The sequence below is a fragment of the Culex quinquefasciatus genome, chromosome 3, assembly GCF_015732765.1.
Source record: "Culex quinquefasciatus strain JHB chromosome 3, VPISU_Cqui_1.0_pri_paternal, whole genome shotgun sequence".
Lineage (NCBI taxonomy): Eukaryota > Metazoa > Arthropoda > Insecta > Diptera > Culicidae > Culex > Culex quinquefasciatus.
Genome location: NC_051863.1, coordinates 175,325,065 through 175,382,540, shown reverse-complemented (window position 1 = coordinate 175,382,540; position 57,476 = coordinate 175,325,065). Strand labels below are relative to the sequence as shown.

Sequence of the window (57,476 nt, the reverse complement as noted above, 5' to 3'; positions counted from 1 at the left end):
TTGAAAAGTTGAGAAAATTCTATACATTTTACTTTTTTGAACTTTGTTGATACGACCCTTAGTTGGCTTTGCCATGCAAAGGTTTAAAAACAGGAAAATTAATGTTTTCTAAGTCTCACCCAAAAAAACCTGTGATCTTTTGGATTTTTTTTTTCAATTTTTTAAATCAAGGCTAACATTTCAAAATGACCAAACTTTTAATATAATGCCATTTTAAAATGTTATTCTTAATTTGAAATTTTTGAAAATATTGTTTTCGAAAAGATCAGAAAATTTCACGAATGTTTCATATTTAAATATTGAAAATCGGACCATTAGTTATATCGACCTGAAAAAATGGTGGGTTGTTTGGGTGAGACTTAGAAAACATCAATTTTTCTGTTTTTAATCACTTGCATGGCAATATCTCAGCGACTAAGGATCGTATCAACAAAGTTCAAAAAAGCAAAATATAGAGAATTTTCTCAGCTTTTCGCAATTCGCAATTCGCAATTTTCAGTGCAAGAACGGGCCTTGACCGATCTTATGCACCAGGTTCCCGACGAACACGCACTGCCCTTACACCTACATCTCACCCTTGCTCTGAGTCAGTACGAGCAGCACGCTAGAACACGCTTTGAGTGTTCGTGCCAGGCATGCACACCTTCTTTTCCGGTTACGCATTTTAACTCGGCCGGGGGTGGTACATTACGTAGGGTTTGATGTAAGTATAAGCGCCTACCCGGGCAGACGGTAATAACAAAATTCATGCCATTTCAATAACAAATACTGTTAAAATAACAAAAAGTGTTATGGAATATTCTTGCAAAATCCATTTTTGCATAAGAGTTCAATAACAGTTTATGTTATCATAACAAAATTTGTTATTGGTCTGTTATTGGTTGAAAGCCAAAACAACTTTGGAATAACAATTATTGTTATGGAAAAATAACTCCAACTGTTATTGGGATGATCGGATTAGTTGTTAAAATAACAAAAAATAATAACAAAGATTTGTTCGAAGAATAGCTCAATATGTTATTAGTCTGTTATTACAATAACAATCCAATAACAAAAAAATCATAACGGCGAATAACAAAACTTGTTATAAATAACATAAAATGTTATTGGCCTAGTGTTTTCAAATATCAAAAAATGTTATTCCCACGTTATTTCCGTCTGCTCGGGTAACCATTTATAGTGTGCCTATCAACTTTCATTAAAGCAAAAACTGTTTTATTTTTAGTTTGAATTCAAAAACTTATTGTTATTTACTGTGTATTGTTTTCTCCTGAAATCTTCCCTATTGTTGAATCTGTTTATCTGTTGCTATTTCTTTTGTCGCGGTGTTTTGTTACAATTTTTGGTCCTAAGCATGTTATAAAAGTTTTTCAAAAATACAATAGTAATATTTGTGTTAATCCTTTAACCATTCCATAAATTGAGTAACGGCTCAAGTCTCACTTGTTTGAAAAAAAAGAGTGAAGATTGAAAACAATAGACAGTAAAAGAGAATTTATTTTATAAAAATCAAGAATCAATAGTAAGAGAATGATGAGCGTTTTTTGAAGAATAAAAATGAGAAGCTAGATGTATTAGATGTAAAATTAGACAATAGTTAATAAATAGAGATACAAAACAAGCTTAGATTATACTAATGATAATTTATAGGACAGATAAAGAATTATTCACATAAATAAATTCGCAACAAAATCAAAAAAGATTAGGCGAATGATAAATAGACTTGATATTACTAGTACATTAAGGAAAAGTATATTTTTAAGGAAAAAAAAACAAAACAAAGTTTGTTACGGCAGTATTAATTGATAGAAAAGAGTGGAAAAGCTTTGAGAGATGAGAGAATCAAAAGTTAGTAAAATTAAAATCAAATGTTGGATATTAAATAGAAGAATCAGTGAAGAATTGGAATTCAGAAGAGCAAAATAAAAATAGGAGATAGGTGGTAGCTGAGAATGAAGAGAAGAGAAACCCCGTTGTGCGATGTTTCAGGTACATCCACAGCAGTTGACTCAACATACTGCGAATCAAAACAATACCGTCTACAATCACAAATTACTTCCCTTTCCCACATTGTCGCGCCCCTTTCTTTTAGCCGTCTCGACTCTGACCCGCGGTTGGTCAAAGGTTTACGATCCGTTTCCACAGGCCACCAGCTAGGTCATCATGAAAACCAAGCCAACGTGGAGGTAAGAAAATAGGACACTTGCAAGGAACCAGAGCTATACTGTCCTGATCAAGATAATTCGGTTGATCTAACAGAACTACGGATGTAGTTAGTTACGCTCCTTCCAGGATGTTCCTTACGTGGACGTCAACCGAAGAGCACGCAACAAGGTCAGTGCCATTGCATGCTCTTAGGTATCAATCCTTGGCCTGCAATTTTCTCAGCTTTTCAGGAAAATATTTTTTTTATATTTTTTTATATATTTTTTTCTTAAGTAAGCAAACATGTGCACTAATTTAATAAAATGAAAACTTCGACAATTTTCAAAAAAGTTATCTAAAAATAGCTTTAACTTGAAAACGGTGCATTTTATCAAAATTTCAATAAAGTACTTTTTAATTCGAATTCGATTTTACATCGAAAATTTTTTTGAAAATTTTTTGTGCCCAATATTTCGATTTTTTATAAAATCAGTATTGATTGTAAAATTCATTACTCGATCAAAGATTTTTTGCATACTAGGTAAATTTCTGAAAAGTTGGCATTTACGAAGTTGACTTAATAGCTGTCGGCCACCATTGCTAGTACCAACCACTAGTGTCTTCCTTTTATCTACAAGGAATTCGCCACCCTGGGCTCCTAAGTGTATGAAAGTATGGCGCGGAGCGACGGCGCCGAATACCCATATTTACACAAAAAATTTTAGAGCGTCCGCCGCGGGATTCGAACCAGCGACCTCAGGATTGTGAGTCCAGTGCGCGGTCCGATTGATCCACACGGGCGGGCCTCGTTTGATGACTTTTAAAACATATCAAAAAATAAAAAAAATAAAAATCGTGTTTGTTTTGCAAATCAAGTTATAGTTACAATAAGTTAAATAAAAAATCACCATTTTTTTGTCGTGTATCATTTTTTTCTTTGTAGTCCTTATCCATACCTACAACTTTGCCGAAGACACCAAATCGTTCAAAAAAATCCTTCAAAAGATACCGATTTTTGAATTTTCACATATCATTTTTGTATGGACAGCTGCCAAATTTGTTTGGAATATTATATGGACAAACTAATGATACAAAATGGCTTCTTTGGGCATACCGAAGGCACCAAAAAAGTTTCAGTCGGATTAAAAAATACAAAAAAAACGAATGACCGAAATCTGAGAGAACTGCTCAATTACAATTCTACTTGGAAATAAGGATCAAATAAATCAAAGTTATTATTTTTCACCTATGCATGTGTTCAAGTGTTGAACGTTTACAGCTAAAATATAGTATTTCACACTCAATTACATCTCAATAATCACGATAATCCTGCTGGCACAGCGCGTACAGCTTGGTATCACACGGGGCATCGTTCACCGTCCACTGGAAGCCCTGCCTGGGCCAGTAGTACAGATTCATGCAGTGTTCCGGTCCTCCGGTGGGCTCTCCGGGCCGCCACTTGACCCAACCGACCCGCGATCCCGTCGGTTGCCACACGTACGTTCCGATCCGGCCCAGATCCGTCGCACCAAGCCACAGACCAAAGAATCCGGACGCTTGCTTGCCGGTCAGTTGGGCCTCTCGTACGGCTTCATCGTGTTTGGCCGGAGTATCCAGGATGGCCGGGCGCATCCCCAGACGGTTGCAGTACTCAACAGCCTCGAACCAGTTGAACTTGGGTGGGGTTTTTAATGGTTTTTGGTAGGATTTATTGGTGAATTTTGTTACTTACCGTGGTAGAAGATATGTGATAGCGTGAGTTACAGCTGAGACCCTGCTCAGCAGCAAGAAGAAGAAGTAAAACGAGCTTCGCTATGGTCCTAAAAGAACGAGCCATGATTGCAACCTCGCTGATTCTGACTAACTGATCAACTTGCAGAAAGATATTTATATTTTATCACGTTGTTTTTTATGTCTTAGTAAAGTGCAGGAACTTGTTATCAAATATTTGCAAATATCTACTTGTTATCTCTCATCCAACTAGCGACATTTTATATTTTGATTGTGATAAGACCTTCATTCATAAATACAATTTATGACTTAGTTTGCGAATTACAAGCTAGGAACTACTGAAGCTGATTCACTCTATAAATAACTTAACATTACCAGTTCTTGACATTCACTACACTTTATAATCGTGCTGGCAGAGCGCGTAAAATCGCAGTTCACAGTTGGCATCGTTCGTCATCCAGTAAAACTCTTCCTCGTGCCAATTGTACAGGTTCATGCAGCGTTCGTTTGCACCTCCGGACGGTTCCCCAAACTTCCACTTGGTCCAGGTAACCTTCGTCCCCGTTGGAAGCCACACGAACGATCCCTTCTTGCCGAGATCGCTACCACCAATCCAGAGGCCGTTGTGGAATCCCGAAAAGTCTCGCACGGTGGCCTGGGCCTCGCGGACGGCTTCGGTGTGCTTTTCGAGCGTGTTCAGAACGGACAGCCTCATGCCAAGCCGGCTACAGTACTCTATGGATTCGAACCAGTTCAGCTTGAAAAATTTCGAGCAAGTTAGCTTTGTTCTGTTCTTAATCGCGTCGAGACTTACCCTCATTAGAGATATATGATAACGACTGTTACAGCTGGAGCTTTGTTGAAGAACGAGAAGTAAAAGTGCCACCTTCAGGACAGGATGAGATGCTCTGGACATGACCACGTTTGTTTACGTTATGCTTCCTGAATAGTCATTGTGCAGCGTTTTATACGATGACGATGTAGAGAATAATTGCTTGCTCATCAGCTGTCAGCATAAGGTGACTTGATAGCGAAAGTTTACAACAAAGATTGATGGTTACACAGTCCTAAAGAAATACATTCGTTCAAAAATAACATACGATCTACTTTGTAACACAAAAAAAAACCATCATTTATGTGGAAATTATACAATGCCTTTTCCATAAAGCCTATATAGGTCATATGAGGGTTTTCAGAATCATGATAAAACCTGTAAGATTAAACATATTACTAGGGTAGGATACAACAAAAATGACTTTTTGGCGGGCATTCAGAAGTTTATTCCGGTGAGTGTACTAAGCCCAAATCCCAAAATTTGATCTTGATTGGACGTTACAGGAGCTGGTGCTTTGCATTTGAATTTCAAATGGGATTTTAGCCGCAAAAAAATAGTTTAGTAACAATTTTTTGGGCAATTGTTTACATTAACGGGTTACATAAATGTAGAAAAACACAAAATTTCATATTACATTAAATTGAGTAAATCCACCAAAAACATGATTTTCAATCACTCCTGAAAGTTTCATGGAGCTATTCCTTGATATAACGGAGTAAAAAACGATTTAAGCTCATCATTTTGCCATGCATAAAGCGAACTATCAAACTTTGTGGGCGTTTTCCTTTGAACTCCAAGCCGATTTACGATTTATGAAAAACAGAAAAATATTTTTATCTTTTTTTAAAAGAAACTTTTTGAAAATCGGCCTTCGTCATGCACACGGGACCGAGGTTTTAAAAATATTTAAATGTGTGCTCAAACCAACCTCTGACAATTATAAAATTAAATTTAATGTAATATGTACCAAAACTTGTGCAAAAATCTGGCTACACGCCAGTGATGTTTAAAATAAACATTTTAGTGGTCAATGTGTCTTAAAAATTTTAATTATAAAAATCACTTTTTGGTTTCAAATCTCATTCAGCAAAGCGATAGCTGCGTTTTCAACTCAGTGCGGATCAAACTTCAGAATGCCCGCTAAAATGAATTTTTGTTACATTCCTTTTGTACCACAACAAAATATATGAAGCATTTTTTTTTACTTAGCCAAACTTAGATTTTTTAAACCAAACTCGTTGCCAAATGCCAAAATGTTTATTTCCAGAGATTTTTAAAGGTCCTATAAACATATAAATACAATAGCTTATAGGACAAGCAAACTCTTGTGCTTTTAAAACTAGATTTTGTCGATTTTTTGATCGAAGCTCGTCTAGAATTGGGATTGGGTCATAGAAGGATAATTTGACTTTTAATGATTCCCAAGTTTTGAATATGAATTAATTCTTGTTTAAAAAAAACCAATTAATTGTCATAGTTTTGAATTAACGACCTCTTTTTGGTGCTCCAATATGCAGTTAGATTCTATTTTCAATTTATTTAAAAAAACCCGATTTAATCCCACCAGGGGTGAGATAGAGCCTTTCTTACTTAAGAATATAACTTCTTTCAATTCACAACATCGACTTGATACAAAAAATCTTATGATGAAAGCAAGGTATTATTAATGATATGTTTTCTAAAAGAAATTGAAAACGCAATTTTCACCAATAGAATATAGCTTCGAATGCGCAAGTGACGACACACACCGCGGTTTTGGTGTTCTAGTTTTGGTACGAGCCCAAAAAGCGAACAAAGCAGGCGCAAAGCAAAACCGAGTTAACCGCACAGTGGGAAGCTTGCCATTCAGCATCTACAAAAGTGAGAGAGTCAGAGATAGATATTTTTACAACCGCACCACTACACACTCAATCGCAATACCTTAGGTAGATAGCCATTGGCGTCGCGAGCATTGAAAACTTTGAAAACGATAAGCATAGAAGCTTCGAAAGCTCTTATTGGAATCCAATGAACTCTGTAAAATAAAACGACACGACAAATGAAGCCTACTTGAAGGCGATTTAAGAAGCACACGGGAAACAAATTGTTTGTACCCGGATGAATGTCCTATGTCAAAAAAGTGTTTGCATAAACATTAGACAGTAATGCAAAAACGGACAGAGCAAACGAAACCAAAAAGCTACGATATCTTACATGTTGAAGGGAACATCGGTAGACAAGCTACTACAAACGAGTATAAGTCGAACCAACACATATGTGCGCCAGCATTCTAGCGCCAGTATTTGAAGCTCAACTTGATAACTTGTCGACTTGGCGACGAAGCGGCGAAAATCGATGCAGTGTGATTTTTTTGACGATTTTTAGGATTAAAATTCATGCTGAATCGACATATTTACGAAGATGGAAATGACGTCCAGCCATAAAGTAAAACCTATACCTTTCTTTAGTAAGAAAGGCAAAAAGTAAATCGTTCTAAAAGTTGCTCGGGATTGCCGATCGATGTCAAATTTGTTTCAGTTGCTCACTCATGGTCTGTACTATGAATGTAGGAAGAAATTTCAGATAAAATTAGAAACGAAAAATGTTGGCGAAGGTCACCAGGTGGGCTTTTACCTTTTTTTAGGGATTTTTTTTCTTATGGTAGGTTAATCAAACGGCTCTAACTCCAGAACCATATTATGAATCTGGATGAAAATTTGGGAGGTTGTAGAGCTCGAAAAATGCAATTTTTGAGATAAATAAAAGATATGAAAATGAAAATTTTTGACCATATTTTCATTTGAAAACTGTGTATTTTGTTGAAAAGTCTGTCCACATCCGAAAACAGATGGATATTTCGAAATTTGAGCGGCAACTCGCCCAGGTTCAGCACACTAGCTTTCACCTGCATTCAGAAGAATCAAAATCGGATTCAGGGGAGCTGAGAACGGCGCGACACAAAATTTGGCAAAATTTTACCACATACGAACATCACTCGATCTCCACGTAATTTATTTTCTCAAAATTCGAGGGTTGAAGATAGACCAGTTCTGTCAAGATGAATCGATAGAGCGTCGAAAATCAATGCAGTGTGATTTTTTGGCGATTTTTCCGATTAATATTCATGCTGTATCGTCTTATTTACGACGATGAAAATGACGTCCAGCCATAAAGTAAAACCTAGGTATATCCTTCTTTAGTAAGAAAGGCAAAACATATTTTAAAAACAGCTGAACATTTGAAAATTCTGTCAACTCATATAACATGTTCTCACCACATTCACATCCATTTATTGCGTAGTATTGTAAACATTGTTGACAGCACCACTTTCGATTACTTCAAGAGTTCATTCGTGTCATATGCTTCTTGAAAACTCAATTAATTTTGCAAAATATTTTATTTTGCAAAGAAATACTAAAATAAACATTATATGTTTATGCCAGGGCGCATCCCAAAAAACGAAATTTGACGGGATGATTGCTATAATAACTTGAAACCCTATCTCAAAATTATAATATTTCAAAATCCAGACGATAACTATCAGATGAAATCTCGTCGGACTGTGTTTTAGATTAACTCACTTACTCAAGCATACACACTTAGATTTTTTTTCAAAAAAAAAAGTTTATCGAATTGTCAACTGCTAAACAGTTCGGTAAATTTTAAATTACCGAATTCGGTAATGATTTTTTTTTATTCATTGTCCTCTATGGGAGCGTTCTTTTAAACCCCCCTCCCCCTCTCTCGTAACAAAATTTCCATACAAATTTTAAAAATTTTGTATGGAGCGTAACGCGGCCTCCAACTCCCCTCCTCCCCCTACTGCGTTACGTAATATTTATAAATTAATATAATTTGGTTAAAAATCGAGCGAACGACTACCAATTGAATTACGAGTAAGGTATAAGAAACCATGCCAATTCATATTCATTTAAACTATGCCGTATTATTTCTTAGTCCTGCATTTGGTATGAATCGGGACAGCTTATAAGCCATTATATGACATTATTTTTAAATATTTGTTTCATTGGCAACATTAGTACATTGATTTCCAAATTTTAAGGTTTCAGGTTTTTAAGGGGAGAAATTAGGTCTACTGTAGGGTAGGGTAGTCATCAATGAGACACTTTTGGTTTTAAACTTTCAACGATTTTTGTATTTTTTTCATCAACATGTTTCAATGAGCTTTTTTGCATTTTCTTTCATTTAATGTGTTCTAACATTGCCCAAAATATGCGACCGATCTGACGTCTACAGCCACAGTTATTCAACTGTCTCATGGTAGACGCACTTGGCAGGAACAATGGGACAGCTGGGAAACAATGAGACACTCTACGAAAATCATCATTTTTCTAGTAAAACATCATGTTTTTATATTGCTCCACTGCAGGTGACTTGCCTTGAACATTTTAAAGCAATTTTGCTAACATGAAACTTTAATTAACAAAAGTTATACTAAAAAGCATTAAAATTTTGTAAAATCCATATATTTATACCAAATAACTTTGTTTTTCTGGTTAAATGAAGTAAAAAATCTATAAATATGCCAAAAATCACTTTTAATTCATGTTTTGAAAGATTTACATAGATTTTGAAAAGTTTATTGAAGAAAAATTAAAGTGTCTCATTGTTACACATGGGCTGAAATGAGTGGGGAACAATGAGACAGCCCTGGATTCTGGGTATATTCTAAATTTTGGCCAAACCTAATGAAAGGACATTGTAGCCCAACTCAATCCCTAAGGAATGTCGATAGAAATTTGAAGAAATATTAGTTTTGGTGTAAATGGCAGCCTACGAGCGAAAAAGTATTTTTTGTCTTTAATTTACTTTTACACCTCAGAATCAAACATTTATGAATAACTTTCCAAGGGAGCGTCCATAACCAAAGCCACTATTATGGCAGACGTGTGTCCAGTAGACACACCTTTCCCCCAAATATGAGCCTGATTGGTTGAAACTACGACTTGTGAGAGATTGGTTGAAACTACGAATATTAAGACTGTTGTTCTGATTCGACCCAGTTGACCGGTTTTTTTTTCTAAGGTGGCATGGCGATGGGTGTTAAATCTGAACTTGGCTCTAAAATGCTGCGTCATGTGTGGATGGCACCACAGTAGCAGCACCGCTAGCATGATTCACGGATGAACGCACGTTCATTACTACACGCAAGAGTACAAACAAAAAAAACAAGATTCTAGTTACACGAGCTTATCACATGCTGGTCATCCGAATAAGGTGCATATTTGTCTTCGGGGCAAATACGCGTTCGAAAACAAAACTTGATATGAACTTGTATTGAGACCTCTGGTGGTCAACGACCTTTTCTCTCATTATATCAAAAGCGTTGCATAAACGAGCTGAAATTTGATCAATGAATATAGTTCAAGCTGAACCGTTATGAAAAGACAACGTCTTCTGCCAAAAGTTGGACAAATCAGACGTAACAATATCAAAAAAAAAATCCTGCAGATATTTGTCAAAAAGCAGTGTGTCCCACTCATTCCTATTGATAACATTAACTAACTTTAGCAGCGGATACTATTATATCGATAGGTCACACCAAGCCTGTCATTCTCTATGGTTCAATCGGACCGCGTACTGAACTAAGAATCCAGACGTCGCTGGTTCGAATCCCACCCTCTCCCCGCGCCATATCTTCACACTTAGGACACCCGGGAGGCGAAGTTCTGAAACTCATGAGTCATGACTACAAGACCTCCAATCTTCGAGTTCATTTCAACTGATTCACCAATAAGATCATCTCAACTGAGTGGCGTTATCGAAGTTCAACCTTTACCTAAATGAATCAGAGAGTAAAATGCTCACAACCGTTACATGATTTTTTCTGAAAATCTAAAAGATACAATTTTACTACTAGTTTGAAAGCTCTTTTTTTAGCCTTCCTCACTGAGGTAAGGCTATAATCCTGCTCTAAAAATGAACTTCGTATACAAACGTCGTAGACCACCTTCATGTATATATATCGACTCAGAATCGAAAACTGAACAAATGTCTGTGTGTATGTGTGTGTGTATGTATGTATGTGACCAACAAACTAGCTCATGTTTCTCGGCACTGGCTGAGCCGATTTGACCCGAACTTGTTGCATTCGACTTGGTTTAGGGTCCCATGGATCGAGTTTTATACAGATTGAAGTTTCGATAAGTAGTTCAAAAGTTATGTATAAAAATGTGTTTTCACATATATTTAGATTTCACTTAACTGTATGTAAACTATGTCCGGGTCCACTATCCGACCCATCGTTGGTTAGGTTATCAAAAGACCTTGAAAACGAGTCCAAAACATTGAAGATCTGGCAACCCTGTCTCGAGATATGGCCACATAAGTGATATTGATATACTTTTTTGAAGCCGGATCTCACTTAAATGTACCGTAAACCGGGGTGACTTTGATAGGATTTCAATTTGTTTTTAGAATATTTCCCAACAAGTAAGGTTTTTCTCAAGATTATTATTTTTAAAACATGTACTGGGGTAGGCCACACAAAGTCCATGCACTATTTCCGAAAAAAAGTTGTTTCAATAATGTTTAGAAAAATAGTTACGTTAAAAATTCTTAGTTTTAATTCCGGGGTGACTTTGATAGTCATAGTTTTTCTTGTTAAAATCATATTTAAGATGTTCAAACTTTATTTGTTCGCTAAATGTACCATCACTAAAGTAGCTGATATAGTTTTTAAGAAAAACAATCAATGTTAATATTTAGTTAACTAAGTGTATAAGCTTTTTAGCAAAATACATATAAATTTTAGGTAAAATTAAAAAAAAAAGTCGGAATTTTTTCCTGAAATTTGTTAAAACTAGTTTTGTTTATAAAATTATCGATTTATATTGCATTTTATACTGAATTCAAGGCAAGAATCACAAGTTTTCACATTTTACGTGAAATTTGTTCAACAGAAATGGCCTATAAATTTGGAGATGTTTTTTAATTGTGTTTCAAAAACACATATTATTTATTATTTACAAACTTTTTTAACCTTCTCCTAGTGGAAAATTGTCCAAAGAATCCGAAAATGCATTCTGTTTTCCGATTAAAAAATATGTTCATTAAGAAAATCATGACACTTTGAGAAGTTTAAAATAATGACTTTCATCAACATTTTCTTAACTATAGTTAACTAACTTTTCAAGCTTGTCAAAATTTTATGAAAAGTTCTTCTTGGGGTACTTTGAACACTTCTCTACCACGGTCAGTATGTTTCTAAACCATTCCTTACGTAATTTAATTGTACTCTTCATTTTGCGGAAAAATCGCAAACCTATCAAAGTCACCCCGGCTATCAAAGTCACCCCGTTTTACGGTATGTTAACTATGTCCGGGTCCATCATCCGACCCAACGTTGGTTAGGTTATCAAAAGACCTTTCCAACGAGTCCAAAACATTGAAGATCTGGCAACCCTGTCTCGAGATATGACCACTTAAGTGATATCGATGTACTTTTTGGAAGCCGGATTTAAAAAATAGATGAAACTTGTGTTCAGCCATTGTTGTGAGGAAGGCTCCAACTACATAGATGGATTAAGTTAGTTTTTCGTTTGAATGCTGCTTCCCAATGAGGCTCATAAAGCAAAATTTGAATAATTAATGTCATTAGAAAATTAAATTATTATCAAACGACGTGGACAATTTCAGGTTTCATTTTGTATGGACAAGCGGGGCTTAATATGAACTCAATACCTGAGCATTGTAAGGAAATGTAATAACGACGTCATTTGATTTTATTATGAGCAAAAGTATGGTTCGATAAAAATACACGGCAATTATTTCTATAAATATCCGAGAACCTCAACTGCGAGGAATCCAACGATCACGTAAACAACTATGAAACGGTGTTTTTGTGGGCATGACCTTCCTCAATTCGCAACCTCCTTCTGGCACAAAGCATACAGCGTGGTATCACAGGGCGCGTCATTCGCCTCCCAGTCAAATTGCCGTTCTGGCCAGTAGTACAGGGTCATGCAGTGTTCCGGTGGCCCGGATGGCTCCCCCGGGCTCCACTTGGCCCAGGTGACTGGTGCTCCCGTCGCTTGCCACACGTACGAACCAGTTTTGGCCAAATCGGAAGCGCCGACCCAAAGGCCGAAAAATCCCGCCGATTGCCGTCCGGTGACTTGGGCTTCGCGCACCGCCTGGTCGTGTTTGGCCTGGCTGTCGAGGACGGCGGGACGCATCCCACGGCGGTTGCAGTACTCGATCGACTCGAACCAGGTGAGCTGAAAATGGGGGTGAGTTAATTTGAGATGATTTTACTCAAAAAAGATAAAGGGTTACCTCATTCGAAGAAATGTGATACTGAATAGTGCAGTCGACGCATGTTTGACCAGTCGGTTTCTTGGTTGATCGCTCCTGGCACAGTGCGTGCAGTGTCGTGTCACAGGGCGCATCATTGACGGTCCACTCGAAGCCCCGGTCCGGCCAGTAGTACAAGTTCATACAATGTTCCGGATCGCCCGTTGGCTCACCGGGACTCCACTTGGCCCACAGGACCGGTGCACCGGTTGGTTGCCACACGTACGATTGATGCTTGGCCAGATCGGAGGCGCCCAGCCAGAGGCCAAAAAAGCCCGACGATTGCCGTCCGGTGGCCTGGGCTTCGCGCACCGCCAGCTCGTGCTTGGCCTGACTGTCCAGGATGGCCGGCTGCATGCCACGCCGGTTGCAGTACTCGACCGCTTCGAACCAGTTGAGCTGAAAATTTGGAGTCATTTAGAATATTACAATGATACGATATTTTTGTGAAATATCCCATTTAAAGAAAAAATCTTTTTTTCAAATATTAAATGAATTTGACTAAGCCATACTAACCTCAGTTGAAGATATGTGGTACCGTTCATCTATGAAAGGAAAGAAAAAAATATTTAAAAATCATCTGCAAAAAAAATATTACCAGTTAAAAAAGAGAAAATTCCAAGAATCACGGATATCTGTCCCACCCTGCCTAATCCTTGTACGGTCCAGAGCGCCCAACCCAACTCTAACTAACTCTAAGGGCATCCCGGCATGTTGGCGCAAAAAAAATACAAGAAACTGGGGACGTGCCGAAGGATACGCACCGCGTGTCAAAAACATATGCAAATTCGTACAAATTGTACTCGCAGACAAAAGGTCAAGTCTCGGTGAGACAACATAATCTTTGTCTGTGTGTAATTCAATTTGGCCCGGGAAGGGCGTCGTTTTCTACTTCTTGTTTTTTGTTACCTTCATTCTTCTTCGAGAGATGGTGCTTCCTTTCATGACCCTGCTCGCAATCATCCTTTATTCATGATAAAATTTCAAACAGCACAAAAATGCCATCAACAAGTTCGCACAGCTATACAGAAGTTCCACATGAAAGCAGTTTGATTTTTTTGATAAAATGAAACGGTTTTTGTTTTTTTAATAAATTATTATTTACATAAAAAACTTCGAAAAAACTTTTTTTTTCTTCTCCTTAAAAATAAATTTCATTCAAATTTGGGATCCTTGAAGTGACAGTTTTAGCATGGAATTTCCTTAGGCAGCAACATAACCCACATTTTTCCGTAGCGTTTTCCTTGTTTCCAAAAATGGGCACATTTTGCTCCGGACAGCAAACGGGGAGATCCCGTCGGTTTTTGGAGTACGATTGCTCGGTCCTTTTATTTTATTTTTTCGCTTTTTTTTTCGCCTGTTGAGAGAACTAAAAATGGCCAGCATTTCGGGGGCTGAAGCCCGCGAGGGCCGACCGACCGAAGGCCAACAAACCCGAAACAAATAATCTCAACAAAAAAAATGGTCCCGGTATGTGGCATTTTGGGTCGGCGACGACAATCTGGGGGGAGAGCAAAAAAAAGCATCCAGGAAGAGGATCCAACGCATGTGCTGGTTGGCCCGAAAACCGACCCATATGGGCGTTCGATATGGTTCCACTTTCGTTATTATCGTGTGACGGAATAATTGAAATGAATCGGGTTTAACGTTGTGTCCGCACTGGCCAGTAACGGCAGGACACAAGTTCAGAGTTGATCGAGAGTGGCTGGTGAAATTGAAAAATGGGCTAATAAATGTTGGATTGAAATTGATTTTGCAACTTTATTTTCAAACTTTTTGCTGGTCAATAAATTTTGACAATAACAAAAACGAGTTGTAAGGCTGACCGTTCTGTGCATTATCCTACAGTTTGATTGAATTTGGTTGCCGGAGTCACGAGTTACAATCAAAATTGAAAACAATAGACAAGAGTGACAAAAAGGTCTCTGACACCGATTCCCTTTGGCAAGTTGTTGCACTTGCAAGGTGTGTCAAGATGGCACGATCTAATCGGAACTACATTTTATATGAAAAGTGACAACATTGCACGGAGGTTTTCAGGGGTTTGTTGAATATCCTAGAAATGTGAATAAATTATGTAACATGCGTGCCCTCCTGCTGACTTTAATATTTTATTGAACTCGTGACCCCAGAATTCCAATCCAGCAACATTTAGAATCAATAAGTTTGGAAAAGCATCTATGATATTCCTAAAACTTTATAGAGCGATTCCAGCCCAAAACACTTTTTTCTCGACCCTCTCCGATTTCAATGAAACTTTGTAGGCATGTTATCCTACGCTAATATATGCCATTTTTGTGTATATGGAGCCAGTTCCACTCGATAAAGACATTTAAGAAGGGCATAAGTGTTTTAAATATTTTTGTATTTCGTAATTTAAATATTTCTATGTCTCGAAGACGTTGCATAGTATCAAAAAGTGGTCAAAGACAAACTTGTAGGAAATTTGACGGGCTTTCTGAAAGCAATACACTGAAAGAAAAAAACACGCCATTTTGATGAGATTTTTGGATTTTTAAGTCTAAGTCAAATTTGAAGTTGAACCCACGATTTTTTTTTTTTGTTGAAGCTTTTTTGTGAAAATTGCCTAAGATGATACAAAAAGACTCACAAAAAATGCAGGATGGAGCAACTCACCTAAAAAATAGAAAAATCATTTACTGAAACTGTTTTTTTTTTTTTTTTTTTTGTTGAAAAGTGCTCTAAACGTCAAAATTTTCAAAAACCGAGTATGGGAAAATCGATTCTCCAGACAATTTTACTTAAATGTCTCCATATTGACCACTGTCATAAGTCCAATCCTTGTGAAGTTACAGCGGTTTTAAAAATAAAAATGTTCAAAAAATTGTTTTTTGATGGTTTTTGACAATTTCTATATGACAAACTTCATTATTCAGTCTCGTAAATATTTTAACCGGAAAGCTCGTCCAATTTCCCATAAGATTGTCTTTGACCACTTTTTGAAATAATTCGTTTGTTTTATGATTTAAGCTAATTTACTATCCAGGTTACTACCATCCACTGAACTACACAGAAAAAAATATGCTGTTTTCAGTTAAGAGTAATGAAATTAGCTTATATCTGTGAGCCTTAACTTTTAATTGAAATGTGGTTAAAGACAATCTTATTGAAATTGAACGAACTTTACGGTAAAAATATTTACGAGACTGAAAAATCAAGTTTGTAACATAGAAATTGTCAAAAACCATCAAAAAGAAAATTTTTTTCAACATTTTTATTTTTAAAACCGCTGTAACTTCACAAGGATTGGACTTATGACAGTGGTCAATATTGAGAATTTTATATAAAATTGTCTGGAGAATCGATTCCCATACTCGGCTTTTGAATTTTTTACGTTTAGAACACTTTACAGCACTTTTGTATTTTTTTAGGTGAGTTTCCCATCCTGCATTTTTTGTGAGTCTTTTTGTATCATCTTAGGCCATTTTCACAAAAATGTTGAACGAAAAAAAATCGTGAGCTCACCTTTAAATGTTACTTTTAAACTTAAAATTCCAAAAATCTCATCGAAGTGGCGTGTTTTTTTCTTTCAGTGTATTTTTTTCGGAAAGCCCGTCAAATTTCCTACAAGTTTGTTTTTGACCTTTTTTGATACGATGCAACAGCTTCGAGATACAGAAATACAGAAAATATTTAAAACACTTACGCCTTTCTCAAACGTTATTATCAAGTGAAACTGGCTCCATGTACACAAAAATGGCTTGCATAAGCGGAGGATAACATGTCTACAAAGTTTCATTGAAATCGGAGAGGGTTCGGTACAACCGATTCCCTATTTGGCATGGAATTGCTCTTTATACAGCCATTCCACGTCAAACAGGAAGTCTCCAAATCAAAAGTGCTCCGATTTGGCTCAAATTTAGAGTGGGGGTTCTTTGGCTCAAAGAATTAGACCCGTATTTTTTTGTTTCGCAATTAGGGTGGTCCTATCCGGAATAGGGTGGTCCAAAAAATTGCGTTTTTCGTCAATTTTCGCAAAAACCACATTTTTCAAAAAATTATATCTCCGGAACGGCTGAACCAATTTTGAAGCACCACAATTCAAAAGAAAGGTTATTAGTTGGGCTTTTGAAGAAAAATATGTTGAAGAAAAAAACTAGTTGAATATTTGAAAAGGTCCTATGAAAATTTCATAAGCCATGTCTGAAAATATTTTTCCCTGATTCCTTGTAATATTTTACATAACATATCAAAAAATTGCGAATATCCATTAAGGTGAAGCCGTTGATCACTTTCAAAGAAAATTGATCATCACTATAAAATATTCTGTATTAAATCCAATTACAAATTGCATTCTGACAATATTAGACAAAAACGCACATTGATGTGCAAGCTGCTTGGAGTAGCTTTATTCAAAACACACCACACAGTTCAACTCACCACTACTCGCCTCCGGCAACGACCCAACGACGCTTCGAATCCACGGCACAAACACGACCACGTTCGTGAAGGCCGCGTAGCTGTCAACCCGACACAGATTACTGTCGGCATCTCGCGGTGTCGTAAACGAAATGATTCCAACCACGAACCAAGCCGATCCTCTCTTCACGTGCAGCCCTCCGCCGCTGTCCCCATTGCAGACGGCCGTACTCCCGTTGGTATAGCCGGCACAGAACAGGGTACTGTCCAGGCATGGTGTCGATCCAAATCCCAAAATAAAATTCCCTGACTTTTCCCTGACCCCTCCTGACCACCAATTTTTTTTATTTTCTATTTTTTACTAACATATTCTTTGGAGCGTTTTTATGGTTTCATGCATTTTCCTTTTTGAATATTGCAAATTTAAGATATTGAAAAAAATTAATGACTTTTTTATTTTATTTTTTTAACGATGGATTTTGCAAACAGCAGGCCAAGGGTGCATGATACTGATGATACTCGTCGGTTGACACATCCAGGCGAGGAACATCCTGGAAGGAGCCCAACTACATCCGTAGTGCTGGACAAAACAGCATGGCTCTGGTTCCTTGCAAGTGTCCTATTTTCTTACCTCCACGTTGGCTTGGTTTAGTCATCATGATGACAAGGTGTAACCTAGCTGGTGGCCTGTGGAAACGACTCGTAAACCTTTGACCAGCGAGGGTCAGAGTAGAGACGGCTAGAAGAAAGGGGCGCGTCAATGTGGGAAAGTGAAGTAATTTGTGATTGTAGACGGTATTGTTTGGATTCGCAGTATGTTGAGTCAACTGCTGTGGATGTACCTGAGCATCGCAGAACGGGGTTTCTCTTCTTTCCATTTAAACTAACAGCTATCTTCTGTTTATTTTGTTTCACTGATTTTCTTGAACGGCTTCTGTTTACTATCCTCTATTTGATTTCGATTTTACTTATTTGATTCTCTTATTTCTCAACACTTTTCCACTCTATTTTACCATTTGATGCTGCTGTAACAAACTGTCTGCTTTCCCTTAATTTGGCAGCGATGTCAATTTTGTTTATCATGTGCATTTTCTTTATTTATCTATTTGAATAATTTCTAATTTCTACTATCTCTCTTTTACTATTGATTCTTTACATAGTATATTTCCTTCACTGTCCATTGTTTTGAAACTTCACCTTTTTCTTAAGCAAGTGAGGTTCGAGCCCTTACTCAATTTATGGAATGATTAAAGGATTAACACAAATATTACTATTGTATTTTTGATAAACTTTTCTAAAATGCTTAGGACCAAAATATTGTAACAAAACACCGCGACAAAAGAAATAGCAACAGATAAACACGACTCAACACTAGGAAAGATTTCAGGAGAAAACAATACACAGTAAAATAACAATAAGTTTTTGAATTCAAACTAAAAATAAACCAGTTTTTGCTTTAATGAAAGTTGATAGGCACACAATGAATGGTTAGGCGCTTATACTTACATCAAACCCTACGTAATGTACCACCCCCGGCCGAGTTAAAATGCGTAACCGGAAAAGAAGGTGTGCATGCCTGGCACGAACACTCAAAGCGTGTTCTAGCGTGCTGCTCGTACTGACTCAGAGCAAGGGTGAGATGTAGGTGTAAGGGCAGTGCGTGTTCGTCGAGAACCTAGTGCATAAGATCGGTCAAGGCCCGTTCTTACACTGAAAATTGCGAATTGCGAAAATTGCGATGGATTTTGGAAACACTTAGAAACTTTTTTTTTATTTGTCAATCATTTTTTTTCTAATCGAACATCCAAAATGAGCAGCCATAACCTTTTTTTAATTGGTGATGCCATTTTAAACATTGCCCTTTACTAAAAAAACAGAGTTTTTTTTAAATGGGTCCTATAAACATATTAAACACAATAGTTTACAGGAAAATTTAAAGTTAAATGTTAAAAAAAACAATTGAAAATTTGAATTAAAGTAAGAAGTCATGTTTAATTTTAAAATTGATGCCTTTTGCGGAATTTTCAAACGAATTAGGCCGATGCCATTTTTGATTGTGTTTTTATTTTTAAAAAAAACTAAAGGTTTGGGAGACAAAAACTTGAAAAAAATATGTAATTTTCTAGAACCTTAAGAAAGATTAAAACAAAACTGAAAAACTAAGAAAAATATAAAATTATATGAAAAATTTTCAAGTACATGTTTAAGGTTTTAAAAAAGATCTAGGTCTATTTCAACAATGATTGTATTTAAAGTAAACGATTTTCTGGAGACTTCAAATTTTATCAGGTTTTCTGCAATCTAAGATGGTAACAAAAATGGCAGCATTCAAGAAGCTAGGAATTTAAGAATTTAAGAGTTTAAGAATTTAAGAATTTAAGAATTTAAGAATTTAAGAATTTAAGAATTTAAGAATTTAAGAATTTAAGAATTTAAGAATTTAAGAATTTAAGAATTTAAGAATTTAAGAATTTAAGAATTTAAGAATTTAAGAATTTAAGAATTTAAGAATTTAAGAATTTAAGAATTTAAGAATTTAAGAATTTAAGAATTTAAGAATTTAAGAATTTAAGAATTTAAGAATTTAAGAATTTAAGAATTTAAGAATTTAAGAATTTAAGAATTTAAGAATTTAAGAATTTAAGAATTTAAGAATTTAAGAATTTAAGAATTTAAGAATTTAAGAATTTAAGAATTTAAGAATTTAAGAATTTAAGAATTTAAGAATTTAAGAATTTAAGAATTTAAGAATTTAAGAATTTAAGAATTTAAGAATTTAAGAATTTAAGAATTTAAGAATTTAAGAATTTAAGAATTTAAGAATTTAAGAATTTAAGAATTTAAGAATTTAAGAATTTAAGAATTTAAGAATTTAAGAATTTAAGAATTTAAGAATTTAAGAATTTAAGAATTTAAGAAAATTTAAGAATTTAAGAATTTAAGAATTTAAGAATTTAAGAATTTAAGAATTTAAGAATTTAAGAATTTAAGAATTTAAGAATTTAAGAATTTAAGAATTTAAGAATTTAAGAATTTAAGAATTTAAGAATTTAAGAATTTAAGAATTTAAGAATTTAAGAATTTAAGAATTTAAGAATTTAAGAATTTAAGAATTTAAGAATTTAAGAATTTAAGAATTTAAGAATTTAAGAATTTAAGAATTTAAGAATTTTAAGAATTTAAGAATTTAAGAATTTAAGAATTTAAGAATTTAAGAATTTAAGAATTTAAGAATTTAAGAATTTAAGAATTTAAGAATTTAAGAATTTAAGAATTTAAGAATTTAAGAATTTAAGAATTTAAGAATTTAAGAATTTAAGAATTTAAGAATTTAAGAATTTAAGAATTTAAGAATTTAAGAATTTAAGAATTTAAGAATTTAAGAATTTAAGAATTTAAGAATTTAAGAATTTAAGAATTTAAGAATTTAAGAATTTAAGAATTTAAGAATTTAAGAATTTAAGAATTTAAGAATTTAAGAATTTAAGAATTTAAGAATTTAAGAATTTAAGAATTTAAGAATTTAAGAATTTAAGAATTTAAGAATTTAAGAATTTAAGAATTTAAGAATTTAAGAATTTAAGAATTTAAGAATTTAAGAATTTAAGAATTTAAGAATTTAAGAATTTAAGAATTTAAGAATTTAAGAATTTAAGAATTTAAGAATTTAAGAATTTAAGAATTTAAGAATTTAAGAATTTAAGAATTTAAGAATTTAAGAATTTAAGAATTTAAGAATTTAAGAATTTAAGAATTTAAGAATTTAAGAATTTAAGAATTTAAGAATTTAAGAATTTAAGAATTTAAGAATTTAAGAATTTAAGAATTTAAGAATTTAAGAATTTAAGAATTTAAGAATTTAAGAATTTAAGAATTTAAGAATTTAAGAATTTAAGAATTTAAGAATTTAAGAATTTAAGAATTTAAGAATTTAAGAATTTAAGAATTTAAGAATTTAAGAATTTAAGAATTTAAGAATTTAAGAATTTAAGAATTTAAGAATTTAAGAATTTAAGAATTTAAGAATTTAAGAATTTAAGAATTTAAGAATTTAAGAATTTAAGAATTTAAGAATTTAAGAATTTAAGAATTTAAGAATTTAAGAATTTAAGAATTTAAGAATTTAAGAATTTAAGAATTTAAGAATTTAAGAATTTAAGAATTTAAGAATTTAAGAATTTAAGAATTTAAGAATTTAAGAATTTAAGAATTTAAGAATTTAAGAATTTAAGAATTTAAGAATTTAAGAATTTAAGAATTTAAGAATTTAAGAATTTAAGAATTTAAGAATTTAAGAATTTAAGAATTTAAGAATTTAAGAATTTAAGAATTTAAGAATTTAAGAATTTAAGAATTTAAGAATTTAAGAATTTAAGAATTTAAGAATTTAAGAATTTAAGAATTTAAGAATTTAAGAATTTAAGAATTTAAGAATTTAAGAATTTAAGAATTTAAGAATTCAAGAATTTAAGAATTTAAGAATTTAAGAATTTAAGAATTTAAGAATTTAAGAATTTAAGAGTTTAAGAATTTAAGAATTTAAGAATTTAAGAATTTAAGAATTTAAGAATTTAAGAATTTAAGAATTTAAGAATTTAAGAATTTAAGAATTTAAGAATTTAAGAATTTAAGAATTTAAGAATTTAAGAATTTAAGAATTTAAGAATTTAAGAATTTAAGAATTTAAGAATTTAAGAATTTAAGAATTTAAGAATTTAAGAATTTAAGAATTTAAGAATTTAAGAATTTAAGAATTTAAGAATTTAAAATTTTTTTTTGTTCTCTTGATTGTTTTAATTTTATTTTTTATTTTTGAATATTGATATATTTGATTTTTGTTTTCAGATTTTTTAATTTTTGATTTCAAAATTTCGGATCTTTTAATTTTTTTTAATATGAATTTATTTTATTTTGGGTTTTTTTAATATTATTTTTCTTAATTTTATTTCCTAATTTCTGAATAATCAAATTTAGAATGCTGGAGCTGTAATTTTTGAATGTTTTGATTTTTTTTATTTTGCTTCAAGAATGTTCAAATTTGAAAAAAAATCTACTGGTTGAATCCCATCTAAAATTCAAAGGCGGAGAAGCTTCTGTTACGTCCAATCAAGCTCATATTTGGGATAGAAGCACAGTACACCCACTGGAACATGCCCAATAATAATTTTTGTTACATCCAAATGTCTGTATCTTCAGGAAAAATTTTAAATATGATTAAGATTCACAAGATTGAATGTATCCAGTATAAAAGAACAATAAATAAGGATAAAAAACATTACTCAAAACTTTAAAGAAATTAAATATTCAGAGTCAGTATGTTTAAAAATGAGTTGAGTGTAGTCCGTAACAACCCTGTTTTTCCATAAATTTTTGTTTTATTTCTTTTTAATCCTTGAATTGAATTCTTTAACTTTTAATTCCATTTCACCATCCATTTTAGCATACATTTTAGATTATACAAAATTCGACTACTTTGGATCATTTTTAAATCATAGTTCAGTTTAATTTTGAGAAAAATAAAAATTTAGATTACGAATACTACAGTGAAATTTTGGAATTGTTCTAACCTTACATTTTTTTTAGAATTTTAGAATAAGAATTAAAAAAAATAAGAAATCAACAATTCCAAAATATCAGAACCTTGAAATTGGAATCTTTATGCTTTAGAATTTTAGATTGTTTTTAATTTTCAAATGTTCGAATTTTTTAACTTTTCATTTTTTAAATCATTCAATTTTTCTGACAAAATGTATGATTTTCTCTATGGTCCCTATATGCTAGCAAACAACCAACTTTAGAACAAATCTCTGAGGATGGTGGGGCAACTGCCTCATATTGTCCCACCCTCTGTGCGCTAGTAATTTGTTGGTTATTTGTAATTTTCAGTTGAACGGAAATCCAAATCAAATCCAAATTATTTGATTTTAAACCTAAACATATTGCAAACAAGCTACGCGCTTTTCATCGTAACCCTTTTCTTAAGCATTTTTTATATGGAGTTCTGCGTTCCTTCCATATTGACCAATATAAAAAAAAATTATCAATGTTGCAAAGTTTGCCATGGAAGACATTCAAATACATCATCAAGGGCAAATTTAAAAAAAGAAATGAAATTTTGTAGAAATATTTTTAAGATCATCGAAATTCCCTGACCCAGGTCAAAATTCCCTGACTTTCCCTGACTTTTCCAGGTCAAATAAAATTCCCTGACAATTCCAGGTTTTCCCTGACTTTTCCAGAAATCGACACCATGCCAGGGCTAGCCCGAAGGTGTCCCGGTTGCTCTCGATGCACTGGCTGGTGTCCACCACGGGCATCCGAGTGGCCTTCAACACCGGCGACAATTCGTCACTCTCCGTGAAGCCCCACACAATGGCCGTTCCCAGCAGTCCAGTTATGGCCGGTTCTTGGTTGACACAAGCCGGTTGAACGAACTCATCAAACTGAGCTTCGGTACTCAGCTCCAGTAACGCAATGTCGTTCTTCTTCCCGTTAACTTCCGGAACTCGGTGAATCGTCAGCACTTCGTGCTGCTGCGTATTCCGTAGATTTGGAGCGTTCAGATTGTTCAGCCCGAGCCGTACGAAGACCCGCTTCGGCGACAACACGAACCCGTTGTCGTCCTTGACGCAATGGTCGGCCGTCATGACGAACCGGGCGTTCAGCAGCGTTCCACCACACGCGTAGCTATCCGAGCGGCCCTTCCGGTGGTAGATGGCCCCGTGCCAGGGGAAACTCCCCGGTACGGTGTCCCATCCCCGTACGATCACTTCGTTGATGGTCACCTTCCGGGCGCCGCACTGCTGCGAGTCGATGACCTTGAACAGCTGCGCGACGACGACGACGATCGTCAACAGCAGCGCAACGGTGAAGTTCATGGCGCAGAACACGTTTAGCTCGAACGAGACGTTACATTGAACTGTTGCAAGAATAAGCAGCGCTCAGATTCAGAACGCGGTCGAGATTTGTTTTCAATCAAAATAGAACACAAAGTTAAGACCGTCTCGACGAGATAACCTCCACAACTGAGCTGGTTTTTGGGTTGTGGTGTTTTTGCTCGATAAGACAGTTGACTCATGTGAGGTAATCTGCGTTTGAAGCCGAAACCGGTTTGACTCTTCTGCATGAATGGTGGCATACCATGGTAACTGTTTAGTAAAGTAAATGTAGCATTGCTTGATCAAGACAATGTTTTTTTTTTGTTGAACCTTAAATATATGAAAAAACTTGCTATAAGGAATTTGAACTGCTATGAGAGTTTACTGAAATGAGCAATTCTCTACGAAATTGGTCTTTTTTTCTTTATTTTAAAATTTGATTATTTTTAATTTCCAAAATGGGCAAAAAATCTTTGACCGAGTTATGAATTTTGAATCAATATTAATTTATTCAAAAAATCGAAATACTGGTCTCAACAATTTTTTAACTTGTATTATTTTTTAACTTGTAAAATTTCACAAAAGTACTTTTTGATTGCAAATTCAACTTTACATCGAAAAATGAAGTTAAAAAAATGTTGCGACCAATATTTCGATTTTTTGAATAAATTAGTATTGATTCGAAATTCATAACTCGGTCGAAGATTTTTTGCCCATTCTGAAAATTTCTGAAAAGTTGGCATTTGATGTCCCCTAAAACATATCAGAAAATGAAAAAAATAGTGTGTTTATGCAAATCAAATTTTAGTGACAAAAAGTGAAATTTAAAATCACCAATTTTTTTGACCGTGTATCACATCTTTTCAGTGTAGTTCTTATTCATACCTACAACTTTGCCCAAGACACTAAATCGATCAAAAAATTCCCTCAAAAGATACAGATTTTTGAATTTTCATGCATCATTTTTGTATGGACAGCTGTCAAATTTGTATGAAAAATTATATGGACAAACTAATGATGCAAAATGGCTTCTTTGGGCATACCGAAGGCACCAAAAAAGTTTCAGCCGGATTAAAAAATACAAAAATAAAATCGGATGATCGAAATCTCAGAAAATTGCTCAAATATCATAAATATTACATAACAAATAATGCTAAAAACTAAATTACGTTTCGTATAGAAGTCTTGTTACGTGGGTGAAAACTACAGAAAAGCTGGCTGTAGAAGATTAATATTTTTACCTGTGTAAGCTGAGTGAGAACAAGCCATGCTAATGAATGGAACCAGTTCAACCGGACTGCCGCTAATTGGCCGTGATAATTGGGAATCCCATACTATGACAAAGTCAGTTGTAGATATGAGAAAATGCAATTTTGATTCCAATTTTGATCTCAACCAACTCACACGAAATTGGAAAAAGTTGCTCCGCTTCGATTTGCCTGAAACTTTGTCCTAAGAGGTTACTATTGTCCCTGATCACGAATCCATTTTTCGATATCTCGTGACGAGGAGTTCATTTTTGAGGGGTTTTTTTAGAACATGCAAAAAAGACATGGTTTTCAATAATTTGCAACCTGAAAGGTGTTGATTTGGAAATTTGATGTCAAAAAACCCGATTAGATGGCGTACTCAGAATTCCCAAAAAACGTATTTTTCAACCAAAAATACGAACAAAGTTTTGAAAATTCGACCATTTTTCATTACTTAACTGTAAACCATTTTGGAACTTGTCATATTATGGGAAATTCAATGTACTTTTCGAATCTGGATTATCACAGAAGGGTCATTTTAGATTTAGAACATATTTTTTTCAAAATTTCGTATTTTTGTTAGCTATGCAGGGTATTTTTTTTAATTACAACAATGTTCTACAAAATTCCAAAATTGTGTTCTCGTGATTTTACGAATTTTTTGCCTTCCTCACTGAGGTAAGGCTATAATCCTGCTCTAAAAATGAACTTTGAATCAAAACGTCGTAGTCCCACCTTCATGTATACACATCGACTCAGAATCGAAAACTGAACAAATGTCTGTGTGTATGTGTGTGTGTATGTGTGTGTGTATGTGTGTGTGTGTATGTGTGTGTGTATGTGTGTGTGTATGTATGTATGTGACAAACAAACTAGCTCATGTTTCTCGGCACTGGCTGAATCGATTTGACCCGAACCTGTTGCATTCGACTTGTTTTAGGGTCCCATAGATCGAGTTTTATACAGATTGAAGTTTTGATAAGTAGTTCAAAAGTTATGTATAAAAATGTGTTTTCACATGGGTAATTCTCCGCCAACTCACACAGCAGTTGCCCCGACCCCTCTTCGATTTGCATGAAACTTTGTCCTAAGGGGTAACTTTTGTCCCTGATCACGAATCCGAGGTCCATTTTTTGATATCTCGTGACGGAGGGGCGGTACGACCCCTTCCATTTTGCACATGCGAAAAAGAGGTGTTTTTCAATAATTTGCAGCCTGAAACGGTGATGAGATAGAAATTTGGTGTCAAAGGGACTTTTATGTAAAATTAGACGCCCGATTTGATGGCGTACTCAGAATTCCGAAAAACGTATTTTCATCGAAAAACACTAAAAAGTGTTAAAAATTCTCCCATTTTCCGTTACTCGACTGTAAAATTTTGGAACATGTCATTTTATGGGAAATTTAATGTACTTTTCGAATCTACATTGTCCCAGAAGGGTCATTTTTCATTTAGAACAAAATTTTTCATTTTAAAATTTCGTGTTTTTCTAACTTTGCAGGGTTATTTTTAGAGTGTAACAGTGTTCTACAAAGTTGTAGAGCAGACAATTACAAAATTTTGATATATATACATAAGGGTTTGCTTATAAACATCACAAGTTATCACGATTTTACGAAAAAAGTTTCAAAAAGTTGGTCGTCATCGATCATGGCCGTTCATGGTCACCCGCGACAGACACGGACGACGAAACAAAGAGAAACGCAAAAAGTAACTTTTTCAAAACTTTTTTTCGTAAAATCGCGATAACTTGTGATGTTTATAAGCAAACCCCTTATGTCTATATATCAAAATTTTTGTAATTGTCTGTTCTACAACTTTGTAGAACATTGTTACACTCTAAAAAATAACCCTGCAAAGTTAGAAAAACACGAAATTTTAAAATGAAAAATTTTGTTCTAAATGAAAAATGACCCTTCTGGGACAATGTAGATTCGAAAAGTACATTAAATTTCCCATAAAATGACATGTTCCAAAATTTTACAGTCGAGTAACGGAAAATGGGAGAATTTTAAAACTTTTTAGTGTTTTTTCGATGAAAATACGTTTTTCGGAATTCTGAGTACGCCATCAAATCGGGCGTCTAATTTTACATAAAAGTCCCTTTGACACCAAATTTCTATCTCATCACCGTTTCAGGCTGCAAATTATTGAAAAACACCTCTTTTTCGCATGTTCAAAATGGAAGGGGTCGTACCGCCCCTCCGTCACGAGATATCAAAAAACGGACCTCGGATTCGTGATCAGGGACAAAAGTTACCCCTTAGGACAAAGTTTCACGCAAATCGAAGAGGGGTCGGGGCAACTTTTCCCGATTTCGTGTGAGTTGGTAGAGAATTACCCACATATATCCGGATCTCACTTAAATGTATGTAAACTATGTCCGGGTCCATTATCCGCCCCATCGTTGGTTAGGTTATCAAAAGATCTTTCCAACGAGCCTAAAACATTGAAGATCTGGCAACCCTGTCTCGAGATATGGCCACTTAAGTGATATTGATGTACTTTTTGGAAGCCGGATCTCACTTAAATGTATGTAAACTATGTCCGGGTCCACCATCCGACCCATCGTTGGTTATGTTATCAAATGACCTTTCCAATGAGTCCAAAACATTGAAGATCTGGCAACTCAGTCTCGAGATATGGCCACTTAAGTGATATTGATGTACTTTTTGATGCCGGATCTCACTTAAATGTATGTAAACTATGTCCGGATCCACCATCCAACCCATCGTTGGTAAGTTTATCAAAAAACCTTTCCAACGAGTTCAAAACATTGAAGATCTGGCAACCCTGTCACGAGATATGGCCACTTAAGTGACATTTATGTCCTTTTTGGAAACCAGATCTCACTTAAATGTATGTAAACTATGTCCGGATTCACCATCCCACCCTTCGTTGGTTAGGTTATCAAATGACCTTTCCAACGAGCCTAAAACATTGAAGATCGGGCAACCCTGTCTTGAGATATGCGCACTTAAGTGATATTGATGTGCTTTTTGATGCCGGATCTCACTTAAATGTATGTAAACTATGTCCGGATCCACCATCCGACCCATCGTTGGTTAGGTTATGAAAAGACCTTTCCAACGAGTTCAAAACATTGAAGATCTGGCAACCCTGTCTCGAGATATGACCACTTAAGTGACATTTATGTACTTTTTGGAAGCCGGATCTCAGTTAAATGTATGTAAACTATGTCCGGGTCCATCATCCGACCCATCGTTGGTTAGGTTATCAAAAGACCTTTCCAACGAGTCCAAAACATTGAAGATCTGGCAACCCTGTCTCGAGATATGGCCACTTAAGTGATATTGATGTACTTTTTTACTCCGGATCTAAAAAAGAGATGAAATTTTTGTATCTGAAAGAGATGAAATTTCATATCAGCCATTGTTGGTAATAAGTGAGGAAGGCTCCAACCACATAGGTGGATTAAGTTAGTTTTTTTTTGAAAAAGTTGGTCGTCGATGATCATGGCCGTTCAAGACACTTGCGACGTACACGAACAAAGAAACAAAAAGAGTTAAAAAAAAGTAACTTTTTCAAAACATTTTTTTTTTTCGTAAAATCGCGGTAACGCGTGATGATTACAAGCAAACCCCTAACAAATCATTATTTTGAAAAAATATCCTGCAATGCTACAAATAATACGAAATTTTTAAATTAAAATTTCTGTATTAAATGAAAAAAATACCCTTCTGGGTTAATGCAAATTTGAAAAGTATATTAAATTTTCCATAAAATGGCATGTTCGAAAAAAAAATTTACCAGTTCAGTAACGAAAAATGGCAAAGTTTTTCAAACTTTTTTTTTCGATGAAAAATATGTTTTTCAGAATTTTGAGAACGCTATCAAATTGGGCGTCTGTTTAATTTCAATTCAGTTTTAGTGGTAAATAATCAAATTACAATGTGTTAGTTTTGAGTACATTACAGAGTTTTTGAGTTCATTTCAGCTTTGTATTGCATTGGATTTTTGCCTTCCTCACTGAGGCAAGGCTATAAAATCACTCGAAAAATGAACTTCTTAAATACGACTCCAAGATATACCTTCACGTATACCTATCGACTCAGAATCAAATTCTGAACAAATGTCTGTAGGGATGTGTGGTGTAGACATGATTTTTTTTCCACACGATTATATCAGAACTTGCTGTACCGATTTTGGCCGGATCCGCCTTATTCTGTTCGTTTTGGGGTCCCCTAAGACCCTATTAAATTTTATTCTGTTTAGTGAAGTACTTTTAAAGTTATGCCAAGAAAATGTTTTTTTTTTGTAGCTACAAAAAGGGTGATTTTTGCATAACCTCAAAGGCCGGGTCTTTTTGCTTTTTTGACTTTTTGACCACGCGGGGGATTGGCAGCCACACCCCCTTGCATGCATATCGCCCGGTTGCCACATCGCTTAAACAGTGTCTCCGTCTCTTCTGAAAAAATCTGTATTAATTATGTTGCTGCATCATTTTGTCTCGACAAAGATTTACACGAACTTTTTACTGAAATATATAACTCATGAGACTTTTCACCTTTATTTTGAAGAGTTGGCAAAAAAAGAATTGAAAATTGCTGTTCAAGTAAAATCAATAATTAAAAAAAAAAACAAATTAAAAAAAATTAAAAAAAACTCTTGAATTAATTTGTAAATACCACTTAAAATACAACATGAATGCGAGGAAGGCACCAACCACCTTAAGGTGGATTAAGTAACGTTTTTTTTTTGAGCAATAAAAAGTATTAAACAAAGTATAATCAGAAGTAAGAAAAAGTTAGATAAAACTTACTAAAAATCGGGCGTCTGATTTTACATTAAAGTCCCTTTTACACCAAATTTCTTCCTCATCACCATTTGCAAATTATTGAAAAACATGATAGGCATGATGATAGTCTACTGTGACGATTAACGTTGTGTAAAGTTTAAAGATATAAATAATTGGGATCCTTTTTCGGTAGAAAATACTCTCCTTTCAAATTAAAAATGAATAACTGTCGGCCAACACGTCCCCACCGTAGCTGATGAAATATCAATTTGCCGAACCCCAATGAAACCCCAATCATTCACTCACACAGTCTGTCTCAAAATTCAGCGGGCACCAGCAGGTATATTACCCCTAGGCCGGTCTACGGGCTCTACAGCCCATTTGTATTTATAGCGCGCGCCATCTACGCACTCGCTCCAGCGCCCCCGGCTCTCCCTTAAAACAGCACCCACGCAAATGATGATCCGCCGGAATGTATGCAAATGTCGTTTGTTTGACATCACGTCATCGTCGGCTTTTGGCGTAGCTGGAAAACTTGCGCAAAACCCAAAAATTTTCCGCACATCAACAACCGACGAGGGTTTTCTTTCGAGAGAAACAAAACGACGGCGGCGGTACCGGGTTTATGTTTTCCGATCAGGTTTCACCTTTTCCGGGAAAATTAGGTTCGTTTACAAGCCGCGGGATGACACGGCGGAGCCGTAACGGAAGCTGCACATCATTAGAGGGTGGAAATATTAGAAAAATGGGGGGAAAATATTGCCGGATCTAGGCTAGGTCTGAACGGGGGGACTAAAGCAGCCATAAAAATGCCGTCAGAGACTTTGGAATGTCTTTGGAAGTTCAAGGTGTGTCTGGAAAAATCAATTTCAGGCTGCACAACGAGCAGTTATTCAACGAGGTAATTTAGATTTTTCCCTCTCCCGGTTACGTATGGAAGGCATCAATGGACAACAACTGGAACCTTATACTGAGGAATTCAGATTTATTAGCAATTGTAGAAAAGGATATGGATATTTATAAGAACTCTATTGAGAAATCGTTCTCAAAACGGAACCAGAATATCCCAACGATTGACTATTGAAGCCGTCACAGATGAATTGTAATGGCTTTGGAACATGTAAGAAACTAATCTCGTTGGAATTCTGGGGTGGTTGTTTGTGTAGATGGTATGGCAACAGGTTTGTGCATTCCAAAGTACTTCAATGGGGAAATCAGTTATAGAAAAGTTTATTGAATTTTATCCATGGAAAGATTAGTTCTGACTTCATTTAAAACCTCTTCATTGAAAACATTTCACAATGCTCACTTTTGAACGAAAAAAAGTTTAATAGTCACGGCCATGAACTCTAGTAAAATATATCTTCGAAGCTAAGTTTTATCCCTAATGTACAAACCCGGAAAATCATGTACAATTAATTGCAGCTCACCGTACAGTTCCGACCTGGCCTGCCATCGTTAATCTCGTGGACCTGGGTGCCGTAACTTGGTAAGTTCACTTACAGTGTGGTACCGCCAGTAACCAACCAGACGGTGCCCAGTCCCATCTTGGCGTGTGATAAATTGAATTTAGGGCCTTACGCAGACCGGAGTCTGATGCTCTAGCAACAGATTGACCGTATCGCACCTTCTGCTTCACAGCTGACAGCAGTAAAATGGAGAATGTCCAGCCGGTGGGGGCGAAGACAGTTAAGCTCATCGCGCTCAACTGCTTAACCTAATGAAGATAAAAGCGGAATTTAATGAATTTAATTCCGTGTTGTTTACCTCCGGGGATTTGGAGACGGAATCCGGAAGGCCATGGATATTTTTTATGTTGATGAACTTAGAGATAATTTACCGCAGCTACTTCTATAACTGTAACCATGTAAATATTTTAAAATTCAATCAAAAAATAATTGAAATTCTTCCAGGACAGCCCATAGACATTTTATTGTTATCCTTTGGTCAAAATAAGCCATTTTGCACCATTCAAGATTAAAAAATAATTTAAAAAAATTAATTTTATTAATTAAAATTTCAAAAATCATTTTCAGACGCAAAAGCAAATTTTAAATCGAAAATTGGAAGATCTTGTCATAACGAACTAGGGGGCAATAACCACCACTAGTTCATTAATTAAAAATTAAATAAAAACCAGAACTTGAGACTCTTGGAGATGAGAGAGAGATGTAAAGATCTGCAACTGCTCACATTTGACGTGGGGAAGGAGAATTGTACCTACCCTTTCACAATCCTGGTTCGATTCAGCTAATCGCACTGTCCTGGCAAAAGAATCACAAAAGATCGTCGCTTTGGGTTATGGAAAAAGTCATGTTTATTGCATTTAAATGTCCTAATTTATTGTTTTTCGTCGTTTTAAAACTAACCTAACCATGTGTGTGTGTGTTCGTGTGTTCTAGTGTATCCCGCGGTGGTCGAGTCAAGTCGGAGGATCTTCCTCCGGCCAGGCCTGGCGCAGCAACGGTTTTGGTGTCTTTGGTTTTGTGTCTTTGTCTTTGATAAAAAAACCTGTACGTTTAAGTTTTGTTTTAGTACTTGTGCTTTCGTGTCTAGTGGTTAAACAATGAACTCACCGGATGGCCTCCGCCATTGCGCTCTACAGAATTCTCGGGTTGGCGCGCTTTGCCAACTTGGAGGTTCTGGAAAGGAGTTCATTTCTAGCGTTTTGTGCAGATCTTACAATTGATTAATAATTACCACTATTTGTGACACTCCATGCACCACCAACCAAACGACCTCTTTTGATGTTGAGCGCGGTCCTTTGCGTTTAGTTTGGATGGTGAATTGTTGGGACCAACTCCCTGACACTAAATTAACAATAAAAGACACTCTTTAGACACGACTCACATAGTTAAAGACACTAAATTACCATTTCGCCGCTACTGGAATGCTGTTAACATTCAACACTAATATAACAATTTCACTGCACTATAAATTACAAGACTTTTACAGGTGAGACTAGAATATGTTTAACGGATTCTAGTCGGTAGCGGCAAATGAGGACGATTGAAAATGAAGAAGTCCCTTTTATAAAATTTTAAGCTTTTGTTTGCGTATTTCGAAATTGACGCAATAGAGATGTGAGTCGTGCTTGCCGAAGGGATAGCTTGTGTGTTTGTTTTTATGTTGTTAAAGTGTAATGGTTAGTTACAATGTCCTAACTTGTCCCTACGGTTCAGTTTGACAGGATTATGCGAAGCATTGTAACCAGAGATTGTACTACGTACAAGCGATAGGTTACAATCTTGTGAAACGAACTTATTTTTAAACTCGAAATATTTCTGAAACTAGCATCATAGCATCATAGCAAATTGAAAATATCCCAAATATTTTTTTAGCCATTTTAATGTTATACTCTTTATTCAAATAATTTGAAATCTTTTGTTTTAGGAAACAATAACCATTTTAAAAAAAAATAATTTGAAAAACATTTAGTTATAAAAACCAAATAAAACCGGGATTTTTTTGTAGGTTATGATTTTGTATTGTATGAAAAGTCCTAAGCATAACAAAAATTGGTTTATTATATGTGTTGCGACAAAAACGCAAGTGTCGCACCCCTCGGACACTGCTGCTTAAGACCGTCGTGTTATCGTTCTATTGTATGTGCTTGCGGCTCGTGCCCGCGCTACTGCTCAAGAACAATCAGAAGTAAACAACAGTTTTCAACGAGCGGTAGTGCGGACACCAAAGTCGTAAGTAATTTGTGATATTGTGAACTTTATGTTAATTAACGAGTGCAATAAAATTACAGTTTTGTAGCGATGGAAAATTTGGTGTTTTTACTGAGTTGTCCCGCTCACGAAACCGGTGTCCGCCCTGATCTCCCGACGTTCGCAACAATATGACTTCACGGAATTCATGAAGACCGTGATATTTTGTACTTTTCATGAAAAACCGTGAAATGAACATTTTTTTTATACTGTTCAAGTTTTGGAAGGTGCAACTCTACTACCTTAAGCAAAAATCTTGAATTTAACAAAAGTAGATAATAACCGTTTATTCAATAACCGGCAAAAAATCAAATCAAATCAAATTATTCGCTCTACAGCATTGCCTTGGCGTTCCCGATTACGGGATTCCTACTCGAAACTTGATGTCCGAAGGCTTGATTGTTGAGGCAATTGCAAACCTCTTTTTACACCTAAGCTTCCATCCACCCCGGGATTCGAACTGACGACCTTTGGATTGTGAGTCCAACTGCCTACAAGCGACTCCACCGAGGCAGGACCCAGGGAGACGACTCCTACACCTGGACTGAGCTATCGACCTAACCTCTAGGTTAGACCGGGGCCAACATTTACTTCCCCATCCGACGGAAGGCGTGATCAGACAAATCTCGTCTCAAAATTTGCCACCGGGACCTTCTGGGATCGAACCCAGGCCGACTAGGTGAGAGGCAATCACGCTTACCCCTACACCACGGTCCCGGCTGTCAATAACCGGCAGTAAACACTAAAATATACTACAATTAAAAAGAATCACATTTTATAAATAAGCAGCTCTCTCAGATTTTGGTCATTCGATTTTTTTTTTTGTATTTTTTAATTCGACTGAAACTTTTTTGGTGCCTTCGGTATGCCCAAAGAAGCCATTTTGCATCATTAGTTTGTCCATATAATTTTCCTTACAAATTTGATGTATGAAAATTCAAAAATCTGTATCTTTTGAACGAATTTTTTGATCGATTTAGTGTCTTGGGCAAAGTTGTAAGTATGGTTATGGACTACACTGGAAAGAAATTATACACGTAAAAAAAAATTTGGTGATTTTTTATTTAACTTTTTGTTACTCAAACTTGATTTGCAAAAAAAACACTATTTTTTTATATATGTTTTAGTGGACATCAAATGCTAACTTTTCAGAAGTTTCCAGATTGTGCAAAAAATCTTTGAGCAAGTTATGAATTTTTGAATCAATACTGATTTTTTCAAAAAATCGAAAAATTGGTCGCAAAAATTTTTCAACTTCAGTTTTTGATGTAAAATCAAATTTGCAATCAAAAAGTACTTAAGTGAAATTTTGAGCAAAGACTAAAATTTTAAAAGGGCGTAATATTGAATGTTTGGCCCTTTTGAAATGTTAGTCTTTATTTAAAAAAATTGAAAATATTTTTTTCGAAGATTTTTTCATATTTTAACATTGAAAATCGGACCATTACTTGCTGAGATATCGACATTACAAAATGGTGTGTTGTTTGGGTGGGACTTGAAAAACATCAATTTTCCTGTTTTTAAACCTTTGCATGGCAATATCTCAGCAACTAAGGGTCGTATCAACAAAGTTCAAAAATGCAAAACATAGAAAATTTTCTCAGCTTTTCAAAAATATTTGTTTCAAATGTGGGCAAACATGTGCACTAAATAAAAAACTGCGAATTTTTCAAAAAAATCATTAAAAATGGATTTAACATGAAAACGGTGCACTTTATCAAAATTTCACTTAAGTATTTTTTTATTGCAAATTTGATTTTACATCATAAAATAAAGTTGAAAAAATTTTGCGAGCAATTTTTCGATTTTTTGAAAAAAACAGTATTGATTTAAAAATTCATAACTCGCTCGATGATTTTTTGCAAAACCTGAAATTTCTGAAAAGTTGACATTTGATGTCCTCTAAAACATATCAAAAAAATAAAAAAAGTGTTTTTTTTTTTGCAAATCAAGTTTTAGTGACAAAAAGTTAAATAAAAAATTACCAAAAAAATGTTTTACCATTTATCATTTTTTCCAGTGTAGTCCATATCCATACCTACAACTATGCCGAAGACACCAAATCGATCAAAAAATTCCTTCAAAAGATAAAGATTTTGGAATTTTCACACATCATTGTTGTGTGGCCAGCTGTCAAATTTGTATGGAAAATTATATGAACAAACTTATGATGCAAAATGGCTTCTTTGGGCATACCGAAGGCACCAAAAAAGTTTCAGTCGGATTCAAAAATACAAAAAAAAATCGATTGACCGAAATCTGAGAGAACTGCTCTCATCACTTATTTTTATTATGACCTCTTTGGTGCTGCGATCACGTTAGGGGCGATCCATAAACCATGTGGACACTTTAAAGGGGTTGGAATCACTCTATAAATGAGAGGAAGGCACTAACCACCAAATTATTGATTCAAATTATTCAAATTATTGATAAAAATCCTATGAAAAAAACAATAAAAATTGCACACACATGTTAAAGAATAGTATTTTGATCAAAAATTTTAAAAAAAGAGCGGAAGAGCCATTCATAAGAGCCGCTCTTTTTTGTGAGCGAGCGGAAATGAGTGGCTCCTATGAAAGCGCGGTTTTGCCCACCTCTACTTTTTTATATATATTCTGCCCTTTTCTCTGAAAAAATAAATTTGAATTTTCTAATCTTGCTATAAATTTTAAAATTTCTAAAATTAGTAATTTTAGCCATTTCGAAAGTTTACTCTTCATTCTGATAATTTCAAATATTTCTTCTTACAAAACAGCAGAACATCATTTTAAAAATGTGAATTTTAAATTCATTTAGGTATAAAAGTCAAATAAAACAGGGTTTTTTTGTATATGTATCAATTTTTTTCTGAAAGGTCCTCAGTTTAACAAAGGTTGGTGAATTTTCATGACTTCACGGAACTTATAAAGACCGTAAAATTTTGTACTTTCCGTAAAAACCGTGAAAATGATTTTTTTCTATACTGCCCCTAATTGAAGATTCTGCTATTACGCAAGATCAAATATTCCGCGGAAAACACGTTTAGGTTATAATCACCAAATCTTCGCCAAGACAATTTCAAAAAAGAAAAGAATATTAGCCGTTTGGTCGCATCGGCAGCCAAAAATAAACACAATTTTAATGAAAAAAAGTTAGGCCATCCTCTACCACCTGGAGCAAAAAGTGGATAATAGTAGTTTCGGTCATTTTTTCGAGTGCCCATTTTTTCTGAATGGTCTTAATCAATACCTACATTTTTTGCCAAAAATCACAATTAACAGAATGATCAAAAAATTCCTTCAAAAGATATAGATTTTCGAATATTTACGTACCATTTTGTATGAACAGCTGCCAAAATTGTATGGTGGTCGCGGTTGGTTGACAAGAATTTGCGCTCCACGTTTTTTTTGGTTTCTCCTCGTTTCGAATTTTTCATCGTGACGTTTTACGGTTCGCGATTCTTAGACTTTCCGGCGGGACAGTTCCGTGAAAAGTTCTTTCGGTAGTGTAGTGGTTTTGAGTGGTACAAGAATTCAGACGGATTTTTGCAGGTTTTCACGTGATTTGGGTGTTGTGAAGAAGTGACACTTTGATGAGAAATCTCGGTCACCGAGCGGAGTTTTTTGAAGCCATTTGTTAAATTTTGGTCAGAAATATCTGCCGATACAGGAGGTGCCCTTTAAGAGAAAAATTGGTGGATTTTCCAAGTTTTGATTGTTGTGAAAATTGCTGAGGAAAATGTTGATGGAGTTGAGTAGTGAGTGAAGGGGACGGGAGTAGGCAACGTTTGCTGAGATTGGCGGCTCGATTTCTGAGCGGCTCAAAATGCAGGCGGCTCGAGAAGTCGCCGGATTCGTGACGAAATAGTGAATGTAATCGCTGCCGGTTTGACGGATGATGCTGCTTTTCGGGTGAGAAACTTCCAATTGAAAATATGGAGCAGCCGTGACTGACTGGTTACGGTGCTCGCTTTGTAAGCGAATGATCCTGGGTTCGATTCCCATCTGCTCCAAACGAGAAAGATCAGGAAATATGAATTTTTGAAACTCTAAACATGAACGAAACATCAAAGTCGCTCGAACCGGGGTTCGATCCCCCGTCCTTTGGATTGGTAAAATTAGGAATACTACTACTATAACCTATATACGTGCTGGGTCTTTGTCCATTTGACAAGGACTCGGAAGTGCTAAATAACGTTTGAATCCGATTGATGCAAACGTTCTTTAGGGCGGGGCTTGTCGATTCAAGCTGAAGTACCTCGCGCACGGCTAGCCTGCGTAGAAATGGGTCACCGAAGCTCGGCAGAGCTAACACCTGCCAAATGCCTATGCGAGTTATTTGCATGTATAAGATTCAAAATCTAAAATACATGGAAACAACTCAATTTGTAAGAAGCGACCGCGTGGTCCCGATTGGTTGGTTGCACACACACACACACACAACAGCTGCCAAAATTGTATGGAGACTTATATGGGTAAACCCATATGAGTCAGATCAATAAATACAAAAATCGAAATCGACCGATTTGGTAAGGAATTGGTCATTGGTTGTTTGATAAAGTAATCTAGATTTTTTTTTGATTTGATTGAAAGCAACTGGTGAAAAAATAATTATAAAAATTCAAAAAAATATCAACTTTCCTCGGATTGCCTGTAAACATGGCACTCGTTAAAAACTCTCAAAACATCATCACGCATTTATGTGGTTAAAAGCACACCACCCAGGAATGTTGAAAAAGTTTGAGTTTCCTCAAAGTACCCGACAATTACACCCCTTTAAAAAAGCTCCAACGAACGACGGTGCGGTAGTTCAAGCAAAGGGTAATCTTCCACCGTCAAAATACTTTTAAATCACTTTCAAGTGTTTCTGGTGCGTCAAGCTTTACCGCCAGGATGTGTGTTTTATTTTTTTCAATTTGGATCCAACGAACAGCGCACAAGTATTTTACGCGTCTTCCAGATTGACGACTACGACGATGGTGCGGCCCTGGATCTTGGGAATGGAAAAAAGATACGAACTGAAACTGGAGGGAAAACATCGAATAAAGAACGTAAAAAGCAAAAAGTTGGATCTTTTCAGCCTTTTCGAACATTCTTCTCGCAGACGATTATGAGGACGACGAAACTGAGTGGAAAAGTATGAATTCATCCTGCTTGGAGTTTGTGGGAGACCTTTCTTACCTTTTAGTATTTTAATGGCAATATTTTGAGAAGTTTATTTTTTTTTTTGATTTTTCCAAAAAGATAAGAAATTTTGTTGATATTTTTTTAAACATATTAATTCTTACAATTACAAAACTGTTACCGCATCAAAACTTACCTCAATGTAACGACGGAAATAACGAGCTAAGAAACGCATTTTTGTCCTTTACCACATTTTTGTCAGCCACAATCCTGGTGCAGCACAAAAAAAAGTCCACACAAAAAAAGGAATATATTACAAGTACCTCTCTCAAAGTCCCGAAAGCCGTACATGCGGTGCTACTTTACCGAGCTAAGCTTTGAGCGGAGGGAACAACCGGAAAATTGCAAAAGCAGGACATTCCTGGGTGGGTCGGAGCGGCCACGCACACACACGGCGTGGCCCACCCTTAAAAGGTGGGAAATATGAAAAAGTTTTTAGATTTCCGTTTCGTGGAATCAACGTCGACAACGTCGGTTGAAACTTTCGCGGGGAGGGGGGGGGGGGAACCCCGAGCCAGTGGTGAACATGATAACGAGAAACGTTTTAAAAGATTGGAAAAGTTGGCAAATACTTGGGATTTCCGCCCAGGCTGACCTATGAAACAATTTACAATAGCACCGCTGGGAACGCTGTTGAATCTTACAGTGCTGCAAGTTCCGAAGAAGCTGGGCGAAAACTTTCACCGGAGTTGCTCTTCAAAGTTGTCTGATCTGTTGTCGATCTACAATTATGGTTGAAACATCTTTCTGCGCGAGATAACAAAATGTTGATGCTGTACCAAGTGGCAACTTTCAAGGAGATTCGTGGCCGAGACAGAAAAACGAAAGCTTTCGGGGAGGTGTTCTTTCAAAGTTTTAGAATCCAAGAAGTCAACGTCGGGCCGCTTTGGAATCAACGGAGCAAAAGTTGTTGCAACTTGCAACCATTTTGGGGTTCACCTACAATTTATGACCGCTCTTAGTGTAAATCGTTGTTAGCGGGAGTTCTGGGAGCAAGTGCTCAGCGGGAGCAGATAAAGTTTTCCTAATGTTGTTGGAACGTTCAAAGCAGGCAGCTAAAACTTAAATTCTAGTGGTGAATCTATGCAAATTGCCTCTTTCAGTTTTGTTATAAGGTTTAAGGTTTAACTTTTAAGGAACGTATTAAAAACTAAATTGTTAAATTTCAATTTTCAACTCTGCAACTTTTGAAAAGGTACGATACACAAAAAAATCATTTGTCTTTGTCCTGCTCAAATCGGGAATTTTTCTGGTACTTTTGAACCCGACCCTCTCCGATTTCAATGAAACTTTTCAGGCATGTTATCCTAGGTCTATATAAGCCATTTTTGTGTCAATGGAGCCAATTGTACTCAAAAATGACATTTGAGAAGAGCGTAAGTTATTTAAATATTTTTTGTATTTTGTAATTTAAAAATTACTGTATCTCGAAGCCGTTGCATCGTATCAAAAAGTGGTCAAAGACAAACTTGTAGGAAATTTGATGGGCTTTCTGAAAAAAAATACACTGAAAGATAAATACACGCCAATTTTAGGAGAATTTTCAATTTATAAGTTTAAAAGGTAAATTTAAGATGATGTCACGATTTTTTTTTCGTTCAACATTTTTGTGAAAAAAGCCTAAAATGTGATAAAAAGACTCACGAAAAATGCAGGATGGTATGTCTCTCCTAAAAATATTACAAAAATCATTGACTAAAACTGTTTTTTTTTAGTCTAAACGTCAAAATTTTCAAGAATCGATAGTGAGAATCAATTTCCCAGACAATTTTACATAAAAGTCTCCATATTGGCCATTGCCCTATGTCCAACTCTTGTGAAGATACAGCGCTTTCCGGTAAAAATATTTTTGAGGCTGAAAAATCAAGTCAGTCATATAGAAATGGCCAAAAACCATAAAAAAACCTATTTTTTCAACATTTTTATTTTTCAAACCGCTGTAACTTTACAAGGAATGGACTTAGGACAGTGGTCAATATGGAGACTTATATGTAAAATTGTCTAGAGAATCGACTCTCATGTTCGGTTTTTGAAATTTTTGATGTTTAGAGCACTTTAAAAAAAACAGTTTCAGTAAATGATTTTTTTTAGGTGAGTCGCTCCATCCTGCATTTTTCGTGAGTCTTTTTGTAACATTAGGCTATTTACACAAAAATTTTGAACGAAAAAAAAAATCGTGGGCTCACCTCCAAATTTGACTATTATACTGAAAAATAAAAAAATCCCATAAAAGTGAAGTGTTTTTTTCTTTCAGTGTATTTTTTTCGAAAAGCCCGTCAAATTTCCTACAAGTTTGTCTTTGACCACTTTTTGATACGATACAACGGCTTCGAGATACCGCAATATTTAAATTACGAAACACAAAAATATTTAAAACACTTACGTCCTTTTCAAACGTCATTATCGAGTGAAACTGGCTCCATATACACAAAAATGGCTTATATATGCTTAGAATAACATGTCTACAACGTTTCATTGAAATCGGAGAGGGTCGAGAAAACAGTACCTAAAAAAATACTGTTTTGGGCTGGAATTGCTCCAGTTCATTATCTGATTCTAAATTCCATTATGTTTCACGTTTCAATCAACCGGACACTTATCAATCAATTGCAAAAGAAGATTAATTAAGTTGACTTACGTTTTTTGAAGTCGAGTTTATCATAAAAGCGAAAAATTGAAAGCGTAGCTTTGAAACAAATTGCAGGCATATTTTATTTTTTTATTTGATTCGTCGAAAAAACTTCAAAAACAATACATGAAAAAAAAATAAATTGATTAATTTAAAATTGGTTTCAGTTTAATGCAAGTCGTTAGATAAAAGCCGCCTTATTTTTTAAGCCAAACTCTTGATAAAAACTGTGAAATTCAACAAAATAACCATAAGTTTTTCAAAAGGTTTTTTGAACATTGGTTTATCATTATTTTGTATGTTTTTTTTTTCAAGCGTATCCGTTATTCCGTTATCAAAAATACGGATAATGTGACATTTACATTGGATTAAATTTCTGCATATGAATATTAGTCGATTCTAGTTTCACTAAGTTTGATTTTTAACATTGAAACGTTTGTCTCAGAAATATTTGCATTTTTTTTTCAGAAAAATAGCTCAGCTCTTAAAAAAGAGACATTGCAAGACTGTCATTTTCTCCAGATTATAAAAAATACAATAAAAACTCATTTTTATTTTATACGATATTCAAATGGCTATCATTTGAAACTTTGCTTAAATAAATAAATAAATTTGACTGCCTATTCGAAGGAAAATCATAAAAAAAATCATGAAATCTAATGAAATTCTTGCACAAAATTTCATATTTTTAAAATTATTCAATAAATCCAAAATTTACAAAACATTGTTCACTGGGTAATATATCATGGTGTAACCTTTTGTTTTAAATCAGCTTCGCTAAACAACACGAATTTTTTTTAGGAAAGCTTTAGGAGAGAACTACGGTGAATAAGGCCTTCTACATGCTTGCTTTTTAAAATCTTTGTTTGACACTCTTACTTGAAATATAAAAATACACTGTTATAATAGATAATAAATAAAAATGATAAAGTTTCGTTGAAGAAAAACAATTAAAAAATTACTTGAATGACTCAAAAAAAATTAATTACTAAATATTAAAAAAAAATCTAATTACCATGATTTACTAAGTAATGAATGAAATACCTAATTACCAGTATAAAATCAAAGTAAATATTAATTACCCTTGGTAGTAGCAAGCTTTATACACGATTTCTGTATTCATATATAACGGAATCAAAAAGAACGACTCGTCTCTTCATATTCACAGTAAAGCATTCTGTTAAAACGCTCAACAAAACCACAACAATTACAGCTGTTTTCAATCAGGCATTCACAAATGTTATTTAAAGTTTTTCCATTTGGTGGGTCCTGGACGAGGTCCAGGGACAATCCAACTTTACGCATTATTTTACCATATTTTGAAATAAAGATACCTAAAATTACAGTTATAATAATATTAAAAATATCTAAGATGTATGAACTCATGGAAAAAATCATGAGAATTATTCATAACATCTGGATGAAAAAATCTTTGCAACATCCTAAAAAGAGTCCATAGCAGTCCAAGATACAGATTTTCAATTATTCACGTATCTTTTTAGAATGCCAATATTGGATGCTTGTATGGACGAATCAATAGGTCTATTCCCGTACTGCAGAATTCTGTAATCCTGCACAAAAACGGCAGAAGAGCGTTCCCGTACTTTTCTGCAACAAAAGTTACTTTTTTCTCAGGCAGAACTTCTGCAGTGAGAGAGGTAGAAGTTGCAGCAAAACCGTTCCCGTACTTTTCTGCAAGCTCTCACTTCTCTTTCTTGTTGAAAAGTTACTGCAATTTGGTGTGATGGATGTTGAGTACACGCTTACATAAAATTTGCAAGTTGGGTGAAATCAAGCATTTTATTATTAGTTGTAATAATAAATGATTTTAGGGTAGTTTTTTATGCCTGGTTTGTATTCTTATATAAACCGAAAAAATGATGTAATTTTGCCGAAATTCTGAAACTCTGAAACTATTAAATTCATAAATTCCTGAATTCTTAAATTCTTAAATTGTTAAAATCTTAAATTCTTGAATTCAAGAACTTTCATTTTCTGCACCATCTTGAATCATAAAAAAAAAACACATTTTTGCAATTCCGTCGTGAAACAACTTACTTTTCCTGTCATTCTTGAACGACGAAATAGCCTACTTTTCTGTACCAAAAATAACAGAATCGAATAGCAACACTTTTCAAAATAAATGCTGAAAAGTTCTACTTTTCAGCAGTGAAATGGGTGCTGAAAAGTTGAACTTTTCAGCACTTGTTTTGAAAAGTAACACTTTTCAAAAAAAATTTGATTAAAACGATTTATTGACAAAATACATGAAAATTAGACTTAAAATTTCACTCAGTGTGTGTTTTTCGGAATTGCAAAAAAATGTTGTATGGAACTCGTTGCAAAACTTGATTTTTTTCAGCACTCTTCGTATTTATCCACCTCGGTGAACCTCGTTGGATAAATGTACGACTCGTGCTGAAAAAATCATCTTTTTGCAACTTGTTGCATAAACTACTATTTTAGGAGTCATATTTTAGGTTAGAAACTCAAATTTAGAGGATTTAGAGATGGGAAATTTTGACTGTTTCTATTTTATTTATGTTTGAGTTTTGAAATCTTTGATTTTTTTTTTTTTGAATTTTACTTATTTTCGAATTATAATTTCTTAAATTTTTTATATCATTATTTTGTACTGTAGCTTTTGAATTTTTGGTGTTCTGAACTCATAAATATCCAAACTTTTGTTTTTTTATTTCGAATTTTATTTTTCAACTTAATTTTCTTTTAATTTGTTTTTAAATTTGAAACATTTTGAAACAATTAGTTTATTTCGTAAGCTTTGAATCTGTGATTTATTATTTTTTTCTGTTATAATTATTTGCATTTTTAAATTTCTCGAATATCTGATTTAATTTTTTTTTAAGTTTCTCAATTTGAAATATTATGAGCGAGTTGTGGCGCTATAACCACGGCAAATAGTGTCCAGGGCATTTGTGGAAATACAGTGTCCCATCCTCGAGGGTCCCGGAGCACCAAAACTTCTTAGCATGGTGGCTCCCAACGATAATTTGCCTAAACAAACAGGAACGTGAGCGGGGGATCCCCACGTTTCTTCCTCCCCTGTAGATTCAGAAATGTGTTGTTGTTTGAACATTCGTGTTCAAACTCAATCCAATTCAAAGAATCATCTTTGCGGTAAACTTTACGCAGTTGGCCTGGCCGCTTTAACGTTTGTGATGTTTCAAAGCAATTTATTGCATTGGGCACTGCAATTGTTAATAATGACAAGAGGATGCTAGGCGTTAATCAACCTAAGGCATTTTCCAGGATGCCCTCGAAAGACTGGCTGCGCTAGGGTTAGATTAGATTAGATTAGAAGTTTCTCAATTTGAAATATTAGTTTTTTTTATATTTTTAATTATGGATTTCTTCATTTCCACATTTCTTAATTAACGTGTTTAATTTTTTTTTTTTTGAGAAAAAGTACTGGAACGCGCTACCCAGGCAAAAATTTTGCCGCTTCTCTCCTTGCAGAACTTCTGTAAAAGAGAGAGATGAAGAGAGCGTGCTGAAAAGTATGGGAACGTGCTGCAAAAAAGTGACTTATGTTGGCTGCAGAATTCTGCAGAAACTGCAGATATTCTGCAATTCTGCAAGTACGGGAATAGACCTAATGTCGCAAGATTCCTGCTTAAAGCGAAGCCATCCGAAAAGTTTGAGGAAAATAAAAAAATATGACAATCAAAATTTCATAAAACTGTTAAATGTTGAAGAAAATTAAAAAAAATATATATTACTGGTTTTCATTTTCAAAACAAATGAAGATGTATTAAGGATTACAAAATGAATTTTAAGATAACAGATTGAAAAATCACTTCAAGGGGAAAAATATTTCAAATATTGTTTCCGCAGATGCACAACTGTGATAATTTTAGAAATAAATTTATAAATTTTTAAATAAAGTTTAGTAAGCAAGACGCAACAACAGGCCTTTAGTTTGTATTCAAATAATGACGAGACTATTTCTTATAATGCTTTTGAAGCATAAAATGTGTGGGTCTATTGTTCATTTAAGTTGAAATAATAACATATTAGTTCAATTCTTACTAAAGCAATAATTTATTGAAAAAATATCCATGGATTGTTAGATTTGATATGTTTTTTCTCAATAAAAACAAACCACAATATTTAAAATAATAAAACCAATAGAAAAAGGACAACATTTGATTCAAATTTGCATAAAACTTTTTTTGTATTGGTTTATAAAGAAAGATCGAAAAATATGAGTCAAAAAATTAAAAGAATCCTACTAAAATTCGAAATGTATTGAGGAGATTCGCAATGTTTGAATGAATTCAAGTCACAACCTAATTCATTTTTTTTTTCTTCCAAATTATGTACAAACCTACACCAATTTGGTTGATCCCCCCTCTAAAACCTCTATTTGGCTTTTAATAGAAATATAGCCAAAGTGCGGTCCAAACTGCGGAAGACTTTTGACCGAAATTTTCTTTACGATGAAGCTATTTCCTACTTTTACAACTCGCCCAACCAAAGTGTCCAACTCTGGGGGAAAGTTGCAAAAACGTTGACTAAGGTCCCGTAAGCGGATAACGGAGCCGCCGACGTCCAAACTATTACCTAAACCGGAGAAGGGGTGGGCGTCACACTTTATGACTTGCTCAATATTTAATTGAATCAATTATCCTAACCCGAGGCAAAACTAGGGAACGATGGCTGTGTCGGCTGGCGATGCCGATAGCCGTAGGACACGTAGACTGCCAGCAAGTGCCGAAAGTGCATTTTAGTCGAGTCCTTCAAGGGAGTGTTCGAGCAGCTGTTGGAAAGTTGGCCAGCTCGTAAAATACCCAAGAACGACCTACGCCAGTAGTTGGGATGTTCAAGCGTTGGATGTGGGCAGTAAAAAAATGAAGGTTTTACGTTGAAAATTGAAACTTGAAACATGAAATTTGAAACTTGTAACAGTGCTACTTCGAGCTTTTCCATGGCCATCCTTAAACTGTGAATGCCTTTCCTCTTCCAAACTAGACCAAAAAGGTTTTTCACTCTGTAGAACCCAACGCAGGAGCTGTTTACGAGGCATTCCATCCTCGTAAAGTTGTCCCCACTTTGAACACATTTACACTTATGCACACGCACACAGACACAAACACCCTCACACAATCTTGCTCTTCACACTCTTACACACTTGCTCGAAGGAAAAAAAAAGAGTTATGCGTCTGAAGTTGCAGGAAAAACAGCACAAGTCCATTAACGCATCGAATCTCGGAGATCCCCGGTTCTACACTCCTTCCTTTGGGGCGGTAGCCTCGAGGCCATCGATTCCGGCCGGAGGAGGTTTTTTTCTTCTTATTTTTTTTTCCTTCGTTTGTCCATCCCCCCGGTCAAGGCTTCACGGCCTCACGTGCACCGGCATCGATAGCGGAATTTATGGGCCGAGGATTTGATTTGGCTTTTTATGGGGTGTGTTTGGCGTGCGTGCGCTTTTTTTCCTGATTTACTTTTTGTGGAACGTACGACAAATCAATTAGGTATCGATTTTGGGGCTATTTTTTGTGATGGAAATGGAAACGTTTTTCGGAATTTTGAGTACGCCTTTCATTTCAGAGTAATTTAAAAAAACGTAACTTGTGAAAATTTTAGTATTTTACTAAAAAAAATTAATTTTACAAAAATCTATAAAAAATTCTGGGTTTTTTTTATTGTTATATTAAACATAATGAAAATTTTAGTGTTTAAAAAACTCTGGTTCAGTGAAAATCTATACGAATCATTCCATGTCAAATGAGTATACTTTTGGACTCACCGATTTGTGCCAAACATGCAGGGAAGGTTCCATTGTCGATAGTTGACTGAAATCCAAATAAAATGGAAATTAGGTATGAAAAAACTTAATTGAAATTAAACTATAAAGAATTAATATTTGCGTGTATTTTTAGGCCTATAATTTTATTTTTATCTTAAATACAATCTTCTGCCAAATGTAACGTGAAGAATTTTTTTTTATCTTAAAAAATACAAAATTTACATACATAGGTGGTGCCAAAACTAGAGTCCAATTGGCACCAAACATGAGATTTCTGTTGACTATCTCACCAAGTTTGGTCCAAATCGGTGGAGGTCAAGTCAAAAAGAGTACTTAGTTGGCATGACAACCCATAAAAATTATGTTGCTTGATACCCTATTGTAAATGATTTTTCCAGTATTTTCTAAAAATTCGAAATTTTGTGAAGACAAGATTATTCCTGCAATTTTTTAAAATTTGGATATTTAAAAAAAAGGTTTTTTATGAAATTTGTTGAGTACACACTGAAAAACAACAACAATAGGTAAAATTACTCAAAATTCAATATTCAACCATCCAAATTGTCAACCTTCCTTAATGAAACTTTTTCTATTGTGTACTTACATTTATTTATTAATAAACTTAACAAAATGTTTTCTATCGAAGCGTTCTATGTTTCAGACCGTTGCAAATATTTTTCAATGATTATTTTTCTGTTTTGTCTGAAATGCTTTTCAAAAAAATCGTTAAAAAGTATAAACGAATCAACACATGTGGGGCGAATCACAGCAACTACGTTAATCATGTTTTTCAACAAAAAATTGAGATTTTCGATTGTTTGAACATAAACATCCAAATTGCCATCAAGAATAGTAAGTTTGTAACTTGTTGTGAATTCCAATACAATTAGATGTAATATTTTGGTCGTCTCTGTATACACCGTTTTCTAAAAAACAGAAAAAAATATAGAAAAAAAAACTTGAAACATTACTCTTTTTGAGATCACAGATTGGAAAATACTCAAAACTTTTAAATTCATTGATTCTAGTTTGTAAATAACGAAATAACTTTCTTACAAATTTTTCTTTAATTTTAAGTCTTTTTTCAATTTGTCGCCTTATGGAGATCAAAGCTGAAAACAAAATATAAAATGAATTTCAAGCCTATTTTTAAAAAGTTTTGAAGTATAAGGTATCAAAACATCAATGAAAGTCAATGATTTTTTTGTTTAGTTTAGCGTTTATTTTTCCCAAAAAAAACTTGATTCGATGAAAAAAACGCTTCCAAAATAGATGCGAATCCTGTGCACAATATTTTGCCCAAAGAAGCCATTTTGCATCATTAGTTTGTCTATATAATTTTCCATGCAAATTTGGCAAATGCCCATACAAAAATGATACTCTAAAATTCAAAAATTCGTATCTTAAAATTGAATGTTTGGCCCTTTTGAATTGTAAGTCTAAATTAAAGAAAATATTTTCGAAAAGATCAGAAAATTTTACGATTGTTTAGTATTTTATCTCTTTGAATCGGACGAAGAGAATTTTCTCAGCTCTTCAAAAATATGCTTTTTCAAAAGTGGGCAAAAATGGGCACTAATTTTGAAAAATGGATCACTGTGACTATTTAAAAAAGTTACCTAAAAATGGGTATAACTTGAAAACGGTGCACTTTATCAAAATATCATTTTACATCGAAAAATTAAGTTGAAAATTTTTGCTACCAGTAATTTGATTTTTTGAAAAATCGGTATTGATTCTAAAATTTACAACTCGGTCAAAGGTTTACTGCCCATTCTGGATATTCTGAAAGGATTGCATTTGATGTCCCCTGAATCATATCAGTGAAATTGTGAAAGTGAAATTAAATATCACAATTTTTTTACCGTTTTCAGTCGCCAAATCGATCAAAAAAATTCTTCAAAAAATACAGATTTTTGAATTTTCATATATCATTTTAGTATGGACAGCTGCCAAATTTGTATGGTAAAGTATATAGACAAACTAATGATGCAAAATTGCTTCTTTGGGCATCCGAAGGCACCAAACAAGTTTCAGCCGGATTAAAAAATACAAAAAAAAAATAAATTAAGGAAAAAAGACCGATTTCGTAGAGAATTGCTCTACTTGCATTATTTTTTTTGTTTGAGTATTTAAAAAAAATAAGGTATTTTATGAAACATTTTGTGTACACATTCAATAATATGATGGTAATATTTCATCAGAGATTGGTGACAGCTTTATGTTTAAAAATAATGTGTAGTTTTACGTTAAGAACTGCTGACTTTTCATCAGTTTCTGTTAAATTTCACATGTTTCATAATAGGTATCATCCAAATTTTCAACCTTCAATTTTGATTAAAATTTTAGCCTTTCAAGCTCAAATATTTGAGTTTACAGATTGGAAAAAGACTCAAAACTTTTAAAATTATAAATTTTAGCTTGGAAATTACAGAATAAATTGGAGGCAAAAAATAAATAAAATACAAGCCTATTTTTCAAATCGTTTTGAAATAAAAAGCATCAAAATATTGTAAACATTGCATCCAAGAAAGTCAATGATTTTTTGGTTACGTAGATTTTTTTTCCAAAAAAAACATTCCTGATTTGACGAAAAAGCGCTTTAAAAATAGATATGAATCGTCTGCATAAGTGTTTTAAGTAAATGAAAATTTACACTTTACACAAATTTACACAAATATTGTTTAGATCTTTGATTTTTTGAGATAATTTCAAAGAGGATAGGGATAATAAAACTTTATATATAATTCACATGGGCTTATAATTTATATTGTAATTTACAAAATATTTGAGATTTTCTTAAATTTTGTTTATTTTTTTTCCTTTTTATGAAAATATTTTTTTTCAATTTCAGGAATTTCAAAAGAGAAAACCAACTGTTTATGACTTCTGATTTATTAAAGCATTTGTATTTCCCCGACATGTATGTAAATTTTATGAGTGCAAATATAACCCAGTTGAATTCTGACTGAGCAAACTGAACTTTTGCTCCATGCAAATCCCATCATCACAAAAACACATCATTTTAAAACCAACAGTTGAATGAATTATTCATAGCACAGAAATACATACTCACAAAACATTTATCCTCACACCACCATCACCCCCTCTTTGTCCTCTTCTGATGCCGTACCAAATTGGCATCAACAGGTGCAGCTAATTTATTCATAAACCCTCTGAAGCATGTTCCGGGACCAGTTGTTGCATCTGCCCGGACCCGGTTCTGTTCGGGTTCGGGAGTTCTCTGCTGGGGCCAGCCAGCCAGCATGTTCCCCAATAAACCCCACACACATGGTGATGAATATACTGTTTGAAGTAGAGCGCCACAACAACCAACAACAGTATCAACAGGTAGCCTCGACCCGTTTTTGCCACCCGTCCCGGAGAAACTCCTCCGGTGTCCCGGGTGTACACACACGGCTGTTTACTTGGACCCTCCTCCCTTCTCGCTTTCCCAAGGTTTGGCAACCAAATGGCATCACAAGCTTTAATATTTAATGTTAATCATGAGCAACATCACCACACCAGAGCGTGTGTACTGCTCAGTGTTGGAGTTGCCGCGCGAAACGGGCTCCTCGCGAACCTGCTCCGGAGGAGACCTCCCAAAACACAAAGGCCAAAGGACGCCGGCCGTCCGACGCACGCTCGATTCCGGTGAGTTCCCACGCGCGAGTTCCAGTTCGCTCCGGAAAATTGTACGACAAATGTGCAACAATTTGCCGAAACACACCCCGTCGTCGGCGGTGGGTTCCGACGCTGATTCACGTGACCGGTTCGGGCGCGGAACGGAAATAACTGGAAAATGAGTGCCCAAACTCCGGCGAGGTCGCACCGGTGAAAGTGAGAGTGCCCGTGAGTGACCACACCCCCACCAAGGACCAAGGACAACACAACTCGTGACCACAATTTTCTCTGAGTGATTGCGGTAAGGCGTTGTTTTCCGTTAAATCATATTGCCTCGCGAATTTCGTCCGTGGATGTGTTGTACACGTTATGGGATAAGAGGGGGGGGGGGGGGTGGGGGTTCTCGGCCTAGGTCCTAGAACACCAGACTTGGCGGTGACGGCCTCCCACGCCTTGAACGAGACCATTAGGTGAGGTTAAGGCTTGTGCTAGGACGACGCGTTCCTTTGTGTTGACTCAGCAGGTGGTCTTCGACTTTGTAGAGCTTCGACCGAGTGGAACAACCACCCACTTGGTGTTGGGCTGGGGGCAGTTCAAGGATGGCCAAGAGGTGGATCGCCGGTTGAAATTCAATCATATCGGGATAAAACAGTTAGAATTAGTTTTAACAGAAAAATGTTCATCAGTTAACTCTTCTGAACATAGAGACCGTAATTCTTGGCATCACTCTAATACCAAAACCTAAAATTAATCCAATTTTAAGCTAAATCAGACCACTTACTAAAAAAGTTCAAGGTTTGCATTGGCATTACACTCTTTATTCCGAAACACAAACAAGCAAGCAATTAAAACAGAGTAAATAACTCATCCGCCCTCATGGCTTCCAAATCTACGGTACGAGCAAAAACCCATCTCCGGGCTCTGTCCCCGGATGTGGGCGGAGATGGACTTGTACCCGTCACACAGTTTAGTACCTCTGCTGAACCACCTGCAAATTGAAACAACTGATTGTCAATTACGTTTTAAACGATCGTCGGCGCGGGTTACTCCCTTCTTCGTGCCCATAAAAAAACGACCGTAACTCATTTTGCGACGTGTTTTATGATGTAACCACCAGCGATTATTCGTCCCTCGGCATTCCACCCGCCGTAATCCGACCCCATTTCAGGAAGGATAATTCCGTTGCATTGCATCCCTCCTCGTAATGGGGAAAACGCGATTTTACTACTATTTGCATCCCACGACAGCAGAGCGGCACTAAAACAGCGCCAGTGCATCGCAGCATCTTTTCGCTGTAAAGTTGAGATTGTATGAAACTCGCGAAAATTTTCCTCGCTGGAAGGGCAAAACAAACCATAAAAGCGGTGTGGCTGAGTGTTCTGCTCTCTTGGTGAGTTACGCGCGCGCTTTTTCTCACTCTCTCTAAGCGCTCACTCTCTTTCCCTCTGGATTACAATAATAACAAACGTCAGCTCGTAAGAAGAGTAGAAGGGATTGTTACTCAACGTAGATGATTTCAGATTAGAAGGAAAACTCTCAACGGTTTGGTGTACTTTTGGAGCTGATAAGGATAATGTTGCATCGTTTGGTTTCTCAGCATCTTGAGAGTCGTATGCATTCAAGAAAATTTTTAACTATTTTAAATCACAAATAGACATAAGTTTTTTTTTAAATTAAACGAAATACGGCAACGATGGTTAATTATTCCAAAATCGTGTGCTTAACTCATGAATTTTGAAATCATAAATTACTATTTGACATTTCACTTCAAACCAATATTTGTCTGTATATAACCAAAAATAACATTTTCTGAAAATATGTATCTCGTAGAGGTTATTACAAATGAATTGGGCAATTTTTAGGATGGTTGAGTACAAGGGATCACGCAAAAATGAGATCGCGTAAACGTGAATAAAGTTCATACCATCGGGAATCAGGCAGAAATCTCAATATCAAGTTTAAAAGAGCTTTGAACATTATACTTCCTGGTTCCCGATGGTATGAATTTTGTTCACGTTTACACGATCTTATTTTTTCGTGTTCTTTTTAGTGGATTTAATAAATTTTCTGTAATATGAAATTTTGAGATTTTCTACATGGGGTTACACTTAAAGATTGGTGCGCTAGAAGTGGGGACGTGTGTGCTTTTGGGTCGCTGTTAGTATGGGGTAGAGGCAGGGAACGAACATAGGCACCATGGTTTGCGAAATATCAAAGGTGCAGTGCTTTAGTTGTCACCAGTACCCATTATTTTGGGTGCTTATATAAGCACCCCAGATTGAAGGTGCTTATTTTTTGCAACGTTTTTTTAAATTTCGGCATTAGGTTGATGAAATTTGTATGTAGATATGAAGATAATAGCTGTAGCTCTTAGTTTAAATGTCATTCTTCTTGCTTCTTGCATTTTTTTGAAAACTGGAAGAATTGCCGCAGCATTTCCCTCAGCACGGATTTGGCCTTGCGAGAATTGACGGATGACATTTTTGAAACGTTTCTCATAGAGATCGGGGATTGTGTCCAGCGTTCAAATTGGCTCTTCATTAAGTTTAAATAGCTCCACCAACAACATCTTGTATTACTCACGGTTCAATTTCACATTCTTCTGTCTCATCTTTTTAAAGGATTTGGTGCCTCCACGCCAATTGACCCTATTCCGGGTTGAAGTTTAAATAAAGTCGCTTGAAGGCAGTGTTTTTTTTACCAATTCGCAAGTCTGTTCAAAAATAGGACTCGAAGCCGTTTTCTTCTCAAGATCTACACTCACAATTCAGTCACTGATGTCTAGTTATGGCCACATTGTAACATGGGCCGGGACCCGTGGTTTAGGGGTAAGCGTGATTGCCTCTCACCCAGTCGGCCTAGGTTCGATCCCAGAAGGTCCCGGTGGCATTTTTCGAGACGAGATGTGTCTGATCACGCCTTCCGTCGGACGGGAAGTAAATGTTGGTCCCGGTCTCCCTGGGTCCTGTCTCGGTGGAGTCGCTGGTAGGCAGTTGGACTAACAATCCAAAGTTCGTCAGTTCGAATCCCAGGTGGATGGAAGCTAAGGCGTAAAAAGAGGTTTGCAATTGCCTCAACAATCAAGCCTTCGGACACCTAGTTTCGAGTAGGAATCTCACAATCGAGAACGCCAAGGCAATGCTGTAGAGCGATTAATTTGATTTTTGATTTTGTAACATGCCATTGCTCCTCAAGAAGTACAGAATCTGCTGGGAACTGACCAAAAACCAAGTTCTAAATGACAATGTTGATAACAGTTATTTTTTCTGTGGTAACAAAAAAGACAAGTCATAGTTACCTTGTTTTAAAAATATGCACCAGCACCGCACCCAAATATTTTAAAGTTCGGTGCTTATCGTAGTTACCTTACTACAGGTGCAGGTACTTATTTCCCTTCCCTGGGTAGAGGTGGGCAAAATCGCTATTTTTTAGGAGCCGCTCATTTTCGTTCGCTCTTTAGAAAGAGCTTTTCAGCGGCTCTTTCGCTCTTTTACAAAATTTGGATGAAAAGGGGTTTTTCAAGAATCGTGTGATTTTATAAGTTATTTAACATTGGAATTTTTAAAATTAGGCCAGGGGTGCGCAAAGTTTCAGGAGGCCGGGCCAAATTTGAAGCTCAAATGAGCTTTCGGGCCAAATTTACAAAATAGTTTATTTGAAAAATGAAATCACGTTATCTTAATTTCAGTTTGCTATCGGTATTGTTGATTTTATTATTTTAGTTAGGTCGATGCAAAATATGAATATTGAAATAATAAGCCATAGTTTCAACACATGCATGGAAAAAGTGTTCTAAAAAGCATTTTGCACTACTTGAGTAGTTTAGTCATCATTAGTTTTCAAAAATTGTAAGATTTGACGAAAACAAGAACTTTCGCGAAAAAAAAATATTGCCATAGCAAACAACGAAAATTCTCTAAAATTCATATCATTTTTGAATCAACCCAAAATTGCTAGAAATGATTGTAAACGCAGGGGAATGCATTTAAGATTGGATTCAGCAGATTCCACTTAAATTTTCAATGAATTTTTTTATGTTTTTTGAAACAATATTTTGTCTGCTTCCTGATTTTTCGAGCCAATTCTGAAAGGGGGGGGGGACAAAAACTTTAAATAAAATTTGTACCAGCCTTATTGGCTGAATGTACTTGTGTTTTCAATATGATTTTGAAGTTTTTTTTAATTCGAAAATGGTGACATGTAATCTGAACAATTTATGTAACTGAGTTATTTTATTTTTAAATTGATTGTGACTTAGGAAAATCGTTAAGAGCCAGAATTTTAATTATTACAGATTTCTTATTAATTCAAATTTGATCGCTTTATAAATATTTACATAAAACATTTGTTGAATGTTTTGACGATATTTAATTATTCCACTCGCATTGAAAACACTGAATCGTATGAAATTGTTTTAATTTTTGAATAAAATATCTTTGTCCTAAAATGGTGATCAACATAATAAGAAATCATTAGTTTTTAAGTAACAAAAATAAAATTAAAAGGATTAGCATAAAAAAGTAAAAAATAAACCCTAATTTTGAAAGAGTGTAAAACCACTTCACAAGTGGTCACAAAAAATCACCTCGCGGGCCACGTTTGGCCCGCGGGCCATTCTTTGGTCACCCCTGAATTAAACCGTACCCAATACTTTTGGAAGTTTATGTCCCTTAACTTTGGCCAAGGTCACAAAAAAAATAACAAGCCATGGTTTAAGCATTTTAATGAAAAAAGAGTTTTAAAATGCTTTTTTCACATCCCCAGTTGTATTAGTTCATTAGTTTTGAAAATATTTAGGTATTGATGAACTTTTTTTTTAATCTGAAAAAAAAATTATTTTTGCAAGAATTGGACTTTTTAATGCTACATATTTCGGAAATTCAATAAATTACATTTATAACAAAAATCATGCCATATAGAAACAGTTCTTTCAAAAGACCGGAGTTTGCAAAAGAACCACGGTTCTTTTTTTGTGAGCCACGGTTCGTTCGCTCTTTTCAGTGAACCGGCTCTTTGAGCGGTTCGCTCTTTTTTTTGACCACCTCTAGTATAGGGTGAGTGCATAATTTGTTAAGGGAGTGCGTGGTCGTAAAAAATATTCGGAGTAAAAAGTGATTTTTTGTGTGTGCCATTTGTCATGTTTTTATGTGTGCTATTTCTTGCTAGCAATGATAATATCAGTCCTTCCTTTATCATCGTTGATCGGAGGGCACACCACCGGTTGAGTATGTCGTAGTAATTGTGTTCCAAAGTAACAGGGTGTTAATTGTGTTTCCTACTTCAGTCGAGGCGAGGCCACGCTCTTGCCTTACTGAGTTATTTGTGTCTTGAGCGTCATTTTCGTTGAGTTATTGGTGTTTTTTGTGCTTTTATAATCTTAATTAATTGTTTTATGATTTTCAAATCCCTTCCTATATCATCGTTGATCGGAAGTCACGGCGTCGGGTGAATTGTTTATAATTTTTTCGAAAAAGGTTTTAGTTTTTATGGTGAAAAAGCCATTTCTATATAATGATCGAAAGACGCACTGACAATTTGGATCGTTGAGTTAATAGTGGAGCAAAATAACCGACGGGTCTGTTATGAAAGTCGTCGTAGCTCGGGAGGCATCGAAAAGCCAATAACTTATCCTACTAACCCAAAAAATATTAATCACGTGATGCTTGAAGGAGATGCTGTGGATTCAATGGTATCAAGCAGTATCAACAAGTATATAGCGAAAAACTATGTGTCTGCAACTTCAACTATCGGACTAACATTCCTCCCTTTCGTTGAACTGCAGGCTTCTTGGGAGGGCGCCGGCATTGACTAATAAAGTAGATATCTTCAGAGGCTAAACAGTGAACGGATGGCTGGCTCCCACTGATCATTTTTGATTCATTGTTTAACTTCAGCTGATCTTTCAATAACGGAGTAGCAGCTCAATGGCAGTCAACCATGCTTATGCTCATGTATGTAACCCCTTAAAAACAAAAATGCCGTCTCTTGAGCAGACACAAGTTAGTCTAATTTTTTTGGCAATTTTCCCATTTTTTCTAAAACATCATCAAAATTAAATGGAGACTTGAGTCTTCTCCCTTAAAAAAAACACAATCTTTCATCGAAATATAAAAAAACAGTCTTAGGAGAATTATTTCATTAGGGTGACCAGGATTTTTTTTCCAAATATAATGAAGAATCTATATCCGAAAAATTATGAAATCTGACAACTTTTACGCCAACCACAGTTAAAAACCTAAAACAGTTTCTTTTCTCCATTTTTTTTTTTTCAATTTTCCCCATACAAACTTAAAAGGCGTAG

At 35.1% G+C, this 57,476-nt stretch overlaps 3 protein-coding genes and 1 long non-coding RNA gene across 4 annotated transcripts; all 4 read right to left on the bottom strand.

The window, feature by feature from the left end:
* Nucleotides 1–3,356: 3,356 nt before the first annotated feature.
* On the bottom strand, nucleotides 3,357–4,019 carry LOC6040653 (C-type lectin 37Da). Its single transcript, XM_001849964.2, has 2 exons — nucleotides 3,878–4,019; nucleotides 3,357–3,819 (listed from the first exon to the last, which is right to left on the bottom strand). Exons 1-2 carry the CDS (start codon nucleotides 3,980–3,982, stop codon nucleotides 3,457–3,459), a joined length of 468 nt encoding a protein of 155 aa, XP_001850016.2. The 5' UTR covers nucleotides 3,983–4,019; the 3' UTR covers nucleotides 3,357–3,456.
* Nucleotides 4,020–4,107: 88 nt separating this feature from the next.
* On the bottom strand, nucleotides 4,108–4,797 carry LOC119768833 (C-type lectin 37Db-like). The gene is made up of 2 exons (XM_038260223.1): nucleotides 4,691–4,797; nucleotides 4,108–4,633 (listed from the first exon to the last, which is right to left on the bottom strand). Exons 1-2 carry the CDS (start codon nucleotides 4,790–4,792, stop codon nucleotides 4,268–4,270), a joined length of 468 nt encoding a protein of 155 aa, XP_038116151.1. The 5' UTR covers nucleotides 4,793–4,797; the 3' UTR covers nucleotides 4,108–4,267.
* Nucleotides 4,798–12,401: 7,604 nt separating this feature from the next.
* LOC6040652 lies at nucleotides 12,402–24,264 on the bottom strand. Its single transcript, XM_038261360.1, has 5 exons — nucleotides 23,636–24,264; nucleotides 17,408–17,682; nucleotides 13,523–13,551; nucleotides 12,989–13,405; nucleotides 12,402–12,930 (listed from the first exon to the last, which is right to left on the bottom strand). The coding sequence occupies exons 1-5, from the start codon at nucleotides 24,262–24,264 to the stop codon at nucleotides 12,571–12,573; spliced, it is 1,710 nt and encodes a 569-aa protein (XP_038117288.1). The 3' UTR covers nucleotides 12,402–12,570.
* An 8,535-nt stretch (nucleotides 24,265–32,799) lies between these two features.
* Nucleotides 32,800–33,246, bottom strand: LOC119768835. Its single transcript, XR_005278249.1, has 3 exons — nucleotides 33,147–33,246; nucleotides 32,975–33,084; nucleotides 32,800–32,916 (listed from the first exon to the last, which is right to left on the bottom strand). It is a non-coding gene; the product is annotated as an uncharacterized LOC119768835 (long non-coding RNA).
* Between the last annotated feature and the right edge of the window lie 24,230 nt (nucleotides 33,247–57,476).

Excerpts from the sequence above, each read along its gene's own strand:
- LOC6040653 (XM_001849964.2), bottom strand. The coding sequence starts at position 3,982 with ATGGCTCGTTCTTTTAGGACCATAGCGAAGCTCGTTTTACTTCTTCTT. Across the intron at positions 3,820-3,877 it reads ATCACATATCTTCTACCACG|TTCAACTGGTTCGAGGCTGT; the intron begins GTAAGTAACAAA and ends ACCCCACCCAAG.
- LOC119768833 (XM_038260223.1), bottom strand. The coding sequence starts at position 4,792 with ATGTCCAGAGCATCTCATCCTGTCCTGAAGGTGGCACTTTTACTTCTC. Across the intron at positions 4,634-4,690 it reads ATCATATATCTCTAATGAGG|CTGAACTGGTTCGAATCCAT; the intron begins GTAAGTCTCGAC and ends AAATTTTTCAAG.
- LOC6040652 (XM_038261360.1), bottom strand. The coding sequence starts at position 24,264 with ATGAACTTCACCGTTGCGCTGCTGTTGACGATCGTCGTCGTCGTCGCG. Across the intron at positions 17,683-23,635 it reads TTCGGGCTAGCCCTGGCATG|TTTGGGATTTGGATCGACAC; the intron begins GTGTCGATTTCT and ends AGGGAATTTTAT. Across the intron at positions 13,406-13,522 it reads ACCACATATCTTCAACTGAG|CTCAACTGGTTCGAAGCGGT; the intron begins GTTAGTATGGCT and ends CCAAATTTTCAG.